Source organism: Harpegnathos saltator, unplaced genomic scaffold (genome assembly GCF_003227715.2).
Source record: "Harpegnathos saltator strain DR-91 unplaced genomic scaffold, Hsal_v8.6 scaffold50, whole genome shotgun sequence".
In the NCBI taxonomy this organism is placed as follows: Eukaryota; Metazoa; Arthropoda; class Insecta; order Hymenoptera; family Formicidae; genus Harpegnathos; species Harpegnathos saltator.
This window is the reverse complement of record NW_020230316.1, coordinates 186,102-258,190: the sequence shown is the minus strand read 5'-3', so window position 1 is coordinate 258,190 and position 72,089 is coordinate 186,102. Positions and strand designations below refer to the sequence as shown.

At 51.9% G+C, this 72,089-nt stretch overlaps 1 protein-coding gene and 1 long non-coding RNA gene across 2 annotated transcripts in view; both read right to left on the bottom strand.

Moving 5' to 3' along the window:
• LOC112589409 (uncharacterized) overlaps positions 1 to 862 on the bottom strand; it is a 938-nt gene extending 76 nt beyond the window's left edge. The window contains exons 1-3 of the mRNA XM_025302588.1: positions 740 to 862; positions 496 to 633; positions 1 to 296 (exon numbers count right to left, since the gene is read on the bottom strand). The exon at positions 1 to 296 is cut by the window's left edge and continues 76 nt beyond it. Of these exons, the coding sequence (XP_025158373.1) occupies positions 1 to 296; positions 496 to 633; positions 740 to 862 (557 nt within the window). The remainder of the gene's footprint in view (positions 297 to 495; positions 634 to 739) is intronic.
• Positions 863 to 50,373: 49,511 nt separating this feature from the next.
• On the bottom strand, positions 50,374 to 51,662 carry LOC112589416 (uncharacterized). The gene is made up of 3 exons (XR_003113535.1): positions 51,604 to 51,662; positions 51,320 to 51,516; positions 50,374 to 50,400 (listed from the first exon to the last, which is right to left on the bottom strand). It is a non-coding gene; the product is annotated as an uncharacterized LOC112589416 (long non-coding RNA).
• Between the last annotated feature and the right edge of the window lie 20,427 nt (positions 51,663 to 72,089).

The window sequence follows — 72,089 nt, the reverse complement described above, 5'->3', positions numbered from 1 at the left end:
AGATACTTGTTGCGGTCGTTGGCCGCCAACTGGGGCGCCCAGATGCGCACCCCGTACAGGGCCATCGAGAGCACCACACCGATGTAAAGGCGGCAGGCTCTCCATCCTGGGCCCCCCTGAGCGCGCATCAGGCTAGTCACTTTGAGCCCTGCCCCGCGCACCCGTGGGGCCAGATTCCTAAATGGACCCGGAAGTCCCACTGGCTGTCCAGCGTCAGGCCCAGATATTTCATCGTGGGCGCGACCTGGACGTGGACTCCATCCACCAGGACCCGGGTCGGCGGCGGCGCCCCGCGACTGCCGTCATGAAAGAAGATGCACTCAGTCTTATGGGGCACCACCCTGAGACCCTGGTCCAGGATTTCACCCACCACCGATGCGAGTGCCACCTCCATTTGTAGGCGAGCCTCCCCCAGGTTTTTTCCCCGGCAAGCACCAACATATCGTATGTATAGCAGACCACGTTGGCCCCGAGGGGGAGAGGAGTGCGCAGCACCCGGTCGAAGGCGATGTTCCACAGTAGGGGCCCCAGAACGGATCCCTGTGGAACACCGCTCTCCATAACGCGCCGGCCTTGAACCCCGCCTTCCTTGGTGAAGGCGAGGTCTTTGCTCTCGAAGTGGGCCGCCAAGGCCTGTCGGAGATAGGCGGGCACCCGTGGAACTCGAAGGCCCTACCTATCTTCGGCCAGGGCAGGCTGTTGGAAGCATTTGTGAGCCTAACGACATCGCTATCCGCACCGTACCCCCCCTCTCCACGACCGCCCGGGCCAAGTCCTGGACGCACTGGATCGCATCCAGCGTCGAGTGTCCGGGCCTGAACCCGAATTGGCGGTCGTGGAGGCCCGGCCCCTCCAAGGACATGTGCTGGACAAGGCGGTCAGCGATAATGCGTTCGAGCATCTTGGCCGCCTCGTCCAGCAGGCATATCGGCCTGTAGGCCGACGCGCTCCCGGGCACCTTGCCCTCCTTCTGGAGGAGGACCAAGTTGGCTCTCCTCCACTCCGAGGGGAAAAACCCCCTCCTTCGGGCACCTGCTCATGGTGACCCGCGTGACTTCGAACAGGTTTCCCTCGCCGAGGGCGAGAGCCCAAGCGCGGCCAGGAATGCCGTCGGGGCCGGGGGCTTTCCCCCTGGCCCCGAGCCTTTTCCTGGCCCCGGCGAGCTCCTCTGGGTCGACCTCCCGACTCTCGTCCCAGTCCCCGTCCCGCAACTCGGGGGTGGGTATCTGGGGCGGGCCCCCTTCTGCCCTCGGGAAGAGGGCATCCAGGAACCCCTCGAGAGCCCGGCGGTCCAGAGTCTCCGTTACCGGGGGCGCACACGGACGTAGTTTACCCATTGTCCGTTTATACGGGTGCCCCCAGGGATCCTCATCCAGAGAGCTCACCAGTTGCTCCCAGGCTCGTCGTTTCCCTTCGGCGATGGCGGTCTTCAGAGTTTTCCTGGCATTGAGGTACTCCTCCTTCGCCCCTGCGGCATCCCCGTCTCGTCGCCGGGCCCGGGTGTACACTCTTCTGGCGCGGACGCAGGAGTCCCGGAGTTCCGAGATCTCCTGCGTCCACCAATAGGCAGTCCGGCGCCGACGGGTGTGGAACCGGGGCATCGCGACGTCGTAAGCCGACACCACGATACCCACTATCTCCCTGGCCCCCTCCTGGGGGCCAGGGTCCCACTCACTCGGCGTCTCATCCAGATGCCAGGTGGCCGGAAAGACGGCCGTCTGAAACCTGTCCGAGTCCAGTTGACCGAGTGCCCATCTCTTACGGAGGAGGGGAAGGTTCCCCTCTCCTGAGCGGCGGTCCAGCACCCGCTCGGGGACGGGGACGTGAAGGGCACACACTATATGTCAGTACCCGACAGTGATTCGCTCTCCACATCCACCGCCCATTCCCGGAACAACCGGGTGGCCGAGGGGGAAGCCCAGGTTAAGTCTATGACCGATTCCCCCCCGGCCGCAAGCAGGTGCTGGCGGACCCCCTGTTCATCAGGAGTAGGTTAAGTCCCGCCGCCCATTCGACCAAGACCTCGCCCCGAGGATCCCTTTGCCGGGGACTGCACCCCCACTCTTCCGAGTGGACGTTGAAGTCCCCGGCTATAACTACGGGTCGGGAGTGGCACTGCCGTACCACCTCCCCGACCCTATCGAGGATTCTCATTATGGAGACAGGGTCTCTCAGGCCCTCCCTATTTCTGCGGTGGGGGAGGTACACCCCCACCACAGTGATGGGCCCCTAATTAACTGCCACAAACGAGGTACCCGCTTTCCTGAGAAGACAGGAAGGGGACCCCGTTGCGGGTTGAACCATCATAGCCACCGAGCCATCGGGGCTGCCAAACCAGCAAGGTTTGCTGGATGGCACCCAATGTGGCTCGGTGGCTATCTCCAGCCCGTCCCGCAGTTCCAGGATCCCGTGTATCCACAAGTCCTGGGCCCGGCGGCTGCGGCCGAGGTTGGCCTGTATGACCCGGAGTGGCGTGAAGGCTAGGCCTTTCACGCCTCCTCCGGGCTGCCTGCTTCCACTCCTTCCTGAGAAACTCCCTGCGGCTCAGCCGCGCCAGTCTCGCAGGAAGGGGTTTCAGCCAAGGTGGCTCCAATCACAGGCTCCTCTGTGGAGGTACAGGGGGGCCCTACCTGTGCCGTCCCCTATCCTGGGAAATATGGGGGCAGCTTAATGGGGGATTCACAGGTGGCGCGCCCGGCTCCCCTTGTCTTAGGGTTATTGGGAGTGTGTCCGTGGACACCACCCACCTTACCTTGTCCGCTACGTGAGAAGGGGTCTCCTCGTCCGTCGTCCCCACGACCTTTTCCTTCCTCTTCTTCTGGGGCTACGGCTGCTCTCTCTCCTCCTGGGTGAAGGGGTTGAAGGAGGATGTCTCCGCATTCACCAAGTTCTCCTCCACGGAGAAGGCCAAGCCGCTCTCCGGCCATTCCCTCGTTGGGGAGGAGACTGATCCTGTCTCCTCCCTTCCCGGGTCTATGACCTGGGAGGTCTACCCTTTTAAGTCCCCCATCGCGGGGAGAATCAGCCTGTTCCTCCCGATCCTTGGTCCCTTGATTCCAGAAGGGTCGGTCAGACCTCTTTCCCCTCGGGATCCCCCAGTGGGGAGGGGGCCAGTCCAGCTCCCTCCCTGTCATGATCGGGGTCCAGTTGATCCGCTGGAGATTCGGGCCTTCCCCACCTTTGCCTCCTCCGGTCTCCCTATCCTCTCCTTCCCTCCTAGTTTCCTCCCCTTCTCTCTCTTCCAGGAAGAGAGAGGTTTGCAGACAGGCCCTCCGATCTTATGATCCGAGGGCCTGCCCGCTTCCGCGCACACCAGGCAGTGTGCCACCGCTTCGCAGGCCGCGGCGCGATGGCTAGGGTTACCGCAGCGATAACAACAGTCGCTGCGGTCGACGGCGCCCGTGCGCCGCTCGCGCACATGTCCCCGCTCCAAACAGCGGTAATATAGCTGCGCGCGAGCGGGCAGCGCCGTCACCCCGGCTCGGGTCCACCCCACGCGAACCCGCCCCGTCGCGGTAACCTTAGTGGCCACCGCGAGCGGGCACCTCACCACCGCGGCTGCAGTCCCTCCCTGACAGACGCTTATCCCACTCACGGACATCTCCTGGTGAGCATCCCACAGCGAGGGACATAGCGGCCGTCACCTCCTCGGTCCTGATCGTCACGTCCAGGCCGGTCAGTCGCACAGCTGTGATCTTGACCGGCTTCCGGACGCTATAATCGGGGCCTTTCTCCGCCGCCAGCTTGCGGAGTTCCTCCGCGAGCTGGTCGGCGGAAGCCCCCGACCGGAGGCCAGGAACCTCAACCAGTAGCTCTCCGTTGAGGGCCTGGCGGATCCTGACGGGACCATCGATCCCGACATCCGCCGGCCGGATACGGTTCCTGGCCTCCGCCATGAAGTTTTTGTACTCCTCGCGGATGAGGGCCCCCAACAACTTTAGACGGGCAGTCGGTGGGTGTGTCCCCCCGACTCCCTAGTAGACACGCCCCCGTACTCCCGAGGGGAAGGGCGGGTAAAGGTAGGGACCTCCCCAGCATCTGCGCACTTACAGGCGCCCGCATGTGAAGCCACCGAAGTCGAGGCCAACACCATCTCGGGGGAGACTGAGATGGCCCCGCCGTCTGATGTCTCCCAGGAGGGGGTGGAAGTAGATAGCCCGGAGGAGGCGAACAAGGCTTAGCCTTCACGCCCCTCCGGGTACTACAGGCCAACCTCGGCACTGGCCACCGGGCCCAGGACCTGTTCTGGAACAGGATCCTGGAGCTCGGTGCCGGGCTGGGGGTGGCGACCGAGCCGCACTACGTGCCATCCACCAGCAAGTGCTGGTTCGGCAGTAGGGACGGCTCGGTCGCCATGGTGGCAAACCCCGCGGCGGGGGCTACGCCATGTGTAATCAGGGCAAAGGGGTCCTCGTTTGTGGCGGTCGACTGTGGGCCCATCATGGTGGTTGGAGTGTATCTCCACCACCGTAAGAATAAAAAAGTCTGGGAGACCTCGCCCGTGTTATGAGGGTCCTAGACGGGATCGGAGATGTGGTGCGAAGATGCCATCCCCGACCCGTCGTGATTGCCGGGGACTTCAACGTTCATTCGGAAGGGTAGGGGTGTAGTCCCCGGCAAAGGGACCATCGGGGCGAGGCTCTCATTGACTGGGCAGTGGGGCTTGACCTCTCGTTGATAAACGAGGGGTCCGTCAGCACCTGTGTGCGGCTGAAGGGGGGAGTCGGTCACTGACTTGACCTGGGCAACCCCTTCGGCCGCCCGGTTATTCCGGGAGTGGAAGGTGGAGGTGGAGGGCGAAACACAATCGGATCACCGATACATAGTGTGGGCCCTCCGCTTCCCCGGACCTCCACAGGTGCTGGCCCCCCACTGCCCCGGAGAGGGGGACTTTCCCCTCCCCAGAAGATGGGCCCTCAGTCGACTAGATGCGGATAGGTTCAGGGCGGCCGTTCTCGTGGCCACCTGGCACTTTGACAAGGAGCCAGGTGAGTGGGCCCTCAGCCCCCAAAAGGAGGCTGAAGAACTAGTGGGGATAGTGGCGTCGGCCTGCAACGCCGCTATGCCCCAAGCCCACCCTCGCCGTCGCCGGGTCGCGTATTGGTGGACGGAGGAGATCTCGGAGCTCCGGGACTCCTCCGTCAGTGCCAGACGGCACCTGTACCGTACCCGGCGAAGAGGCGAGGACGTCACGGGAGGGAAGGAGGCCTGCTGGCCCGGAAGGCCCTCCGAGACGCCATCTCCGAGTCAAAACGAGTAGCCTGGGAGCAAATGACGAGCTCTCTGGACGACGACAAGTGGGGGCGTCCGTATAAAAAAGTTATGGGCAAGGCCCGCTCTTGGGCTCCCCCGCCGACGGAGTCGTTGGACAGCCGGGACCTCGATGGGCTCCTCGACACCCTCTTCCCGAGGGTGAGAGGGGGCCCACCCAGGATCCCCGCCCCCGATCTGGGGAGGGGGACTGGGACGAGGGTCTGGCTGTGCAACCGGACGAGCTCGTCAAGGCCAGGAGAAAGCTCGGGGCCAAGGGGAAAGCCCCTGGCCCCGACGGGATTCCTGGTCGGGCCTGGGCTCTCGCGCTGGGCGAAGAGAGCCTATCCGCCCCCATACGCGGTGTTTTCAGCGGGTGCGTAAAAGAGGGAGTGTTCCCCCCAGCGTGGAGGAGGGCCAAGTTGGTCCTCCTCCCGAAGGATAGCAAGACACCCGGGAGTGCGCCGACATACAGGCCGATTTGCCTGCTGGACGAGGCGGGCAAGATGCTGGAGCGTATCATTGCGGACCGCCTCGTCCAGCACATGTCCTCGAAGAGGCCTGATCTCCACGACCGTCAATATGGCTTCAGGTCCGGGAGGTCCACACTGGATGCTATTCAGCACCTCCGGGACCTAACCGCGATGGTCGTGGAGAAGGGGGTGTGTTGTTGGCGGTGTCGCTGGACATCAAAAATGCCTTCAACACCCTGCCCTGGCCGGAGGAGGCGCGGGCCCTCGAATATCACGGGGTGCCCGCCTACCTCCGGCGCACGATGGCGGCCTAGTTCGAGGGCAGAGACCTCGCCTTCAACCGAGAAGGCGGGGTTCAAGGTCGGCGCGCAATGGAATGCGGTGTTCCGTAAGGGTCGGTGTTCGGCCCTCTACTATGGAATATCGTGTTCGACCGGGTGTTGCGAACTTCTCTTCCCCCTGGCTGCCACGTCGTCTGCTATGCAGACGATACCTTAGTGGCGGCGGGGGGAGGAGCTGGGGGAGGCTCGCCTCCGCGCAGAGGCTGCAGTGGCATCGGTGGTGGGAACCATTGAGGGCCTGGGACTAAGGGTGGCGCCCCAAAAGACTGAATCCGTGTTTTTTCACGACGGCAGTCGAGGGGCGCCGCCTGAGATCCGGGTCCTAGTCGATGGCGTCCGCATCCGCGTCGGGCCGACGAGCAAGTATCTCGGCCTGACGTTGGACGGCCGTTGGGACTTTAGCCCGCACTTTAGGGACCTGGCCCCCAGGGTGCGCAACGCAGCACTGGCTGTTGCCAGCCTGCAGCGCAACCTTGGTGGCCCGGGATGGAGGGCTCGCCGCCTGTACACGATGGCCGTGCTGTCGATCGCACTATACGGCGCACCGATATGGGCGCCCCAACTCAGCGCCTGCCGCGAAGGCCAACGGAGGCTGAGGCAGGCGCTGAGGCCCATGATGATAAGAATGACGAGATCGTACAGCACGGTCTCGCACATGGCGGCGACTACCCTGGCTGACTTCCCTCCCGTGGAGCTCATTGCGGAGGAGAGGAGGATCCTCTATTGGAGGGTCAAGGAGCTCCACAAGGGGGGGGGGGCCTAAGAGCCAGGGATGTGCGGACCTTAAAGTCTCAGGCTGTGGCCCGTACCCACGCAATGTGCGCGGACATATTGTCCGACCGTCGGGGGTACGGGCCCGATACAGCGGAGGCCGTCCGCCCCTGCCTGCCGGAGTGGGCAGGCAGGAGGGGATGCGGACTGTCCTTCCATCTGGTGCAGATACTCACAGGCCATGGGTGTTTTGGCAAGTATCTGCACCGGATAGGAAAGGGGCCCACAACCAGATGCCACCACTGTCCCGCGCCGATTGACACGGCGCTCCATACCCTGGCCGAATGTATGGCCTGGGAGGAGCAGCGCCGTGTCCTGGCTGGGGCAATGGGGTGGCACGACGGGGTAATCTCGCTCCGGCGCATGGTCGCAGCCATGTGCGGGAGCGAGGAGGGTTGGGAAGCGGCGGCCTCCTGCAGGGACATAATGTCCAAGAAGGAGGCCGCCGAAAGGGAGCGCCGGCCACAGCAAACCCGACGTCGCCGGCGACGACGGGGTGGCCGGCAACTCAGGAGGGGGGGAAACAAACAGCGGGTCCGGGGGGACACCGGCCGAGGAGGGGGATGGAACCTCGACTAGCGGGAATTCGAACTCTCCTCCTCGGCCGCTTTGGGCCCGACTCCAGCTCTTTCTCCACGTAGTGGTGAAAGATGGATCCCCCCTGCCACGGAAAAGTTAGGTTAGGGGGGAGTGGTGCCCGCTTGGGAGTGGCCCACTTCCCCAAAAACCTCACCTCCCCAATCAGGGTTGGGGGGTAAGGGGTGAGGGCGGATGCCCCCTCACCCCATAGGCGAAACCAGAAGGTCAACCGGTCGGTCCCAGACCGACCGGGACCGCGCCCCGGATTCCCTTTGTGGAACGGGGTGCGGTAAAGAATGGCAGGGGGCTCGACAATCGAGCCCTGGGGCCGGGGGGGTTGGGGAGGGAATATGGGAATAGTTCCCCTGACTCCCCCCTCCTCGGTCTAACAGGTAGGCATCCCGCAGGGGTTTTAGTCAGTAGGAGTCTGACATAACCCCCGGCCCCCCCAAGGGGCCGAGGGTATCCATGATGGATTTCCCCTGCGTAACCAAAAAAAAAGTCAAAATTGTTTTCACTGAAAACGAAGCTTTGAAGGCTTAAAGATTTAGGGTTTCAGAGATTTAAGTTTAAAAGTTAAGAGGTTAAGAGTTTAGTGTATAAGGTTTAAGGGTTTAGGGTTGAAGAATTTAAGTTTAAGGGCTTAGGGTTAAAGCGTTTTGAGGGTTTAAGAGACCTTATACAATAAGCAATTAGTCAAAAGCCGTAAGCAAATTGAAGAATCATATTCGATTATTCTTTAAATTATCGACTGTGGTTGGTCAATTTGCTTACGGTTTTTGACTAATTGCTTATTGTAGAAGACTTTTAAGAGTTTAAGGCTAAAGGTTCTACGTTTTAAATATTTAAGAGTATATGGTTAATATATGAATTTTAGGTTTACTCGCATTTGATCATCTTTCTTTAATGTAGGTTGCGACGCGATTATCGCTCGCCGTCGGCAAACTGCCGTCGGTCCGCGCGTCTCGGCCAAATTGACCCTCACGAAATCGGTTGGGCGCCAGGTGCAGCGGGCTGCACCGTTCACCAACGCTACGCGACACCTCACCCAAGGGCCGAGACACGCGAAGTCGGCGGGACCGGTAGCTCTGCGATATTTTAGTCGGTAGACGGGAAGGGTTCGTCGGAAGTCGGGAACGACCGGGAAAACACAAGAATGACGAGGCGCGTTTCGACTATCTTTAGTTTTATTATTTCGGGAATCGGAAAGGTCCGACCCCTCGATACGATACACTCCGCTTTGCCCTCGCGAATTCGGGATTTTGCGCTACGCCGATAACCTGGACGAGACTCTTTACGGTCACGACACCGAGATAATAACGCAGGTGGAAGGTCTTACAAACTCGGGAACCTCCCAGCGACGTGGTCCTCCTCCTTTCTCCCCCTCACTCTCCCTCTGGCGCAGCGCTGTCACTGACGTTCCTTTCTAGAGCGGTGGCCACGTCCGGAGTCCTCCACTCGCGAACACTAGTCTTCACCAATCTCCTTGTTCTTTTATTTCTGCGGCAGTCGATAATTCTCCGGTAATATTCGGAAGCAGGTCGGCGATATTAGAGAGCGCGACAATGGGAGTCTCCTCTTTTTATTTCCTTCTCCCCAGAGGCTTTCTTGTCCGTTGGTGTTGTCTCGTGCTACCCGTCTCTCCCCGTTCCTCGGTAAATCTCCCTATACGGGAATCCTTCCGCGGATCTTTGTTTTTCGATCCGCGGGACGGGTGCTCGGTCTCACTCTCTTGCCCGTTCTCTATCTCTCTCTTGCTCACGCTCGCCCGGTCTCCGTGTTTAGGCTGGCTTTGTCTAGTCGGCGTTCACGCGCCAAGCACGGGAACGCCGACCGTTCGGCGCGATATCCTTGCAGGCCTGTGGACAACGGAAGCGGCCGCGAGAACCTTTCACAACGATACGGAACCGATAATAATATACGTAACGAAATGCATTCACCTGGGGTGGCGGTCTGGCTGAGGGGGTGTCGTCCTCTTCCTTCCTCCACCGATCCCTCCGCTCCTGATGGGCGGCGCAGGAGGTCCAGGGGCACATAGCTCGGGGACGCGGGACCGTTCCACCTGCACGCTTCGCTTACCGACTCTAATTATCACGGGGGGGGAGAGTGCAAGGCGACACCCCCCCCCCAATAGTCTCGCCTAAGGGCCGAAAGGTCGGCCTGGGACGGGCGCCTTTCCGGCTGCCACGTCACAAGGTTTAACGATAACTAAATTTCCACAGTACCAGCTTAAAGTATAAGTCTTTACGAATATTAAAAAAAAATCATTCAATTTCATGCTCAATTTCGTTGAGCTGTAACAAGATTTTTGTCCAAAAAGTGAGCGGAATTTCCCACTGTGCGCCGGCCCGTGTAGGCCAACGGCCTCTCCTCGTCCGGTGCTACCTCGGGCCCGCTGTTAATACTCTCCCCCCCCAGGGGAGCGCCGGCCCTGTCGTCCTCTGCGACGGCGTTTGCCAGGCCGGCGCCTCCTCCATTCGGCGGCCTCCTTTTGAGAGATTACCTCCCCACAGAAGGAGGCCGCCGCGTCCCACACCCTCTCGCTCCTGCACATGGCTCGCACCAGGTGCGGGAGCAAGAGCCCCCCGTCGCGGCAATCCACCGCCCCGAGCAGGACCCGGCGCTGCTCCTCCCATGCTGCACAGGCAGCTTGGGTATGCAGCGCCGTGTCCTCTTGCTCGGGCCACCCATTCGGTGGCCGGCTTCTCTCCCCTCATTTGGCACAGGGGGTAGCGCACCGCAGCGATGCACCCCTGTGCCACGTGTCCGGCCCCTCCGCACCTAAAGCAGCGGCCTGCCAGACCATTATCGGTCTGGCAGGTCGCTGCCATGTGACCGTAATGTAAACACTTATAACACTGGAGGGGCCGGTCCTCCAGTATCCTGGCTTGCATCCGTCTCCACCTTATGATCAGCCCCCCGGCTGCCACTAATTTTTTGGGCCGGTGCCAACGGGCACCGGATCCAAACCCCCGTAGTCCCCCGGACGATCTCCTGATCTCGCCGATCTGGAGATCGTCCGTGGGACAACCCGTGGCCTTTAATATAGCGGCCCGGACCGTTAATTTAGTCACCGAGTCCTCCAGTCCGACGAGGCGGAGCTCCGTCCTCCTCGCCGGCCTGGAGACCACGGCTTCTCCGTGTAGAACATCCTGAAGGTCCCTAGCCAGGCGGTCGGCTTTATCCCGACCGTTCTGGCCAGGGAACTCCAGGATAACTCCCATTTCTGGCCCTTTTGATCTTAAAGCTATCAGGATCCAGACCGACCTCCTGCAGGTCGACCTGAAGCTTGGCTTTGTCCATTACCTCCGTGATGGAGGGACCTCCCGGCGACGCGGTCACTGTTACGACCGGGTTGCGCGGGAGGTTCCTCAGCTGTGGCTTCCTAGGGTGGGAGGTGGTCCCTTATTCGGGACACCCTTCCCTCAGCCTTCCCTCCCTTGGGAGGGGGCGGCACCTCCGCCCTTTGGTAGAGGAGGGTCAGGCCGTGCACCCTTCCCTACCTTACCCTTCCCCTTACGGATGGACACGAGTGTCCACCCGTAGCGCCCCTCTCCATCGGCCGCCGGCTGCTGCGGAGGGGGGCGAGAGAGGGTGGCCCCGCTGCCCGCAGCTGCCGCTGCTGGAGAAGGCAAGAGCTTCTTCAGCAGCCGCCCAATGCGGGCGATTTCGGACTTGAGTCCCCGTACCTGGATTTCCAGGGCCCCAAGTCGTCCATCCGGGCCGCCCTCCCTCGCCTGCCTCTTATAATCTTCAAGGGCCTCCTCTATGCAGAGGATGCTCTCCCTAAAATGTTCGTTGAGGGCCTCAAGGGGTTTCCCGTACCTCTTGGCGGCCCTCAATGAGGGATCCACCCGGACGGTCCTGACGTAGTCTATAACATCAAGGGCCCTCTCGGCTTGATACCTTTCCCTTTCCGTCTCTGCAGCGGGCCTCCGCAGGGGCGGAAGGCTCCACTGATGGCGCCCTTGTCGCCCCTCCGAAACTCTCTCCTCCCGTGCGTTTCGGAGAGGTGTCTCCCCAACCGAGGACTCTTCGTCCTCGGCCGGGGGGAACTCCTCTCCCGGGAAGAGTTCCTCCCATTTCTGAGTGGCAGACAGTATGTCCCCTCCCCCACGCGTACAGGGAGCTGCACTCCCCTCCCCCCGATGGGACCTAACGCCCCCGAGGGAAGGGAAGTGCATCTCCCTGTCCTGCCACAAATGCGAGGCGGATTCCTCCGCCGCGCGCTTCCTTTTTTTGGCGCTTTTTGGGCCGGCGAAGGCCGAGGGTGGGTCTATACGATCCACACTCGGCCTCAATCGGTCCATAAGCGCCTCCCTTCGGGCGGTAACATGTTCAGACGGCGCGCCCGCCTGGCGCGCGCCGTCAAGTCCGTAGCTTGATGACGACGGGGGAGTGCCGGGACGATACGTCCCCTCCCACCGTGCCCCGGCTACGAGTACCGGGACGTTTGTCTCCTTATGCGCCATATCTCCATAGAAGCAGGGGTTTTATGTGCCCCTGCAACACGGGTGCAATTTCGGGGTTTTCCTTCCCCTAGACCAGTTGCCTGCCAAGGCTAACAAGCCCGCTCTACCCGCGCTGTAGGGTCTTTTGGGCCCCACGAATGAGACCCTCCAGACCCTGGTTAAAACCTGGTGGCAGCTGCCCATTCAGGAGTATTATGGACGCTCTTAGTCTGGCCCCTCTGTACAGACCACTCCGGCATGGTAGAACCTGCCAGGGGTCGAAGCCCCCGCCGGCACAGCTCTGTACTTCATCGGGACACGCAAGCTCCCCCACCATGACAAGGTGGCGCCCACGGGGGAGCCCAAACTGCTCCTAGTCCTCCGGACGGTCTCCTGATCTCCCCGATCTGGAGATCATCCGGGGGACAGCCCGAGGCCTTCAATACGGCGGCCCGGACCATCAATTTGGAGACTGAGTCCTCCAGTCCGACGAGGCGGATTTCAGTCCTCCTCGCCGGCCTGGAGACCACTGCCTCCTCGTGCAAAACATCCTGGAGGTCCCTAGCCAGGCGGTCGGCTTTGTCCCGACCACCCTGGCCAGAGACCTTCAGGATGACCCCTCCGTTCCTAGCCCGCTTGATTTTAAAGCTACCAGGCTCCAGGCCGACCTCCTGTAGGTCGACCCGGAGCCTGGCCTTGGCCATGACTTCCTTGATAGAGGGAACCCCCGGCAACGCGATCACTGTCACGACCGGGTTGCGCGGGGGGTTCCTCAGTTGTGGCTTCTTGAGAGGAGCAGAAGGTCCCTTCTTCGGGGCCCCCTTCTCCCCAGCCTTACCACCCTTGGGAGGGGGTGCCGCCTTCATTACGGCACCCCTTCCCTTGGTTGAGGGTGTTCGGGCCGTGTTCTCACTTCCCCCTTACCCTTCCCCTTTCTGGTGGCCGTGTGCCTCTCTTCGTCGCGCCCTGCCGCCGACTGCCGTGGAGGGGGTTGGAGAGGGGGGTCCCGCTGCCCGCAGCTGAGGCGGCTGCTGGAGAGGGCAAAACCCTCTCCAGCAGCCGCCCAATGCGGGCGATTTCAGCCTTGAGGTCCCGAACCTGTTCTTCCAGAGCCCTAAGGCGTCCATCCGAACCGCTCTCCTTCACCAACCTTCGATAGTCAGGGAGAGCTTCCTCGATATCTTGGAAGCTCTCCCTGGTGTCCTCGTTTAGGATGGCGATGGGCTTCCCGGAGCCCTAAGTAAAAGGTAAAAGGTCGACGGAGTAGCTCTCCGTCGACCTTTTACCCGGCTGGACCCTTCAGATAGTTTCACCATCTAATGCACCTGCGGCCAGATCGCGATCCCCTTTTCGCCACCTCCGATGGCCTCCTCACGGGAGGAAGGCCCTATTAGTGGCGTTTCGACCCTCTCTCGACCTTCCCCTCCCGTACGTTCTGGGGAGGAGCTTCCCTGGCCGCAGAGGCCTCATCGCCCCAGACCGGAGGGAACTCCTCCCCCGGCAAAAGTCGCTCCCACGTCTGCGTGGCAGACAGACCTTCGTCCCCACCCACGCGCACGCAGGGAGCTGCACCCCCTACCCCCGAGCGACACTAACGTCTCCGAGAGGAGGGAAGTGCACCTCCTTGTCCTGCCACAATTGGGAGACGGCGACATCCGCCTCTTCCTCCTTTTGGCAGCTTTCGGACCGGTGGGGGCCGAGGGTGGGTCCATCCGACACACTCGGCCTCAGCCGGTCTTCGAGCGCCTCCCTTCGGACGGTAACCAATTCCGGTGGAGCGCCCGCCTGGCACGCGCCACCCGGCCCGTAATTTGATGACGACCGGGGGTGCTGGGACAATACACCCCGCTCACCGTTCCCCAGCTCCGAGTACTAGGGGGGTTGTACTCTTATTCGACATATCTCCATAATAGTGGGGGTTTTACGTGCCCCCACACACACGGGTTTGATTTCGGGGCTTTCCTTCCCCTAGACCGAGTTGCCTTCCCAGACTAACGAGCCCGCGCTGTAGGGTCCTTTGAGCCTCACGAATGAGACTCTCTAGACCCTGGTTAAAACCTGGAGGCAGCTGCCCATCCAGGAGTATTATGGACGCTCTTAGTCTGGCCCCTCCATACAGACCACTCCGGCATGGTAGAACTTGCTAGGGGTCGAAACCCCCGCCGGCACAGCTCTGTACATCATCAGGACACGCAAGCTCCCCCACCACGACAAGGTGGCGTCCACGGGTGAGAGAAGGTATGTGAGGGTCCCAATGGGACCCCTCAAACCCCTCCCTCGGTGAGGAACCGAGGGGGACCCTACAGTACCTGCTCCCGGGGGGGCAGGTCTTCCTTCCTTGGGGCTCCCTTCACCTCTGCATCACAAAATCAGAGGTGGGGGTCTCACCCCGGGTCAGGGCTATTCACTCCTGGCACGGGCAGAGGTGTTCCCCAGAGGAGTCAGCCCATCCCCGCCCGCTCCTACCTGGCCAATGGGTCCCGGTGGGGGGCCTCTTCGGCCACTACCCCACCGGCAGATCCCATGGGCCTAGGGTGGGGGAGTGGTGCGGGGAGCTACATCTCTCTCTCAGCCGCCCACTCCTCCCACCTCGCCTCCGCTAGGAGAGAGGCCGAGGCCCCGACCTCCATGGCGATCCCTGCCTCGGAGACCACCTACGGCTTAACCGCCGGAGGTGGATCCGGCTCTCGTGGGGCGGCAGTCGCCTCAGTTCCTGCCGGCCCTGCCGCTCTCTTGGAAGAAGGAGGGGGCTGGGTTGCTCTAGCCCCCCTTCCCCGTCTCTGCCTCTTTGGCCCCTGTCTGGGCTGCCGCGGGGACTATAGTCCCCGGTATTACATTTTCGGCGGCGCCGTGGGCGGGCTGAGGCTGCGCGGACGCAACGCCCTGAACCGCAGCCCCAGCTCCTCCACGTGCTACCTTTTTCCTCCTTCGCCGATTCCGGCGAGGAGGAACCCCTCCTCTTGATGCAGTCCGGGGGACTGCCTTACACGACCGCCCACCCATTCAGTGGGCGACATCCCTCCCCTCATATTGGCAGAGGCTGCACCTTACATCCGCGGTGCACCCTCTGGCCATGTGGTCGACCCCTCAGCAACGGAAGCAGCGGCCCCTCAGTCCGACTTCAGACTGGCAGGCCGCCGCGATGTAATCGTATTTGACGCACTTGTAACAATGGAGGGGCCGCTCCTCCAATATTCTAACCCTCGCCATGGACCACCTAATGGAGAATTCCCCGGCTGCTGCTATTTTCTGGGCTGGTGCCAAAGGGCACCGGACCCAGATCGCGCCCAGCCCTCCGGACGACCTCCTGACTTCACCCGTCTGGAGGTCGTCTGGAGGTCATCCTGTAAGTTTCATGATCGCGGCCCTCATCATGATAGGGGTGACCGAGTCATTCAGGCCAACGAGGCGGAGCTCTGTCCGTCTCGTCGGCCTGGCCACCACGGCCACCTCGCACAACGCGTCTTGGAGGTCCCTAGCCTGGCAATCGGCTTTATCCTTGCCGTCCCGGCCAGGGACCTCCAAAATAACCCCGCCGTTCCTGGCGTGCTTAATCTTAAATTGGCAAGGCTGCAGACCAACCTCCTGCATGTCGACCTGCTGCCTGGCCTGCACCATTACGTCCTTTATAGAACCCCCCGGCAACGCCGTAACTGTGACCACCGGGTTGCGCGGGGGGTTCCTAATCTGTGGCCTTTTAGGTGGGCGGGGTCCTTTCTTCGGGGCCCCTCTCCCTGGCCTTCCCACCTTTGGGGGTTGCGGCTTTCTTCACCGCGCTATCTTCCTTTTTGGGGTCCGGCTGCTTGGGCTTTAGCCCATTCCCGTTCCCCTTACCTTTATGGGTGGACACGATTGTCCACCCGTCACGACCCTCCTCAGCGGCCGCCGGCTGCCGCGGAGGGGGGCGAAGGGGAGCTGTCCCGCTGCCCGCAGCTGCGGACGTTAGAGAAGGAATTAGCTTCTCCAGCGTCCGCCCTATGCGGGCGATTTCTGCCTTGAGACCCCGGACCTGGATCTTCAGGGCCCCAAGGCGTCCATCCGGATCGCTGTCCCTCGCCATCCTCCCATAGTCCGCGAGTGCCTCCTCAATTTCCTTGAGGCACTCGTGGACCATATTATTTAGACAGGCGAGGGGCTTCCCTACGTAGCCCCTCGGCGTCTTTTTCCCCGGTTGGACCCTCAGTTCTCGGAGGTATCGGACCCCGTCAATCGCGTCCGCGGCCAGCTTCTCGCCGAGACGTGAGGGTTTCCGCACCGGCGGAATCTCCCACTGATGCTGGCGCGCCCCTACCGGCAACCCCCTCGCGCACGTTGCGGAGAGGAACTTCCCCGACTGACGACTCGTCTTCGACCGGCGGGAACTCCTCCCTGAGGAATTGCCGCTCCCACAGCTGCGAGGCGGACAGCTGGCCGGCCCCAACCTCGCGTACACAGGGAGATCACCCCCTCCCGTGGAACATCAACGGGGGAGGAAAGTGTATCTTCCTATCCCCCCACAATTGGGAGGCGGACGTCTCCATCTTCCGTTTCCTCTTTTTGGACAATGGAGGCAAGGCTGGGGCCGAGAACATGTCTACCCAACTCGTGCTCGGCTGCAGCCTGTTCTCCATTGCCTCCCTTCGGGCGGTAGCATTTTCCAGCGGCGCGCCCGCCTGGCGCGCGCCGCCTAGCCCATCGCATGATGACGACGGAGGGGGGGTGCTGGGACGATACTCCCCCACCCGCCGTTACCCGGCTCCGAGCACCGGAGGGTTTTCCTCCTTACTTGACGTTACACCATAAATGGAGGTTTTATGTGCCCCCACACACACGAGTTTGATTTCGGGGTTTTCCTTTCCCTAGACCGGCTACCTTCGCCAGGCTAACGAGCCCGCTCTACCCGCGCTGTAGGGTCTTTTAGGCCTCACGAATGGGACCCTCCAGACCCTGGTTAAAACCTGGAGGTAGCTGCCTATCCAGGAGTATTACGGATGCTCTTAGTCTGGTCCCTCTATACAGGCCACCCCGGCATGGTAGAACCTGTCAGGGGTCGAAACCCCCGCCGGTACAGCCCTGTATATCATCGGGACACTCAAGCTCTCCCATCACGACAAGGTGGCGTCCACGGGGGAGAGCTCCAATTACCTACTCTATCCATCGGTAGCACGACAAACGTGTCAGCGCTCCAAACTCAGAACAGTAAGTAAATTAATGCACGTAAAAACCCATTATATAATTAGAATATTGGAAATAAAATCTCTGAAGTTAAAAATTAAACATATAGATGCCAAAACGCAGTGGAATAGAGGCGCGTAAGCGAATGTTAAATAAAATCACGAGAACTAAGGAATGGATAAACGAACAGAATAAGAAATTTAGTTCTCAACGGGACAATACAGGAAATACATTACCGCAAAGAGAGATAGGAGACGACGAAATTAGGGGAGCTCATAAAGAGATATACGACCATTCCATTTCCGACCTTACTACGTATCCTAACACTCACTACTTTAACCTCCGAACTCCCTCTTCATCTTCTTCATCACGAGATATTAAACCTAAGCGAACAAAAGTATTCTCTGTAGCAAGCTTGTCCAATCAAGTTGACAGCGCGTCACAACCAGACCCCTCGTACAAAGTAGCTTGTACTAGTTCGAGTTCTAAAAATATTACCGTTCAAAAACCGCGTTCATTTAGCGAACAATCAGACATAGATGTAGAAACATTGACAGATCGGGAAATAGAAGCAGAACAGGCGTATTTCATGGCTGATTTATCTCCGTTTATTAGTGATTTATCTGATTAATTACACACTTTCATTATATTTTGTTACTCCTGTCAATATCAAGTAGTAGTAATACACTGTATTCTATATTATAACCGTTATTACGAACACAACCAACCACACACACACACACACACACGTTTATATACATAAATATATATAGCTTATGTACTCACCTTATGTAATCTCTGCTCATATTATCAAAAATATATTATATACTAACAGCATTAGTAGCCGTCTATTAGTTTTGAATAGATTAAGCCCTTTTCCCACTTTTTAATTGAAAAGGTAATAAATAACGATCAGGTGTAACGTCCCTCCCCCGTGGACGCCACCTTGCCGTGGTGGGGGAGCTTGCGTGCCCTGATGAAGTACAGAGCTGTGCCGGCGGGGGCTTAGGTCCCTGGCAGGTTCTACCATGCCGGAGTGGTCTGTACGGAGGGGCCAGACTGAGAGCGTCCATAATATTCCTGGATGGGCAGCTGCCTCTAGGTTTTACCCAGGGACTGGAGGGTCGCACTTGTGCGGCCCAAAGGTCCCTACAGTGTGAGAAAAGCGGGCTCGTTAGCCGGGTGAAGGCAACCGTTCTAGGGGAAGGAAAACCCTGATTGGAAACCCATACTTGTCAGGACGTATAACCTGACACAATTGCGAGGGGCCAGGGTGCTTCGGCACAGGTACAGGGGGCTCAGGCATCCCCGGCAGACCCTAGCCTACCACACCGTAACCCTAGGTCATGTCTCTGGGGCCGGGGGTCTTGCCTTAACTGGCCGGACTGCGAGGCGGGACCTCTATAAAATACCACGTAATCCTACGGTTGAGGAATGCCACGCTTATGGGATGAATGGCAGGTGCGTGACCTGTCGCTAGTGGTTCCTCACCTTGAGCACCTGGCGAACCTAAGGGACATGCTAGCCTTACCCCGGGTAATGCGGGGGCTCTACCCGGGGTCGACGCCCACTTCCCGCCGTACTCGTGGGACCAAAGTGCAAGGATCTCAATTTATAAAAACAAAACTCTTATCAGAATCTTCGGACTCAGAGACCCAAAATGGCGGGTGTAGCAACCCGCCTAAGGGCTCACCACCTGCTCCAGCAGGTGATTTTTTGATTGAAGAAGTAGAAGGAGTAAGGATGGGCAGAGATCTGCCGGCGGGCGCCATCTCCCCTCCCCCTGGGGAGAGAGAACTGATGGACCTCGGAGGAGTAGCCTGCGAGGGGTCATCTACGGAGGGAAGTCCATCTCCCTCAATGGCGGCGGAAAACAGCAGCCGGGATTACCGCCCTCACCGGAGGGCTGGTAAGGTGAGCTCTCCGCGTAGGATGACGAGAGCGGCCACTCTACGAGGGACGGACATGTCCCTGGGGTCTGGTGTCCCTGTGGGCCAGGGGACTCCAGATCCAGGGGCCACCAAGCCCGGCCCCCTCTGCGAGAAGAACAGGCAGAGGGAGTGTGCCCCCATAAAAACCAAGGGGGCACTAGGGGCCAACGATGGGGGGATCGGTATGGGGAAGGAGGTGTCGGGGACGAAGGTCGCTGGCCCGGTAGCTGTCACTGACATCCTCCTCTCCCAATGGTCTAGATACCGGATCCGCAAAACGGAGGAGAGGACCCTGCTGCAACAACCAGCGGCCACGGGGAAAAATAGGGGGAGGCCGCCCACTAGTGGGGGATCCTCTACGGCGGTAGAAATGGTGGAGGGGCCGGTCCCAGCTTTGGTACCCGAGAAGAAGAAGAGAGGAAGACCAGCCACTACGGGCCTAGGGGTCGGCATGAAGGAGAGAAAGGAAAGGGAGATAAAGGAGAGGAAGGAAGAGCGCCTCAAGAAACTGGAGAGGGAGACATGGAACCTCCTTGAAAGGGGAATCTGCCATACCCTGGCGGATAAACGCCCCGCTGAGGAAGTGTTTAAAGACAGATCCTCAGTGGGGCTCCTCAGAGGGGCGGGGTCAGCAGAGCTTGCGGACAAGGTAGGACGTGCCCTGGGGGCGGTCGGGTTGGTGGCAAAGCGCTCGAATACACTCAAGGGCACGTTCACCAGCCTGTTGAACAGGGCCACGGTCACCACGCATGCGGCTATGTCGACCTTGATCGCCAGGGTAGCGGCGCAGGAAGGCGAAGGAGCAGCGAGACCCGAGGTGACTAAGGAATAGGAGGACCTGAGGGGAAGCATAAGGGCACTAAGAGCGGAGAACACGAAGCTCCAACAGGAGCTTCAGGAGAGCAGGGCCCGGGAGGCCCATGCTCAGCTCCCCCCCAACCGGAGCCAGCAAGGAGGACATACGTTGAAGTGGTGAGCGGGAAAACTTCCACATCGGCGGAGGAGGAGGGGAAGGAAGAGGAAAGAAGGAAGAAGAAGAGGAAGAGGGGGAGGTTGGCGAGAATTGCCTCCTCCTCCTCTTCCTCCTTCAGGGGAGAGGTAAGAGAGAGGGAGGCTCATCCGGGGAAGTGTCCTGTCTATGATGACAGACTCCCGGAGGAGACTCCCTCTCCGGCGTGGAGACCAGAGCAGGGCAAGGTGCGGGGGGAGCTGGACGCCTAAATGGCTGACGCGGCTCGGGCATCCCCAGGCGGGGTGAGGAGGCTGACAGATCAAAAACCTCACCTCGTCCGGGGATGGGATGGGAGCCGGGTAGTAGGGGGGACGGGAACCCCTGCAGCAGCAACTGCCCAGGTCCACAAAGGGAGGGAAGAGAAAAAGGAGGAGAGCCGCAGTGGAAAAGGGAGCCAGGCCCAGTGCACCGAGCTACAGCGGAGCAAGGAGCAGGGAAGAGGGAGAAAGCCAGGGAGAAGAAGAAAAGGAAAAAGGCGAGGGCTAGATTCCTGAAGGAGATGGAGAGGGAGATAGCCCAAAAGAAAGGAATGCAGATTCCGGGAATTCCAGCGAAGAAACTGGAGGGACTAGGGATTGAGGAAGGATTAACATTCGCACTTCAGGCAGGAAAGGGTAGGGAGGAGACTTGGTCCCAGGTCTTGGGGAGCAGAGAGAGGAGGAGGGAGGGGGTGAGTAAGACCCCCACCCCCCTCCTCCCTCCTGCCAAACAAGCTGGGACAAAGGAGAGGAAGGTGGCGAGACCGGGTAGGCCGAAGCCGCCAAAGAGCGCGGCCGCCACCATCACCTGTCCCCCCGATCGGTATCGGGAATTCATGGTTGAGGCCAGGCGCCGCATAAAACAAGCTGACCTGGGCATACCAGGGTCCCTGAGGGTGACTCAGGCCCTAAACAGGAATATGCTGGTGGAGGTGCCTGGCCTCACCGCGGGGGCAGCCGCCGACCGGCTTGCAGAGGAGCTCCGCAAGCTGCCGGCGGAGAAAGGCCCTGGTTTTCGCATCCGAAGGCCGGTCAAGATCGCAGCGCTGCGATTGACCGGCCTGGATGCGACAATCGGGGCCGATGAGATGGCGGCCGCGGTAGCCCTCGCCGGGGGATGCACGCCGGAAGAGGTTTCCTCCGGCGAGGTAAGTGTCTCCCGGTGGGAGACCGGCACAGTGATGGTGCGGTATCCGCTGGCGGCGGCCGCGAAGGCAGTCGCCGCGTAGCGAGTCCAAGTTGAGAGGACTCACGCCGGGGTGGTGGCGCTGCCCGCTCGCGCCAAGTTATGCTACCGGTGCCTGGAACCGGGGCATGTGCGCGAGCGGTGCGAGAGCGCCATCGACCGCAGCGGGCTTTGCTACTGCTGCGGTAACCCCGGCCACCGCGCCAAGGGGTGCCAGGGGGCGGCTCGCTGCCCGGTCTGCGCCGAGGCGGGCAGGCCTTCCGATCATAAGATCGGAGGGCCTACCTACAAGTCCTCCAACAGGAGAGGGAGGGGGGCCAAAACGCAGGGGAAAGAACAGCTGCCAATCGTTGTCGAGGGAAAGGAAGAGGGGGATGCCTGACCACCCCAGGAGGAACCCAAGCAGCCGGAGAAGACCAGCCCGGCCTTCTCCACAACGAAGGAAGGAGAGAATCTCTCCGGGAGACCAGGAGGAGAAGGACTCCTCCTTGGCGTCCTGGGGGATTCCCGACCGAGCGTCGACGCCGGTCCTGATGGAGGTCGAGCTGCTCCAGAGGAAGAAGAGGGGGAACGAGCGAAGGAAGGAAGGGACCAGCGGATCATCGGGGGATAATAAAAAGGTAAGGCAGGTGCAGTCGGAAGACTCTCCCCTAACCACCCTAGGTGGAGGGGAGGCAGAGGGTGATTCACCACTGTCTCCCCTTCTGATTGTGGACGAGTCCCCCTCATACCCCCCAGACGAGGGAGACGAACAGGCAGGGACACCCGCGAGGCAGCCGCCCTCCGCGCACGAAGAGGCGCAGGTCGTAACCACCAATGCCGAAACCCCCTCTGGGGAGACCGAGGCGGTCCAGCCGCCGGAGGTGTCCCAAGAGGGGGTGAAAGTAGACAGCCCGGAGGAGGCGTGTAAGGCTTAGCCTTCACGCCACTCCGGGTGCTACAGGCAAACCTCGGCCGCGACGCCCGGGCCCAGGACCTGTGGGTACACAGGATCCGGGAATTGGGCGCCGGGCTGGGATTGGCCACCGAGCCGAACTGGGTGCCGATCAGCAGCGAACGCTGGTTCGGCAGCCCGGACGGCTCGGTGGCCATGGTGGTTGACACTGCAGCGGGGACCCTTCCCTGTGTTTTAAGGGAAAAGGGGTCCTCGTACGTGGCCGTCGACTGTGGGCCCGTGACTGTGGTGGGGGTATATCTCTCCCACCACAGAAACAAAGCCGGACTTGGCAGCCCCGCACGCATAAAAGGGATCCTAGACAGGGTCGGGGATTTGATACGCAAGTGCCATCCCCGACCTGTCGTGATTGCCGGGGATTTCAACGCCTACTCCAAGGAGTGGGGTTGCAGTCCCCGGCAGCGGGATCCTAGGGGCGAGGCGGTCATCGGCTGGGCGGCGGGATTGGGCCTTCTGTTAGTAAACAGAGGGTCCACCGGCACCTGCTTAAGGCCGGGAGGGGGGTCATCGGTCATTGACTTGACCTGGGTCTCCCTCTCGGCTGCAAGAATGATCTCGGAATGGAGGGTGGAGGCGGAGGGCGAGACGCTATCTGACCATAGATATATAGTCTAGACCCTCCGCCTCCCTAAACCGAGACAGGTGTCGGCTCGCTTCCCAGGGGAGAGGAATTTTCCTCTCCCCAAAAGATGGGCCCTCAGTTGACTCGATGTTCCAGGCCGCTGTCCTTGTGGCCACCTGGCACATAGAGCCAGGTGAGTGAGACCCCGGCCCCCAGGAAGGGGCCGGGGAGATAACGGGGATAGTGGCGTAGGCATGCGACGCGGCGGTGCCACGTTCCCACCCCCGTCAGCGCAGGGCAGCGTATTGGTGGCCGGAGGACATCGCGGCACTCTGCGGTGCCTCCGACCGCGCCAGAAGGGCGTATACGCGTGCCCGGCGACGAGACGGGGATACCGCAAGGGCAAAAGAGAACTACTTTGCAGCCAGGGTAGTCCTCAAAGCGGCCATCAAGAAGGCCAAGCGCGAAGCCTGGAAGTAATTGTTAAGCTCCCTGGACGACGACCCGTGGGAGCGCCCATACGAAAGGACGATGGGAAAGATCCGTCTTTTGACGCCCCCGCAAACGTAAACGTTAGACCCCCAGGCCCTTGATAGGCTCCTGGACGCCTTTTTTCCAAGGGCGGAAGGGGACCCCCCGGTGATTGGCAGGGGCAAAGCCCCTGGCCCCGACGCGACTCCGGGCCATGCCTGGGCTCTTGCGCTAGCCGAGGTGGACCTGTCCACGGCCATGTGCAGGGTCATGATCGAATGCCTAAGGGAGGGGGTCTTCCCCCAGAGTGGAGGAGGGCCAAGTTGGCCCTCCTCCCGAAGGAGGGCAAGGAGCCCGGTAGTGCGTCAGCCTACAGGCCGATTTGCCTGCTGGACGAGGCGGGCAAGATGTTGGAGCGCATCATTGCCGACCGCCTCGTCCAGCACATGTCCTCGAGTGGGCTGGACCTCCACGACCGCCAATACTGGTTCAGGCCCGGACGATCCACACTGGATGCGATCCAGTGGGTCCGGGACCTGACCCGGGCAGTCGTGGAGATAAAGGGCGGGGTGTTGCTGGCTGTGTCGCTAGACATATCAAATGCCTTCAACACCTGCCCTGGCCGGAGATAGGACGGGCCCTCGAGCACTTCGAGGTGCCCGCCTATCTCCGGCGGATAATGTCCACCTACTTCGGGGACAGACACCTCGCCTTCACCAAAGAAGGCGGGGTTCAAGGCTGGCGCACTATGGAGCGCGATGTCCCGCAGGGGTCGGTGCTCGGCCCCTTGCTATGGGACATCGGCTTCGACCGTGTTTTTCGCACTCCGCTCCCCGACGGCTGCCACGTCGTCTGCTACGCAGACGACACGTTAGACGTGGCCGAAGGGGGGAACTGGGAGGAGGCCCTCTTCCGCGCGGAGGTGGCAGTGGCATCGGTGGTGGGAACCATCGGATACCTGCGTCTCAAGGTGGCGCCCCAGAAGACTCAGGCTGTTTTTTCACGGCCGGCGTCGGGCGCCGCCGGAGATCCGGGTCCTAGTCGATGGTGTCCACGTCCGCGTCGGGCCGACGATGAAATATCTCGGCCTGACGTTGGACAGCCGGTGGTCATTCGGCCCACACTTCAGGCTGCTGGTCCCCAGGGTGCGCAAAACTGGCCTGGCCGTGTCCAGGCTGATGCGCGCCCATGGGAGCCCAGGATGGCAGGCTCGCCGCGTGTATGTCGGTGCGGTTCTCTCGATCGCCCTGTACGGGGCGCCTATATGGGCCCTAGGCTGCTGACCTCCGCGGTGGCCAAGAGGCAGCTGAGGCAGGCCCTTAGGCCCCTAATGATCAGGGCGATTCGGGGGTTCCGCACAGTGTCATACATGGCGGCGACCACCCTGGCCGGCTCCCCCCTGTGGAGCTCCTTGCCGAGGAGAGGAGGATCCTCTACTGGCGAGTGAAGGAGCTCCGCGAGGGGGGAGAGCTGACGGCCAGGGGTCTGAAGGGCCTGATGACCCAGGCCAGAGACCGGACCCGGGAGCGGTGGGAAGATTTGTTAGACGACCCCTGTGGATCCGGCCTCGCAACGGCCGAGGCTGTCCGCCCCTGTCTGTCGGAAATGACAGACAGGAGGGGGCGTGGAATGTCCTTCCACCTGGTGCAGGTATTGACCGGGCACGGATGCTTCGGGAGATACCTGCACCGGATAAGGAAGGAACCCACCGCTCGGTGCCACCACTGCCCCGAGCAAGAGGACACGGCGCTGCACACCCTAACCGCCTGCGCGGCATGGGAGGAGCAGCGCCGGGTCCTGCTCGGGGCGGTAGACTGCCATGGCGGGGAGCTCTCGCTCCCGCACCTGGTGCGAGACATGTGCGGGAGCGAGAGAGCGTGGGATGCGGCGGCCTCCTTCTTCGGGGAGGTAATCTCCCGGAAGGAGGCCGCCGAGTGGAGGCGCCAGCCTGGCAAACGCCGTCGGAGAGAACGGCGGGGCCGGCGCTCCCCCGGGGGAGTGGGAGTCGGAAGCGGCCCCGAGGTGGCATCAGACGAGGAGAGGGCGCCGGCCTGCACGGGTCGACACCTCCCTTGGCCACCTCGGGCCAGGCTCCGTCATTCAGAGGGGAGCGGGGAGGGCAACTCCCGCTCCTCTGAATGATTGGATAGGGGCGAAGGGGGGAGGTGGGGAACCCGATTGGGATCGGGCCCACCTCCTAAAAATCCCTCCCTCTCCCTTAAGGAAGAGAGAGGATAAGGAGGAAAGGTGGATGTCCCCTTTCTCCAAGGTGACACCAGAAGGCCAACCGGCGGGGATACGCACCTCTCCCACTAATTCCCCGAAAGGGGAAGGGGGGTGCGGTACAAGAAGGAGAGGAGCTCTTGGAATAGAGCCCTGGGGCCGGGGGTTGGGGAGGGAATGCGGGAGCAGTTCCCCTAACTCCCCTCCTCATGGTCCGACAGGTAGACATCCCGCAGGGGTTTTAGTCGGTAAGAGTCCGACATAACCCCCGCCCCTCCCTAAGGGGGCGAGGGTATCCATGATGGATTTCCCCTGCGTGAATAAAAAAAAAAAGTTTAACGTCTCGCGACATCTTCACAACCATACAAATATTTTCACAAGATATGGTAGCAACTCCCTGGACGACGACGTCGGTCGTCTGGACGTCGGTCCATGAGCCGTAAGGGTCGGAGTAGGGGATGCCCTTGCAGTGGCCATCGACTTCTATTTATCCTGCCAGGGTGATGCTGTAGCTTTCCGTAGAGTTAGGTTTGAGTCCGGAGATGATGTTGTTGTTTCCTAGGACGGCGACCCCGTCCTTCTGCATATGGCTGCACCGATCACTAGTCACGTATTGTAAGTATTCACCGTGCCCGCTGTGCACCACAGATATATGAGAGTACATACCGCAATGATAGATCGTACGCTTGATCTCGATTTTAAACTGTTTAACTTCGGCATAATTGTATTCAGACAGCTGCAATAGCTGTATATGAACGTTTGTATTATTTGTGGTTTTTACTTGTATGTCGCATGCCCCAGCCTCTAGCAGGGAGACTGTTGTTATATTCAAAGATTGTCCTCCGCAATCGAATCCGATCAAAGCATGCGATGTAGTTACGAATGCGAATAAAAGTAGTAGTATCACAGTCTGTAAAGCAAAAGATAAGATATTTATTTCGCAAAAGATAAATAACATTGGGTAAGTATGTAAATGCTTTTAATAATTAATGTAATAGGTGTAAATAACGCCCCTTGAGTGGCCTAAGCCTTTATCGGCGTTGTTATAATAGTGTAAGGATGTATTATGGCGCATAAAGATTGACTTAATGTCTAAACGCTAAAACGAATGTTACAATTGTTCAATGTATTCATCATTAATTAAGAGCTCCCGCTCGTTAGGCCATAATTCTAATATTAGTAAGCGATCACCTATGATGTCGAAAATGGGTAATCGTATATCGGCAAGCTCATGCCCCTAATTGAGTATATTTCCTATAACTAGTAAGTAATTAGTAAAGCATTCAACGCAGTCCACGCAGTTGACGGGACGAAATTTGACCATCATCTTTTCACAAATTTGGCATGCTGCCACACGACCTCTGCCGTCAATAAATCCATGAAAATAAGACAATTGTGTGTCATAAGAACTTTTATTGTGCATGTGACATTTTCCGCAATAAAAACATCCGGTACTGATGGAGGAGTATCCTCGTCCAGTCATGCACAAACTAATAGTAATTCTAGAGTATGTATGTATATGCGCGTGTGGCTTATAGGTAAAACGCTTATTAATGCACATGGTATGTATATAAAAAGGAGTAGTATATTGTAAAATAAAATTTCGTAATATGCTAGGTTATGGCAAGCGGAGTTACAAGAGTCTTGGCTGTGTCGTTCTCGATTACTAATAAGTTTACAATAAGATTTCTTATATGATCGTAACACAAATGAGATAAGTTATTTAGGTCGAAGCCTTGTATGCATAATCCGGAAAATACTTCTAAATATTTGGATAAACAATCGGCGCACTGAGTGACAGGTTTGAATTTGGTGATAAGTGTTTTGTTGTTTGACAACGCGAACAATGGTGAGGATTTGATCTGACTTCTACAAAACCGTGAAAGGTGCCGTATGAGTGGAAACTTTAGTGTTGAGTAGCAGGTGGTACAGTAAACGATGGTTCCGTTGTAATTGGTGTGTGCGACTGTAGTTATACACTAGCTTGTATATATTCCCGAGAACAAGGTTAATAAAGGATGTATCTTTTGTTTAAAGGTTTTGCATATACACATTGTAATTCTGACAGGCTCTGTGACTGGAGTTAATCGTGAAATGGTTCAATAGGTACGTAGTGAGTGTTGGAGAACTATGGGGTCTTCAAGATCGTCAAGTGTTTTACCGCGTGGTTGCAGTAATTCTAGCAATTGATTGTAAGCTTTTGTGCAATAATAGCAGTTTAAGATTAGCTGTGTCTCCGTTATGGGGGCAAAGCACATGTGACATATTTCAAGTTCGTATTCGTGTCCGTCAACAAAAGCGTGTAAAATAGAGAATGTATAATAGTCGTCACTAACAATAGGATTGACGGTGAGGTAACAGGATGAACCTAGTATGATGTTGAGGAGGGAGTTAGAATATCCTTTTGCCCTAAGGCACACAGGTATGCGAAAGTTGGATAACTGCTGCGGTTCCTTGGTGCTTTCTGAAGCGCACCTAGGTTTATCTCGTATCCAATGCATCCTGAAACAGATGCAATATATTAGTATTCATCTCGGGTCAATGTGCGAAACCTTGAGTTTGTCCGCATGCACGATTCTAAAATGATTTTTATAAAATATCTTAACATTATTATTAGGGAGTATTTGTATAATTTTGTAAGGGCCTGTGTATTGATCGCTGAGTTTCCCTTTATTAGGTTCTTTTAATAAAAAGACTGAATCTCCTTCCCTAAAATTCCAGGGTTTCTGGGGTTCCAGGGCGCCTATCATAGTAATATTTATTTTTCTCTTTTGACCTCGTTAGATTTTCTCTAGCCTCTAGTTGTGTGTCTTGAAGTCTGTTAAAAAGATCAGTGAGGTAAGAGGTATAGGTTGGCTCAGAGTAATCTTCAATAGGAACATAAGAGGAAGGAAGTCTAGGTATTTTACCAAAAATTAATTCAAAAGATGAATATTTAGTACTTTCGTGAATACTTGTATTATATGAAAACATTGCTAAATGTAAGTGTTCATCCCAGTTGGTGTCGCGAGTGATTTGAGTTTTGAAGTATTCCATCAGCACATGATGCGATCGTTTAATTGATCCGTTGGATTGTGGATGATAGGGGATTGTTTTGTATTGTTGTATCCCAAATTTTCTGGCAATATTTTTCATTAGGGAAGTTAGAAAATTGGAACCTTGATCGGTTAGAAGAGCTCGCGGCGCTCCGTAAATACAAATGAAATGTTTAACAAATGCGTCAGCTATTGTGAGTGATGTAGTTTCAGCAAGAGGTATTGCAAGAGAGTACTTAGTGAGGAAGTCTTGGATAGTAAGGATATAAGAATTACGGGTATCGGTAGTAGGCAAAGGATCCATAATGTCCATAGAAATTTTGTCAAAGGCAGCACCAGGAGTGTGATGACCATAGGTTGCTTGATTTTTACGCGAGTAAGTTTCTTAAGTTGGCATGTGCGACATTGTTGAATAAAAGTTTGTATATCCTTTTTCATTGTATTCCAATAGTATGACATTCGTAACCTGTTGTAAGTCTTGGTGACACCTTTGTATCCACCTAAAGCGCTCGCGTGATTCTCTAGAATTAAATTTTCTCTATCTTCTAACTTGGGTGTCCGTATAACTCCTTCGCATATTGTAATTCGCAAGGATGTGTCTTCAAAGTGTTTCAAAATTTGCCGTTGTACATAATCCCAGGGAATCGCGTCTAAATAATGTGTTCGTCTGATAGAAAAAGATTTTAGTTGCATTTCGTTCACTACATCTACAAGAGATTTAATACAATTCTTTATGTTCTCGTGCTCTATCATTATTCTGTCATGTAGCTTGACTGGCAAGGATATGAGAACATTTTTTCCTATAGAGTTCACTTTAGTTCTTTCAAGGATAATATTGGTATAACTCGGTAATTTATTTGCTTCTGCGTATTCGTTTGAGCCATTATCAGAAGGTGTACCGTCACCTTTTATAAATACTACGTGATTGTCCTTTTGTGACATCAGGGATTCTCGAGTGAGTTTAACTTTTAATAAAGAAGGGTTTCTTACGACGTCGCCTATTTCGGTGGGTATGGAGAGGGCATCAAATATTTATTCGCTAGAGTCGGAGCTAGTGTCGTCCAGATAGTCCGATAATAAAGATTCGTCGTCAGTGTCAATTTCTAGTACGACGTAGGTATTTTGTAGTGTAACAGAAGTATGTATCCTGGGTGGTTCTATAACTGGGGCAGGGTCAGGTGTGTCTCGAGATAATGAAGGATGTATATTTTCATTAATATTAGGGGTTCGTTGCTCAGGAGGAAGTATGAAAAGTGATTCATTGGAGTCTTCGTTGTTAAAATTCAAAAGTAAGATGGTAATAATAGGATTTCGTGAAAGGGCATCAGCATTGCTGTTTAAAGTCCCTTTCTTGTACTGTATTTCATATTCATATTCGGCGAGTTTAGTTTTCCACTTCCATAGTCTGGATGAAGGGTCTTTTATCGACTGAAGCCACATGAGTGGTTTATGATCAGTGACTATTTTTGATTTTCGCTCATACAAATAGGGTCTGAAATATTGAACACAGTATACAATGGCTAAACATTCTTTTTCAATAGTAGAATAATTTTGTTCCGCGGGGTTCAAGACGTGTGAAGTGTAAGCAATAGGAAGATCTCGTCCGATAGGACCTTGACTAAGAACGCCTCCGATGGCGTAGTCAGAAGCATCGGTTGTAAGATTAAAAGGTTTCATAAAATCTGGATATTGGAGCATACGATGCGAGCACAAGGATTCTCGAAGGATGTTGAACATGTGTTGTTGAATTGGATGCCATATATATTTTCTATCTTTCTTAAGTAAGTCCGTTAAAGGTTTGGCGGTTTTTGAGAAATCAGGTATAAATCGTCGATAGTATCCGGCTAATCCGAGGAATTGCTTAATTTGCTTTTGAGTGCGCGGGGTAGGGAATTCTTTTGTAGATTTTATCTTTTCCGGATCCGATCGAACACCGTCGGATCCTATTATATGGCCTAAGTATGCTAAGTAAGGTCTTCAAAGACCCTGACAATAGGGCTCTATTGAGGGAGGCCGGGTCAGCAGAGCTGGTCTCGGAGGCGGGCCGTATACTCGGTGCGGTTCGGCTAGAGGCACGTAAGTCCCAAACGCTCAATGGGACCTGTGTGGCGCTGCTGAACCGAGCCGTGGCCACCACTGAGGCGGTTCTGTCGACCCTCCTAGCGAGGGTCCCTCGATACCCATGGGTGTATTCAACAGATGCCTCAGGGAGGGGGTCTTCCCCCAGGAGTGGAGGAGGGCGAAGTTGGTCCTCCTCCCGAAGGCGAGTAAGACGCCTGACGGACCGCGGGCCTACAGGCCGATTTGCCTGCTGGACGAGGCGGGAAAGGTGCTGGAGCGCATTGTCGCGGACCGCCTCGTCCGGCATATGTCCTCGGATGGGCTGGACCTTCACGATAGGCAATATGGGTTCAAGCCCGGACGTTCAACGCTGGACGCTGTACAGCTCGTCCGGGACCTGACCCACGTCGTCGTGGAGGAGGGGGACGGGATGTTGTTGGCGGTATCCTTAGATATCACCAATGCCTTCAATATCCTGCACTGGAGATTGGGCGGGCGCTAAAGCACCGTCGAGTGCCTGCCTATCTCCGGCGCATCCTGACGGCCTATTTCGATAACAGAGACCTCGCCTATTCGGGTCAGGGTGGGGTCCAGGGCCGGCGGCTAATGGAACGCGGTATCTCGCAAGGGTCCGTTTTGGGCCCCCTGCTATGGGACATCGGATTCGATAGGGTCTTGCGAACGCCTCTCGCCCCTGGTTGCCATGTCATCTGTTATGCGGATGACACCTTGGTGCTGGCCGGGGGGAGGACTGGGGGAAGGTCCGCCTCAAAGCGGAGGTGGCATTGGTGACGGTGGTGGACACCATAAGTGACCTGGGTCTGAAGGTGAGCCCCAAAAAACGGAGGCCGTCTTTTTCACGACGGCAGCTGTGGGGCGCCGCCGGAGACACAGGTCTTGGTGGTTGGAGTCCGCGTCCGCGTCGGGCCCACGATAAAGTATCTGGGCCTGACGTTGGACAGCCGATGGGACTTCAGGGCCCATTTTATGGACCTGGCCCCCCGGGTCAGGAAGGCAGGTCTGGCTCTGTTCAGACTGAGCAGACTCAGGGGGGTCCTGGTTGGCACGCGCGCCGCCTATATGTTGGGGTGGTTCTCTCGATCGCCCTCTATGGGGCGTCGATATGGGCGCTCCAACTATTGGCCACCGCCCAAGGCAGAAACCTCATGCGCCAGATGCTGAGGGTGGTGGCTGTGAAGACGATTCGGGGGTTCCGCTCCGTTTTATATATGGCGGCGACGACCCTGGTCGGCTCCCCCCCTGTGGAGCTCCTTGCCGAGGAATGCAGTATCCTCTACTGGAGAGTCAAGGAGCTCCGCGAAAGGGGGCTAATAAAGGCCAGGGTTTTGAGGGCCCTGAGGTCCTGTGTGGCTGCGCGGACTCTGGAGCGTTGGGCGGACGCGATGTCCGCCCCGCGCGAGTTCGGGCAACTCACCACAACGGCTGTCCGTCCCTGCCTGGAAGAATTCGCTGGCAGGATAGGGTGCGGACTGACATTTCATCTGGTGATGACCGGACACGGCTGTTTCGGTCATTACCTGCACCGGATAAAGAAGGAGCCCACTACTGGGTGCCACACCAGCCCGGAGCCGGATGAAACCGTTCATCACACCCTGGCCGAATGTCCATCATGGGTCAGAGATCGCAGTGTCCTACACCGGGCGGTAGGGTACAGGAAGGACAAGTTGTCGCTCCCGCGCATGGCCCATGTGCGGGAGCGAGGAGGTATGGGGAGAAGCGGCCTCCTTCTGCCGCAGCGTGCTGTCGCGGAAGGAGGCCGCCGAGTGGGAGCATCGCCCCGGAGACCGCTGCAGGCAGTGGCGGGGAGACCAGCGCTCCCCTGGTTTGGGCAGCGGGCCGGAGGGGTGTAACGTCCCACGACTCGTAATCCAATATGAGTAAAAAGGAGAAGAAATTTTTAAATTCATTAACAGAAGCAAAAGGAAAACTAATGCCTATATCACATGCTATATTCTAAAACAAATATATAACAATATAATACATAAAAACCATATATCTATATTATACTTCAATTACGCGACACCTTGTATAAGGTGTAAATACTTGCTTAACGCTTTATACATTACACCTACATACAAATAAAGCTACATGATATAGTTAAGCACTTTCTAGTATAAGTTACTCTCGTTCATATAAAATATTACTAGCTCTAGTTACACATATATATATATCCTTATACTTGCAGAAATTGCATAATAGACTTTAGATTTCTCGGCGAGACACAGTTAACATCTTAAAATGTCATAATTAATACACTCACCAGCACTACAAAATGGCGGAATAACCATGATATTAAGCCTAGGAAAAAGCACCAAGGCCACCTTAAGGTACGCGACGCCATCTGCGTCTCTTCACCGCCGGACGAACTCGCTCGCAAGGACTGGTTCTTATCCGAAGCAGTTATAAAATAATAATGATATTGTTAACACAAAAGTAATAAAGCATAGAGCTAACATATAACTTGCGCGCACATTCATCAACAAACACACACACACAGCTCATAAAATGCAGTCCGACCCTCGCTTACCTCTGTAACCACAGTAGTAGTGTATACTCTGCCTCGAACGAACGACAACCAAAAGCTTTCACGAAAACTATTACGACGAACACAGCATTCCCACGGACTTGATACTTGAACATTCTAAAGGGATAACAACAGTCATAGGAATCTGAAAGGAGAAGGAAAGCAACAATTAGGATACAGGTAGAACAATTAATAATACCTTTACATTCCCTACGAATAACACACACACACTCATGTGTAAAATCATTGCAAATCACAAGGGGCGCGACGGGGCCTCCCTCCGCGCCGCTAGAATCAGAAAGTACTATCACAAATAATTCGTCCAACATATACATGCAAAATACATATTCGCCATAGCAAAGACAATATGTCAAGCCATCTATTACCTACACAAGCATATAGCCATCCACCTATACACAAAGCGAACAGCTGATGCTCAATCAGGAACACTGAGCTAAGCAAGGACCAACGTAGGCACGAACATAGCACAAACCTAGAGTCACCACTCCTCTATCAAGCATGTCCCTATATAACTACTAGGATTCAGAATTGGACAAAATTTCAATTAGTAACGCTCAATTAGAAATAGACAATAAAATCGATGATATTAATAAAACACACACCACCAACGCACCATATTACATAAATATATCATTGGGAAACCAAAATTGTAAAATTAGCACAAAATAAGAAATAACTATTTTCTTTCGGTCTTAAAACTTCAAGGACAATATTGATATCATCCCTGGAGCATAAAAATAACGAAATTATAAATAAACAAAATAATTTTGCAAATAAATTTTGAATTTTCACTATCGCTTAAAATATAGCGGACACTCTCAGTATAATACCTCCGACCTCGAAAATCAGTCTGCTGCAACATTTTAATTTGTTTATTTAAATAATCAGACAAATAATCAAATTGCCGCGGACCCACATTAACATAAAGACATTTGAATACAGTTACAAAAATGGGAAACTGATGTTTTAATTATCGTTTAAAATTTAAAGTCATTATTTATAACAATTTTAATTAATAACAAGTGCTCATTATATCAAGGCCACAAAATTGCTTTAATATTATAGAACCTTTTTTCCAAAACACAACATCCTCTAACACTTCATCAACAGCTCGAAATTACACATATACTAATTAACAAATAAATAACGGGTTAACCAATAAAGACAGGAATATCACGCTACTTGCATAACATTCTGTATCACTCAACGAGTAGATAACACGTAAAAGAAACTACTCTTCAGCCGATAATAATTAATTGCAAAATTATAATAAATTTATTACAAGGCAGAGATACAACATAATACATATCGCTGTATTTGCCTTTGAAGCGCTAACGCTTTGAGATAATAATAACCCCTCCAGCTAATAAAAATCATCAAACATTTTTCGTTTCCCTAAAAATTGCGTTACTAATCATGGGTTATCTCGACGGCATGTGACGCGCAACGGCGAAACATATTCTAGATATGACACTTACTTTTCCGAAAAAACGAATAGAACACAGAGAAAAAGGGCAAAAACGTTACAAGGGTTGTCCTAATAGTAATGCACAATTGGCTCTAACTCAAAAAGAATATTTATTGAAGAAAATACAAGTGATTACAGGCCCTAGCGCTAAATCAACCAAAAGTAAAATGCAAACCACCAATGAATAAACGCAACAACATAACACCCAACACGTCCGACAAGCGTTATCTAATCTGTTATTCCAAGAACAATAAATCGATATTTATAAGAATACGCTGCATAGCAATATATGTAAGGGAATACGTGAAGGACAAAGATAACGACGGAAGTAGTAATAATAACACACACATGAAATCATCTCCAAACGCCTGCCTCTCTCTCTCTCTCTCTCTACTATCCTCCTATAAGCAGATATCCCCACCAAGGCCTCTCCCCCTCCATACCACCCCCCCGACCTGACGAGTTGAGCACAGAGAGCTCAGAGAGTCAGTTGGTCCCCGGAAGCCTAAGCAGTCAGTCGTTCCAGAACATTACACTGGGCAGCCAGTCTATTTTGCCTTCACGAATTCTCGGTCGCCGCCTCACCGGGCGCAGCATTGTTAGTCGTAAGTTATAATATACACTCCTTAGGATTAAAATTAGTCTCCTCGCCTTAGGAACTGACATTATTGAGGTAAGCCACTGGCTAACTTAGCTGAAATGACATTGAATTATCAAAATTAGTAATAAACTATTGTCTATTAGCTACAACAGTTTACCATACAACACTACACCATACCAAATTACACCCGCCATGAAACGTAATAGAGGCCATTTTCATTAAATTACTCTAAAATACCCTTCATAACCGGGCAGCTCCTGCGATTGAGCCCCAGTTTTCCCTGCTAATTATCCATCTGAAATTTCCTTCAGCATAACTCACAAATCAAGATCTGGTAACACTATGTATTATCGAACCACATACTGGCAGCTCCATGCGTTGTTGAGCTCCAAGATGGGCCACCTTGCATATATGTTGACGCTCCAGAACATATTTTATCCTTAAGAAGCCCTCTGGCAACTCTAATAATTGAGCTTCATTCTCTCCACAGACTTCCTGGTAGCTCCGGCATAGTAGAGCTCCAACAACCAGCTACTGTATGCGACCTTACCGAGATAAGCGTGCCTGCTCTCTTACTTCCAACAGTGAGTAAATTAATGCACATGGAACACCCTCTGTAACAGAAACATTAAAATAAGATAAAAACATACATTTAAATAGATGCCAAAACGCAGCGAAGTCGCCGTACGAAGGCGACATTTAATTCAATTAGCTCGTACTAGAGCATGGATAGAAGCTCAAAACGAACAATTAAAATCTAACAGCACAACAAACCCAGTAGGTCCGACGAAAGAAATTGAGGACGTACAATTCAAGGAAATATTCAAGCACATATACAACAGATCTATTTCGGATGTAACTACAGAATTCAACCAATACACAAGCAAACCGGATGACGTTTCGTCCTCCGAGCAGGGACATCTCTCATTCATAGACACAGACAGCCAGGCTAGCCTGAGGGCACACACAGACCACCTACACGCGCACCCACAAAATACAACAAAACCCCGCTCATTTGGAGAGCAGTCTGACATAGAGACTATTACCTTGTTTGACCAAGAAAAAAAGCTGACAAAGCGTATTGCATGGCAACCATATCTCTGTTTCTTAGCGATCAGAACAACTAGAATCGATATTCATTTTACATATTATATATATTTTTATTTTTACATATTTTACATATTATTTTATATATTTTACAAATCACCCATACCGCGTCTATACATTATATGCATCCTATCGCATTTTAGATATATTTATCTTGTGTAACTCCTATTTTTATAATCTATAAATACATATATTACAAGCATAAAATTTAGTCTACGGTATTACTGAATAAAAAACCATCTTGTTCCAATCTCCAAATAAGCAGATAATATTAAATGTAAAAATACTACTTATAGTAGCCAAACCAAACCACCTCCGCACCATCAACGGATTCCCTCTCTTTCTCGGCATAGTCCTCGGCGCCTCTTGGCTATTACCGGTGCATGCAGGTAGGCCTAAAATGAAATAGAGGACCACCACCATCGTTGTCCTTGGGAAAGACGAGACGTTACAGTACTTACTATTCCTGTTTCTATGATTCAAGCTTGACAGAGAAGCCTCGAAGTACAGGCTTATTATTTGGGAATAATTTGGAACTGCGTGAACTACTCGAAGCAAGCCACAGCTCGAGCAGGAGTCAACAATCCGCGCAACTTCAAATATGACAGAAACACAGCGAATCTTCTGGAAAATTTCCTAAGAAACTTCCAAAGCGCGTAATACACTAGTGAAGACTCTGATGGAGTGTAAGAAGAGGCTCCTTTATGAGACAGCCGTTGTCCTGGGTGGCACGACTGCTCGGAGACACTTCTCTGCTTCACACTGAAATAATGATGACAGTTAAGAGGTTCTCCTAAGAGACACGTCTAATCTGGGTGAAATCTCGTAGTCGACTCTGCGGGGGGAGCTGCTGCCGGGGCCTCGTTCGGTCCGGACAATGGAGCTCGAGAGTGGGGTAGGCTATATGGTAGGAGTAATGGGATTATATGAGAGGGACCTGGAGTAAGAGCGTTCAAGGTTTTTTCAGAGCGGGACTGAATGGCGTGATGCTGGCGAGGTGTCGAGACATCTCGGCGCGCCGCCGGAAGTGATAAGGAGCGTGGTCAACAGGATGCCCTATGTTACCTGATATGGGATCAGGTTACTCGAGGATTCCAGAACGCTCACGATGGCCTGTTTTTCTCACCTTTCTTATCTCCGAGACTTCCTGTTGTCAATCTTAATTATTAATTTATGTGTGTGTACTTATACGTGACTATTACATTATAGTATTATAATAAAACGGTTAACATTATATATGTGGTCCTCCTAATTTATACCTTATACTTAGGATTAATATATGAGTAATACAACGTTATAGTGTTAATCAATTATATTGTTAATAAAGACAATATACATTCATTATAATAATAGAGGATGATTATTGTTAACATTCAATGAATTTGGTTATAATGTATTATAACAGGTGTATATTGTTAACAACAGTAATGTACTTAAATGTAGGAAGTTATTATATTGTTAATAGAAAAGGAGGGTTCCCTTTTACAAGAATCTTTATTGTTACTGTCGTCATATTAATGTTTATTGGTAAGGTTGCGTTCTAGCATAGGGCTCCTTGTTTATATGTGTCGATAAGGTAAGTTCCTTTGGTAGGTTTAGCTATTAACGGTGTCGGTAATTAATTAATAATTGTTGTAAACAATTTCTGCTTATAATTTATCGATATTCGGATCTTATAAAAGCCTATGGTAATAGAAGATTAAATGAACAATTAATTTTTATTATTAGTGGAGGATTCGAGTCATTGTTCTGCATGAATAAATTTTAAATGAGTGCAATGTCTAAGTGTAGTTTGAACGCAAACAAAAGTTTAAATAAAGTATGGTATCTAAGCGTAGCTAGAGCCGGAATAGTAAGGGTCCTGACTAAGTGAAGTATCTAAGCAACTTTTGAGATAGAACAAATTGGTTTTTATAGTTTTTGGGTAAAAATTTTGCTAGTAGATGTTTCAAACAATTCTCTATCTGTGGCCAAGAATTAATTATTTTCGTTTGGCTCTTTTTTCTTTTCTAATTAACATTTTGAGATTTTGATACTTGTATATGCCTCACTAAGATAGTCTCTATATACGTAGGTATAAAAAATATTTTAATTTAAATTTTCTCAATTTTTATATAATATACGTGTTATTGAAGCTTCAAGAGTACTTGTGTATAAATCTTGGATTTTTCCGATATCAATCATTATTCCTCGTAATTATTAAAGAATCTTGAAATGTTAATAAATGTCTATAAGATAGAGGCCTTCTGATGCTGTTATTAGTATTTTAGATTTTTCTTCTGGGCTTTATGGTTACTGAGAAAAACTAACTTCTTCTTTATTAGTCCAATTTTCAAATAGCTATAACTCTTAAGTTATTGATTCTACAGAAATTTTGTTATAACACTATTTGTAGTAATTTTAAAGGGCTTTCATTTGCACGGAACAGTTTTATTGATATTTTAGGAGATACAGGCCGCTATGCTGATTTATGTCGTAACCAATTATTTCTGATAGTTCGAACTAGTATTGTTTCTTGTTAGCTTTAGGATAGCGTTGTGAAAAATTTTGTAGATTTGTGAAGATGTCACGGGACGTTACACTAGACTCTCACAATCTTGACAGCCAGTGGTATTATCAATTTAATTATTCTTATAATAGAGACCCAAGAAAGGACGTCTCTTTCGTTCACGTACTCTCTCTCTCTCTCTCTCTCTCTCTCTCTCTCTCTCTCTCAGCACACTAGCTATAAGATACATATATTAGGTGCGCAACTAAGTTCCCGCTGTTTTTCAAGAGATGGCTCCAGTAGTAAGTGCTGGTCGATTGTGACATAACCAAAACGTCATGAACCAAGCTTAGACATATGGTAAACAAACCGCTTTGACACATTAGTGATTTTGTTTTTGCGTCATATACTTTTGGTTGTGTGAAAATGTCTGATTTTGTGCCAAATAATAGTCATTTGCGGGAAGTGTTGCTCTTCTTCTTTCATTCAAAGAAAACGGCGGCTGAAGCGCATCGAGAACTCCAAAAAGTTTACGGAGATGCTGCTCTAAGTGAAACAACGTGCCGTGATTGGTTCCGTCGCTTCAAAGACGGTGATTTCGATGTTGACGACCGTTCGCGCGAAGGAAGGCCAAAAACCTTCGAAGACGCTGAATTGGAGGCATTGCTCGATGAGGATCCGTGCCAAACGCAAAAAGAGCTTGCTTCAGCATTAGGAGTTACCCGCCAAGCCATTTCTAAGCGATTGCATGCGTTGGGAATGATTCAAAAACAAGGAACAAGGAACTGGGTTCCTTATGATTTGAAGCCAAGAGACGTTGAGCGTCGTTTTTTCGCCTGTGAACAACTGCTCCAGAGGCAAAAAAGGAAGGATTTTCTTCATCGCATCGTTACGGGTGATGAAAAATAGATTCATTACAGCAACCCAAAGAGAACAAAATCATGGGGACTGCCCGGTCATGCTTCTACGTCGTCGCCTCGGCCGAATATTCACGCTGCGAAGGTTTTGCTGTGTATTTGATGGGACCAGGGCGGTGTTATTTATTATGAGCTGTTGAAACCGAACGAAACCATCACTGGGGAACGGTATCAAACTCAATTGATGCGATTGAGCCGAGCACTGCGCGAAAAGCGGCCACAATACGAGCAGAGGTACGAAAAAGTGATTCTACAGCATGACAACGCTCGGCCTCACGTTGCCAAACCCGTTAAAACCTACTTAGAAACGCTCAAATGGGAAGTCCTATCCCACCCGCCATATTCCCCAGATATTGCGCCGTCCGATTATTACTTGTTCCGTTCGATGGCACGTGGTCTGGCTAATCAGCAGTTCCGCTCATATGAAGACATCTCAAAATGGCTTGATTCGTGGATAGCCTCAAAAGACGAACACTTCTACCGTGACGGTATTCGAGCTCTGCCAGAAAGATGGGAAAAAGTTGTCGCTAGCGATGGGCAATATTTTGAATGATTCATTTGTAACCATTTTTTCACAATAAAGTTGCATTTTCATCAAAAAAACAGCGAGAACTTAGTTGCGCACCTAATATATATTTTTTTATTTCGTGTATTTATGTATTTGAATTTATATATCCATTGTCTCCATTTTAATTTGCACTTATACATTTTCAATTTATTATATCCTTATAACAATATATTATATTCAAGAATATATTATACCTATTCGCATATGTCATAACGGCTCCGTTCAGATCAATAATCCATTATTACTAATAAATATACTCAATACAAGTATACTTTGTACCAATTATTGATATCTTACTTTTGACGTTCGCTATACATATATTCAACATATTATATTTTATTCAATGTGATTCTATCAAGTGCATCCTTCCCCACCTACATTTCATTGTGTATTTGATTTTTATTATGTATGTTTGATTTCATTGTGTATATTCACGTGCGCCATTGCACCGGCATGCGTATCACATATTTCTTTGTGTAAATTGTGAACTTGTTATTTTATTGCAATTTCCGATTTTCCTGTATTACCTCTATATGCCATTGCACAGGCATACGGTCTTTCGATATTTCGCGCAATGCATTTTAGTCACGTCCTGCATTCTTGTGGCATCTGCTACCATATTTCTTTTTATTGAACACTTCTATGGACACCAGCTATTCAGACTTAATCGTGCGGTATCAATTTTATTTAATTAGTTAAATTATATAATACGTTACTAGTGTCTTTTGCCAGAAGGTCTCATAGTTAGTCACGTCATATTTAAACGATCTTGTCTACCATTGGGAAGCGCCTCGCAGGTGCACCCGCCTCTTTTCCTACCAGACTGAGGAGCGCCTCACGGGTGCCACTTGGCTTATTTTTCCCAGCCTTCCTATCCAACTCATAAGACAGCCATTCATCCAACAAGATCGGAAACTTTAAACAATAAAATCTATTGTCCATACGGTGCATAGCATCCTTCACAATCAGGGGCGCAGCTAACAGCCGCCACGCTCTTCTTTTATTCGATGCCTCTAGTCCAATACAACCTTACCTTGCTAAAGCAACCGTACTCTGTATACAATATTAATTTATTTAACAATTATACCCTGGCAACAGACCTTTCAATCAACAAATTTTAGAACTATTCAGTCCTCAACGTATTCAATTTATCTCTGACTCCACCTCAATTTTATTCTATTATAATTTCAATGCGCGGTCACGATACTATTTTAAATAAAATCGGTAGATGCCAAATAAACATCGCGGAGGCTTAAAACAAAAGGCAAGGCAACTACGAAGGGAAGCCTGCAAGAGAGCGGCACTGCTGGCCCAGCACATGAATCCTGCGAAGCCGCGTATAATCAGTGACATCAGAGGCTACGACTTAATTCCCCAATCGTACATTAAATTTCTTCTAAAGAATCGTTTGGGTAGTACTTACAAATGTACGCGAGTCTAAAGTAAAGAAATTCATACCAGATCATTCTTCACCAGAGTCTGTATCGAGACCAGCAAATACATTATACAAATCTATAACCGAAACCTTAGATGTAGAAATCATCGACCTCACCCAGGACGACGAATTTAATAGTAAAACAGCCACATATATTTATATTTCTCAGTTGGAGTCTCATTCTCTCACGAAACCCCCTCGCAACTTTCCTTACTACGTACACTTAACCGAAATCCAGGATAACCATACTCACCAAATCCAACACATTATTGTAGAACACCGTTCAAAACCATTTATTACTATAAGTAATACACACACACACACACTCATATCCTTAGTAAACGTCTCGTCTCAATAAGTGACACCTCTGTAATTTACATTTTTTATTCCTTTTTATAAAACATTTATTACAAATAAATCTTCCGTACTCCTTCTCTTCATGTGCATATTTTCTTCCGCCAATACATAATCTAAGAATACCTATTATTTTTTACATATTGCCAACTATCCTAATAATTCCTTCCTTCACCATCTGTCCGGAAAGCTCTCGGCATCCCAGGGAATGCCCGTGTAAGCAGGTAGTCCTAAATAAGTAGAGAGTAGGCGGATCACGATCCCTAGGGAGACGCGAGACGTTACAATAAAATTACATCCGCGCGTTTTCAGTAATACCTGTATGATCACCATATCGTATGTTGACTATTACAGTGCTCGCATACACTGTAGCAAATGCTATGAGACTCTCAAGCGCCCTTCTGAATTACGATTTTCTGTATTCCATGGACTAATTGAAGGCAAACCAAATTTCCATCTTTGTATAAACTGCGGGAAAAGATTATCACAAATCAGGCCTATGATGAACTGTACCGACTGTTTCACAGTATACTTAGAATTAATTAGCCATATGAGGAATCTTAACTACGATACCGATAATATAGATTATCTATGCTATGACCATAACCGCGAAGCCATTGTATACTTAATATCCGCCGATGATAATATACCTTTGATAATATATAGATCAAGTTCTTCTCGAGAATAATGGGGTAATAATAATAATAGCAATAATGAAAAAAAAGAAACAAACACAAAAAAAATATGTATATATATATAATGATAATACAAGCAACAAAATTGGGGGGAGAAAAAGGACAATAATTAAGCAAAACATATATAATGGGGGAGACCTTAATACTATATACCAATTAACATTAACAATTAAGTTCACGCATAATTGCGTTAATAAGACACATATACTAACTCATACATAAAACATATGCCTACATATACGAGAATATACATGTATATACCTGCAATGCGAAGCCTCTTCAATATCTTCTCATAACCCTTTGCTTACAGATATAACATGCTTGTAAAGATGCTCTGCTTACTTCTCGTGATGATAGTATCCGCTAACGTCCTTATTGGATTTGATTGCGGCGGAAGATATCTAAATGTATCCTCCGTGTCACTGCTTGGCACCGGCGATTGTAATCTCAATATCAAAACCATCAATAATTCAGACGTATACATCCAACTACTGCAACTATCGGAATACAATTATGCTGAGGTGATCCAATGCAAGTGGAAATATTAAGAACAATCTATTATTGCGGCATGCACTCCCATATTTCAATACTGCATAATGGACAGACCGAATTTATGGAAGAAACCCTAAGTGACCGATGCCAACGCATGCATCGAGAGGGTATCTTGGACCTTGGAAATAATGCCATCATCAGGAATTTAAAACAAAATCGTACTGTCTTACAATCTGTTGTACTAGCAGGCATTATTTGGTGTTGACGGGAAATGCAAAAGAGTGCAGTACGTCGATCCTTATGGCACCTGAGAAAACGTCGTCGTGTAAGCAGTAGCCAAAATCTCCTTGAGGTCGTCATACGTATCCGTATGCCTTGACGCTGGGAAAACTTTTCTAAAAACGGGAACGACATGTGAATTTAGTGAAGGATACTGTACAGATCCTGACTTTGGATACACTGACTTTGGATTTTGGAAACCTATGCCAACCTCGTCGTGTGACTTCCATCAATACGACGTATTCTACGAGGGTACCGCTATAAATACCCGAGACGAAACCATCAAAACTCACTCACCGGTAGTCTACTCATTGACGACTCAAGATATCACTTTTGCCTTGATGACTACCACAGAACAGCGATTTTGTGGATATCAAATATTGCGGACAAAACACCCAAAATTATTCATCGAGGAAACAAGACGAGGAGACGCTTTAAAACCTTGCTCTGAAATCCCAGTAGATAACTTGGATATCTTCACATACGTAAACTCCAAATTTGTATATTGTTACGTCCCTGAATTCTCAACCCCTGAATATCATCGCTAGGAGGGTTGTTTATAAACAACCTGTATTTCTGTTGTTTTCCTGACACCATGTCAGATTTGGTCTGGCTTCCGCAACGAGCGAATGCATTCGAGACTGTTCTTGAATGAATGTTTCTCGGGCAATTCTATTTTGTTTGACCGCCTTGTTTCATTGTATTAATAAATTTCCTTTACTTTCTAAGTCGACTGATTCATTTCGGGTGTGAGTGAGTGAGTGGGTGAGTGATGGCGAGATCTCGCAAGAGCTGCCCGAGGACGTAACAATATGTTAAAAACATATACGCAACCAAATGACATCCCTTTATCATAACGTTATCCAACAGCGCTGTGAATTAGAAAAGGAAGTCATTAAGAACACCTTGTCCCTCGCTACACTGTAGCCTGATGAATTTGCTTACCGCCTCATGAAGGGACCAGGTTATATGGCCGTCACCGCTGGGGAAGTTGTTCACATCATTAAATGCATTCCGTTTGATACAATGGTCAGAAAAACCAAAGAATGCTACCTCGAGCTACCTGTAACGATAAGAAACAACTCCTTATTTCTCACATCAAAATCCAGAATACTTACTAAAATTGATACCCAGAAGGAATGTAGTAATGAGTTACCCACTCTCTATCGAATAGAAGAAACTTGGGTTCAGTTTACGCCAGAACCTCAAATTCGACAACTACCACCATAACAACTTCAACCTATGACCAAAGTCACCTGGACATATCTGACTCCTGGACCCTTGGCAATCAGCGGAATCTACTCAAAACAAGACATCGATAAACTACGAGACTACATCACGTTTCCAGCCGAAAAACCCGCCCTACTTAACTCAGTAGCCCGGGGTATCACAGGCTACTTAACTGGAGCTAACACCGGCAATGTTTATGATCTACTTAACGAGGAAGCTCTCAATAAAATTGCTGAGAGTACTGCCAAACGGCTCTGGGGCGGATTTATCACTTTTGGGTCCACTACTGCTGGTGTTCTTGGCATTTTCATCATTATCCGTATCATCAAAATCATTATCGATACTGCCATTCATGGGTACGCCTTACACACTGTATACGGATGCAGCCTACACATTCTTGGAGCAATTTGGAGCTCGCTAACACATCTTATAATCCACCTGGCCCACGGACCACCTAGACGCAGCCAAGACAACAAATTGGAAATCCGAAATGAACAAAAAAGGCAGCCAATCATCATCTGTAACGTCTCGCGTCTCCCTAGGGATCGTGATCCGCCTACTCTCTACTTATTTAGGACTACCTGCTTACACGGGCATTCCCTGGGATGCCGAGAGCTTTCCGGACAGATGGTGAAGGAAGGAATTATTAGGATAGTTGGCAATATGTAAAAAATAATAGGTATTCTTAGATTATGTATTGGCGGAAGAAAATATGCACATGAAGAGAAGGAGTACGGAAGATTTATTTGTAATAAATGTTTTATAAAAAGGAATAAAAAATGTAAATTACAGAGGTGTCACTTATTGAGACGAGACGTTTACTAAGGATATGAGTGTGTGTGTGTGTGTATTACTTATAGTAATAAATGGTTTTGAACGGTGTTCTACAATAATGTGTTGGATTTGGTGAGTATGGTTATCCTGGATTTCGGTTAAGTGTACGTAGTAAGGAAAGTTGCGAGGGGGTTTCGTGAGAGAATGAGACTCCAACTGAGAAATATAAATATATGTGGCTGTTTTACTATTAAATTCGTCGTCCTGGGTGAGGTCGATGATTTCTACATCTAAGGTTTCGGTTATAGATTTGTATAATGTATTTGCTGGTCTCGATACAGACTCTGGTGAAGAATGATCTGGTATGAATTTCTTTACTTTAGACTCGCGTACATTTGTAAGTACTACCCAAACGATTCTTTAGAAGAAATTTAATGTACGATTGGGGAATTAAGTCGTAGCCTCTGATGTCACTGATTATACGCGGCTTCGCAGGATTCATGTGCTGGGCCAGCAGTGCCGCTCTCTTGCAGGCTTCCCTTCGTAGTTGCCTTGCCTTTTGTTTTAAGCCTCCGCGATGTTTATTTGGCATCTACCGATTTTATTTAAAATAGTATCGTGACCGCGCATTGAAATTATAATAGAATAAAATTGAGGTGGAGTCAGAGATAAATTGAATACGTTGAGGACTGAATAGTTCTAAAATTTGTTGATTGAAAGGTCTGTTGCCAGGGTATAATTGTTAAATAAATTAATATTGTATACAGAGTACGGTTGCTTTAGCAAGGTAAGGTTGTATTGGACTAGAGGCATCGAATAAAAGAAGAGCGTGGCGGCTGTTAGCTGCGCCCCTGATTGTGAAGGATGCTATGCACCGTATGGACAATAGATTTTATTGTTTAAAGTTTCCGATCTTGTTGGATGAATGGCTGTCTTATGAGTTGGATAGGAAGGCTGGGAAAAATAAGCCAAGTGGCACCCGTGAGGCGCTCCTCAGTCTGGTAGGAAAAGAGGCGGGTGCACCTGCGAGGCGCTTCCCAATGGTAGACAAGATCGTTTAAATATGACGTGACTAACTATGAGACCTTCTGGCAAAAGACACTAGTAACGTATTATATAATTTAACTAATTAAATAAAATTGATACCGCACGATTAAGTCTGAATAGCTGGTGTCCATAGAAGTGTTCAATAAAAAGAAATATGGTAGCAGATGCCACAAGAATGCAGGACGTGACTAAAATGCATTGCGCGAAATATCGAAAGACCGTATGCCTGTGCAATGGCATATAGAGGTAATACAGGAAAATCGGAAATTGCAATAAAATAACAAGTTCACAATTTACACAAAGAAATAAGTGATATGCATGCCGGTGCAATGGCGCACGTGAATATACACAATGAAATCAAACATACATAATAAAAATCAAATACAGAATGAAATGTAGGTGGGGAAGGATGCACTTGATAGAATCACATTGAATAAAATATAATATGTTGAATATATGTATAGCGAACATCAAAAGTAAGATATCACAAATTGGTACAAAGTATACTTGTATTGAGTATATTTATTAGTAGTAATGGATTATTGATCTGAACGGAGCCGTTATGACATATGCGAATAGGTATAATATATTCTTGAATATAATATATTGTTATAAGGATATAATAAATTGAAAATGTATAAGTGCAGGTTAAAATGGAGACAATGGATATATAAATTCAAATACATAAATGCACGAAATAAAAAAATATATATATGTATCTTAGCTAGTGTGTTGAGAGAGAGAGAGAGAGAGAGAGAGAGAGAGTACGTGAACGAAAGAGACGTCCTTTCTTGTGTCTCTATTGTAAGAATAATTAAATTGATAATGCCACTGGCTGTCAAGATTGTGAGAGTCTAGTGTAACGTCCCGCGACATCTTCACAAACCTACAAAATTTTTCACAACGCTATCCTAAAGCTAACAAGAAACAATACTAGTTCGAACTATCAGAAATAATTGCTTACGACATAAATCAGCATAGCGGCCTGTATCTCCTAAAATATCAGTAAAACTGTTCCGTGCAAATGAAAGCCCTTTAAAATTACTACAAATAGGGCCATAACGCACCGATGTCGTGCGTTATGGCCCTGTGCCTTGCACCGATGCCGGGCGCTCGCAAGGAGGAAAGAAAAAGGAATAGTGTATATGTGGCTCACTGGTACGACAAGCACTGTATCTTGATGTCGATAAACCGAATAGATAATACAATGCGGAATCTCTCTTCCTTTTAGCACCTTACTGTGTATTGTATAACTTAAAATTCGGAAAACGGTTCGCAAAATACGGTTTAACGCAAGGAACAAGTATACGAGAGTATGAATGCGAGTAATCTAGAATGCAAGTTAATATATACGAATGTCAACGAGATGTAAACGATATTTGATTGATGTGCGGTTATTGAAATTATTGAATAAGCTTTGTCTTGTTGTAAGAAAGAAGACACTTGCTCACTCGCTTTGAAATATTCCTAAGGAATCACTCGCGGTTGTTGTAATGCACTGACTCTAAGTCGGTCGCGAAACGCGGTGTGTGTGAGTGAAGTGTATGAAATAAAGTGAGTACTTACGATTATTATATTATTTCTTATGATTTCCTTATGGAATATAAATATTGTCGCTGCGCCGTTTGCCTAAGCTTAGCTAGGAAGTCTCGGAGAACAATAGGCTCACTGATATAGTAAAACTAAGTACTAACGCGAACTGCTCGAAGCACGACACGGTCAGAGCAGGAGTCAACAGATTCGCTTAGCACAAAACCCAAAAAATGAGAAGAACACGCGTATTTCTCGTGGAAAATTCCTAAGAAGTTCCCGAGTATGCGTGCGATATTCTCAGTGAAGGCTCTGAAGGAGCTTTGTCGGAGGCTCTTTAGTGAGACAGAACGTTGTCCGGGGTGGCACGTCTGCTCAGAGACACTCGTCCGCTTCACAATAAAATGGGACAGATGACTGAGAGCTCTCTGGGGTGGCACGTCTTTTACAGCTTGGAAGGTAGAAGTCGACTCTGCGGCGGGAGATGCCGCCGGGGCCTCGTTCGGTCCGAATAATGGAGCCTGAGAGTGGGGTAGACTATATGATAGGAGTAATAGGAATATACGAGAAGGACTTGGAGTAGGAGTGTTCAAGGATTTTCAGAGTGGGACTGAGTGGCGTGATACTGATGAGGCGTCGAGATAACTCGGCGCGCCGCCGGGTGTGATAAGGAGCGTGGTCAACAGGATGCCCTATGTTACCTGATATGGGATCGGGTTACTCGAGGATTCCAGAGCTCTCACGGTGGCCTGTTTTTCTCGCCCGGCTTATCTCCCAGACTTCCTGTCGCCAGTCTTAATAATTAATTAACTTATATGTGTGCCTATATGCTACTGTAATATTAATATAATAGTTGTTAATATAGTATGTGAGGTCCTTACAGCTGTACTGTATGCTTAATATAGTAACATGAGTAGAATAATAAGATATAATATTAATTACTTATAATTTTAATAATGCAATATGCAATATGCATGTATTATAATAAAAGGAACATTTATCGTTAAGGTTTAAATAGTTTTGTCAAAAATTATTATAAGAGATGCATATTGTTAACAGTGGGTATAGGTAAGTAGAGTATAGAAACTTATAATATTGTTAATGGAAAAGGAGGATACCTTTTCGCAGGGATCCTTATTGTTGCTGTAGGGATATTAATGTTTATCGGTAAGTACGTGTTCTACCGTAGGGTTCCTTATTCACGTATGTCGGTAAGGTAAATTTCCTTAGAAGGTTTCGCCATTAATGGTGTCGGTAATTAATTATTAATTGTTGTAAACGATTTCTGCTTATAATTTTGTAACGTCCCACGACGTGCTCTCTTCCATTATAATTTTTTCGCCTTAAAACCTGAAAGCTAACAAGAAACATGATTAATTTTAATCATTCAAAATGTTTATTCACGGTCGAAATTAAGAATGAAAGCGTATATCTTTTGAGACTATAACAATTTGATCAAATCGATGAACGCAATCGAAAGGCCTTTTAAAATGCTACAAATTTTATATTGACGGAAATCTTGTAAAATCAATAGTTTAAAAGTTATAGCCACTCAAAATTTTTACCAATCAGAGGAGATTCGATATATCTCAGTAACCATAAAACTAAGAACTACGATTCAAATTTCTACTAGAAGTATAAAAAGCCTCCACCTAATAGCTATACTGAAAATTCATTAAGTGTTAACAATTAAGAGATATATTAAAGAACAAATAGTTTTAGCAAAAAAATGTCAAACCTGAAACTGGGGAACCCCCAAGCCCCCACTAATACGTACAGCTTGCGACACTTTACCCGCATCGAGCATCTCGTGTGACCACTTTGCATGTTATATCTGAAACAATTATATTTTGTTATAAATCAAAGTATTCACAGACCTATATAATATTTAATACATTCACATTCTTAGTCGCTTATTCACTAACTCACACTTATATGTATACACATACATATACAGGGTGTTTGATAGCTGATCATGCAGACGAAAATTGGAGATAGATTGGGTGTAGCCGAAAAGAAAAGTCATGTACCACAATGTCAAATTGCCAATAGTTATCGAGTTATTAATTAAAACATGTGAGCCAACGAGCGCGTAGAGAGCGGAGGACGACCGCAGTAAGCACGTAGACATTTGATACAGGCGGAGTCAGCGAGTGGCGGTAGGCAAGCGCGCGTGGCGAGGAGCAACGTAAACGACAAGAGGCGAGTGCGCGCGATGAGGAGCTAGCGAGCTTTTTCTTTATAGCTTTTTCCTTATAGCTCGCAAAGGGAATTAATAATAAGAAAAACCCTATAACACACTTGTACATACATAAGACATAACTATATTTTAAAAAGGAATACAAAATACATATTTAGAATAATATATAAATATACATATATATATTTAGGTGCAATACGGCAACTCGTTCATTCTCTGTAACAAACAAGATTAATATAAGTAATTCCCGCGTTTTCCAAAAAGAAAAAAGCCGACGTACTGACACGGTGGAATCACGCTAAGGCTAATATATAACCTTATTGTCTCAGCGACAAGAAAAATCCAACAATTATAGTATAGTGCAGGATGTTCCAAGCGTCAGGCCTAATTCCTACTTAGAAATTCTACAAGTAGACGAAAAACCGAAACTAATGAGCCTACAATCATTAATGTAGAGCAAATAGTCCGAAAGTTACAGACTTGTACAGATTTCATGTCGAAACAGTTGCAACAAACCCAATGAATGTCACTTTTTTAAGCTGAAATTTTCTCTGAGTAACTGGGGACAAAACTAATTAGATTTTCAGAAAGAAGGCTTAAAACCTGACTTGTACGTGAAAGAATGAGCCAATTATCTCATCTAGATCTTGAGAAATAAATTATTTAGTGTCAAAATTGATACCGCTCCAACTAAATTTTGCATGATAAGTTCTCAAAGCGAAATTCGTTCCACAATAACTTAGACAAATTCTGAGTGCACTGTTCATTAGCGAGTGACAAGATATACTTGCATACACAAAATCAATTGTCTAGCTCGATTAGTTGCTGAGTTATTAATTAATAAATTTTGAGGTTCTGTTATATCAGAGACAATAGACGCAGAGTCCACATACACACAATTCCTATTAGACTCGGATAAAACGAATAAAAACCAATAAATTCACTCCAAATTTTAATGAAAAATCAGACACCAGAATAACAATTAACTAAATTTGATACCTTACTCTAAGAACAAAAAGAACAAATATTTGACAGCAAAGATAACCTCATATAGCAAAGGTCGCCCCGCTGGGAAAATATTCGTTTAATTTGCGCATTTATTAACATAATTAGCTTAGTAGTATTAAATACCTACCCGAATAATTTCCTTAAACCATATGCCTCGAATTCTCCCTGCAGTCTATCTTGCCAAATAATCAGTAGGTTTCCGCCTCTCTTCTCCTCCATCTCCTCTCCCAACATACCTTACTCATCTCCCTTATTGAGAGGAGCCCGAGCAACAGAATTTCTGTCTTTATGCGTACATCCTGCATCGGGCAAATTACAGAAACACTGCAATGAAAACAATATTAAAGAACCTCTCCCATATATAGTTGTACCTCTACAAACACTATCGAAAGAAATCACACTCGCTATTACCATCGGCACAGGGCGAATGTACCGATGCTTGTAATAACGTTAAAATAATACATTTTTACTTTTTCTTCCCTTTCTGCTGGTACAACTAACAGCTCACGACTGACAGCTGACAGAAAATCTGCACAAAATGGAGACCGACAGGCATAAACCTATATATATTAACTAGATGCACTTCCCTTCGAACACACATCCCTATATAGAACTAGGACACACGAAATGGCGGAAGCCATTTGGGCAAAACTCATTAAATGGTATTAGATCGTGAAAAAACTACGATAAAATTAATAACATATGCAATCCACACATTACCGATATATACTAATACATAAATAATTATCAATAATATCATAATTACTAAATTGATTAAAACAGTAATCGATAATTACAAGATTGATTAAAAATTGATTAAAATAGGGAAATAACTATTTTGCTACTATTCAAACCTTCAGAAACAATATTAACGCAACCCCAAATACACGAAAATTACAAAATTGTGCATAAACAAACTAATTTTGTAAAATAATTTTGGATTTTCACTATCGCTAAACATGTGTCGGACACTTTCAATATGGTACCCCCACGATTAAAAATTAGTTTAATACAATATTTTAATTCGTTTATTTAAAAAATCGGGCAAATAACAATTAAATCGCCACAGACCCATATTACAATAAAAACACTTGAACATAATTACTAAAGGATAAAATTAATGTATTCCGTTATTATTAAAAAATTCAATGTCATTATTCATAACAATTATAATAAGTCTAGAGTGTTCCTTTGTCACTATAAAACTTTTTTTCAGAACAGAAAATTTGCTCATACCTCACGATCTGCCTAAAATAAAAACACAGACTAATTATTGAATAAATAACCACTTAACCAGTCAAGATAGAAAATTTACAATCTTATCACTATATTCCGTATTGCCCAGGGAATCAAGTACGCGCCAGAGAAATCATTAAACCACCTATAAAAATTAATTGTAAAAAATTATAACAAATTAATTATAAAACCAAGACACAACACAACACATACAATTATACTTCTCTATGAAATACTGATATATCGGAACTATAAGAATCATCTGTTACAGGCGAAATTAGTTGAATAATTTTCTTCAATTTATTAACTTCTATTAACCTTTATTAACCTTCCTTAATCTCAATTAAATTCATCGATAACCTTAATTAATTTTTCTTTAATTGTTTTCATTTTTATTAACTTTTAATTTTTCCTCTTCCCTTTTTCGCTTTTCTTTTCTTCTTTTGTCCTTTTTATTCTGTCTTATCAGAGGAAATACACCCTCCACTACTCAGAAATAAATTCATTACACTAGCTCACATAACCGACTTGGCAAAATACCGTCTTGAACAATAGCGCGACTTTGGCAATTTTATACACATAATTTGAAAAATACTTAATCAAAGCAACATTACTATATCATTTTAGAAAGATCTTGAAAAGAACTATCGGGAAAAGCACTATGATTGAACAATCCTACTTACAAAAATTAAGTTAACAATCATCTAACACCAATGACGTCATTTAAGACCAAATAAATACTGTCCTCAATAGGACCCCGCCGAACCCTCAAATTACAAAAATCCATTAACCAATCAATCCAAAGTAAAATTTTACTTATTAACAAATAGCCGTAACGGCACATCACATGATAAATAAGCCTAAGATAAGGTCTTTCTTGTAAACGCTATTTCTAAGAACTCTCGATCGATAATATAAATATGCGCGCAGCGTGAAAATTTATATGTAAGAGAATACGTGAAGGACAAATACACTGGAGACAGTTACGACCACTTCCAAACATCCGTTCCCACTTTTGATCCCCACCACGACCTTTCCCACACCATAGCTCCTCTCCAGACCCAACGAGTTGATCCTGGAGAGCCCAACGAGTCAGTCGATCTCGGGGAGCCCAGAGAGCCGGTTACGTGCAAGCTAAGAAACCAGTCGAACTTGAGAAACTCTACTAAGCAGTCATTTTCGAACAACATTATAAGACTCCGGTATCTCGTCCCAGGACTTGCCTTCACGTACTCTCATGTGCAACCATTCTAAGCCGCCATTGTTAATCGTAAGTTGCATTTTATATTGTATTAGGACTAATTAGTTCTTATAAAACTTTGCATTACGGATAAACGGCGTAACGGTTATTCGAGTTGTGACAGGCATTCAGTCAACCTGGTTGAGACAATAGAGAAATATCGTAAACGTTCAGTAATTCAAAATTTAATACACCATTTTGACACACTAACGCGCACAATATATATATAAAATCACATTACACCAGTTTTAATGATAAAATTGTAGCTATTGAATATTGTTCAATTAAGAATAGATTCCATTTTCATTAAATCACTTCAAACTCCCATGAATCCTTGGTAGCTCCACCGCAGATGAGCCCCAGAATGTCCGTGCGAATTACCTATCGTAGCTCCCCACGAGAAAGCTCCTCCTTACAGGAAGTAGACTTAGGATCTGGAAGCTCCACGCATCGTTGAGCCCTTGTCTTGGCAGCTCCGCGCATTGTCGAGCCCCAAGCTAGGTCACCTTGTTATAGCTGACACTCCAGAATAGATTTTAGTTTTAAGAATCCTTCAGGCAGCTCTAATAATCGAGCTCCATTATATCCTCAGATTTCTTGGTAGCTCCAGAACAGTAGAGCTCCAAATACCTTTTTTTTTGTTTTTGATAACGCAGGGGAAACCCATAATGGGTACCCTCCACCCCCTGGGAGGGGCGGAGGGTTATATGAGACTTTTACTCACTAAAACCCCTGCGGGGTGTCTACCAGTCGGACCGAGATGGGGGAGTCAGGGGAACTACGCAAGTATTCCCTCCTTGACACCTCGGCCCCAGGGCTCATAGTCGAACCCCAGATGCCGCGCCCCCATTTCCCTTGAGGAGAAGGTTTGGAGCGCAGCGCCCCAGTCGGCTGAGCCGACCGGGTTGGCCTTCCGGTGATTTTTCGGGAGGGGGGACATCCACCTCACTTCCCCGCCCCCACCCCCCTAGAGTTCCCACTTTGGGGGGAGCGGGGGAGCGAGGCCCTTTCCCAGAAGGCCTCACTCCTCCCTGTCCTTACCTAACCGACGCGCGGAGGGGAGGCGGGAGGAGGTCGTTCACCTGCCTCTCCGCGTCCTTCCCCCACGCGTCCGAAGTCGACCCCGAAGCGGCCGGGGGGGGCCGCGGAGTCCGGGTTGCCGGTCTCCGCTGCCTCCTCCCGGCCAGCGCCACCTCGGAGTCGCTTTCATCACCTTCCGGGGAGCGCCGCCTCCGACCCCCTGCACTACGCATTCCGGGTCGGGTCGGCGCTCCCACTCGGCGGCCTCCTTCTGGGACATTACGTACTTGCAGAAGGAGGCCGCCGCCCCCCATACCTCCTCGCTCCTGCACACGGCCGCACCATGCGCGGGAGCGAGTGGTCCTCCATCCTGCACCTCATCGCCCGGGCCAGGACACGGCGCTGTTCACTCCACGCCTCGCGCTCGGCGAGGGTGTGCTGCGCCGTGTCATTCGGCTCCGGGCAGTGGTGGAACTCGGTGGTGTTCTCCTTACCTATCCGGTGCAGGTACCTCCGAAACAGCCGTTTCCGGTCAGTACCTGCACCAGGTGGAACGATAGTCCACGTCCCCTCCTGCCCACCATTTCTGGCAGGCAGGGGCGGACGGCCTCGGCCGTCTGGCGACCGAATCCCCGCGGATCGGCCAGGGAGGCCGCCGCCATGTGGGAGATGGTGCAGTACCCTCGGACCGCCCTGATCAGCACCGCCCGCGTGGCCTGCCTGAGCAAGGCCACGTTGCGGGCGGTAGCCAACAAACGGGGTGCCCATATGGGCGCCCCGTACAGGGCGACCGAGTGTACCACTCCCACGTAAAGGCGGCGTACCCGCCATCCAGGGCGCCCCTGGGTCTGCGTCAGGCCGGCCAATGCCGTGCCTATCTTGCGGACCCGGTGGGCCAGGCTCCTGAAGTGGGCCCAAAGTTCCACTGGCTGTCCAACGTCAAGCTCAGATACTTCATCGTGGGCTTGATGCGGACGCGGACTCCGTCCACAAGGACCCGGGCTCTTCGCGGCCCGCCCCGACCCCGTCCATGGAATAGCATGGACTGGGTCTTCTGGAGGGCCACTTTGAGCCCTAGGTCCTTGATGGTGTTCACCACCGAGTGCAGAGCGGCTTCCACCCTGAGGTGAGCCTCGCCCCAATTCTCCCCTTCGGCCAGGACCAGAGTGTCGTCTGCATAGCAGACGACACGGCAGCCGGGGAGAGGGGAGTATGCAGTACTCGGTCGAACACGATGTTCCAGAGCAGAGGTCCCAATACGGACCCCTGCGGAACACCGCGCTCTATTAGGCGGAATCCAAGGCGCCGGCTTTGGATCCCGCCTCTTCCCGAGTAGGCGAGGTGTCTGTCTCTGAAGTAATCGGCCATTATGCGCCGGAGTCCAACGCCCGTCCTATCTCCGGCCAGGGTAGGGTGTTGAAGGAATTCGTTATATCCAACGAAACTGCCAACAACACCCCGCCCTCGACCTCCACGACAGCACAGGACAGGTCCCGAACGTGTTAGAGTGCATCCAACGTTGATCGTCCGGGCCTGAACCTGTACTGGTTGTCGTGGAGGTCCGGCCCCTCCAGGGACAGATGCTGGACGAGGCGGTCGGTAATGATGTGCTCCAGCATCTTGTCCGCCTCGTCCAGCAGGCAAATCGGCCTGCAGGCCAGCGGCCCACCGGGTACCTTGCCCTCCTTGGGGAGGAGGACCAACTTGGCCCTCCTCCACTCTTGGGGGAAGACTCCCTCTCTCAAACACCCCTCCAAAGCCTCCCGCGTTCCGTCGCCAAGTGCGAGAGTCCACGCTCAGCCAGGAATCCCGTCAGGGCCTGGGGCTTTGCCCTTGTATGGGCGCCCCCACGGGTCCTCGTCCAAAGAGTCCATCAGGCGCTCCCATGCTCGACTTGGCGTCGTCAATGGCGACCTTGAGGGCCTTCTGCGCATTGCGGTAGCCCTCTTGTGTCCCCGCGGCGTCCCCGCCGGTTCGCCGGGCTCGGGAATACGCCCGTCTGGCTTGGACGCAGGAGTCGCGGAGTTCCGCGAGCTCCTGCGTCCACCAGTATGCTGCCCGGCGCCGGCGGGGGTGGGACCGGGGCTTTGCAGCGTCGCAGGTCGACGTCACGATACCCACTACCTCCTTGGCCCCCTCAAGGGGAGGCAGAGGGTCCCTTGTACCTGGCTCCTGTTCAAGGTGCCAGGTCGCCGCGAGGACGGTCGCCTGAAACCTGTCCGCGTCCAGTTGACCCAGGGCCCATCTTTTGGGGAGGGGACGGTCCCCTTCCCCTAGGCGGCGGTCCAGCCTCCGGAGGGGGGTGGGGAGTCGGAGAGTCCAAGCCACATATCTGTGATCTGACAGGGACTCCCTCTCCTTCTCCACCACCCACCTCCGGAATAACCTGGCCGCCGAGGGGGAGGCCCACGTCAGGTCAATGACCGACTCGCCTCCCCCCCAGCCGCACAAAGGTGCTGATGGACCCCGTGTTTAACAGCACGAGGCCCAAACCCGCCGCCCAGTCGGCCACATCGTCGCCCCGAGGGTCCCTCTGCCGAGGACTGCACCCCCACTCTTCGGAGTGGGCGTTAAAGTCCCCGGCAACAATCACGGGTCGGGAGTGGCACTGGCGCACTACATCCCCGACCCTGTCCAGGACCCTCACAACGCGGGCGAGCTCGACGAGGCCCGACTTATTGGTCACGGGGGGTAAATATATCCCCACGACTGTGATGGGCCCCAGGTCAACCGCCACATACGAGCGTCCCCTCTTCCTGACCTGACAGGGGGGGACGCTCTTGCGGGTCTAACCACCATGGCCACGGAGCCACAGTTACTGTCCAGCCAGTTTTTGTTACTGGCCGGAACATAGTGCGGCTCCGTGACCAAACCCAGGCCGGCGCCCATTTCCGCAAGCCTCTGACACCAGAGGTCTTGCGCGCGGGCGCCTCGGCCTAGGTTGGCCTGTGGTACCCGGAGGAGCGTGAAAGCCAGGCTTTCACGCCTCCTTCGGGCGGTCCTCTTCGGTACCCCTCGGAGAGATCTCGGGCGGCGATGACGCCGTCCCCGTCTCCTCCGAGGGGTCCTTGGCCATGGTGGTGGCTTCTTCTACGGGTGCTTGAGTGGTGTCAGCCACTTCCTCCGTTGGTGCGACGGAGGTTCCTACTTGGGGGGTTCCTACCTCAGCCTCGCCCTTCTCTCGGGAGTACGAGGGGGGGAGGCTGCCCGGGAGAACCGGGGATGACGTGTCCTCCGACTCTCCGTCTAGGGTAGTTGAGGGTGGGGTCTCGGCGACCTCCACCCTCCTCACCTTGTCCAATCTTTCCGGCGTCGTGGACTCCTCTCCTGTTGTCGCCTCCGCCGGTGAAGCCTGCGGGAGGGCCGCCTCCATTGCAGTGCTCCTCCTTTTTCCCCTCTGTTGCTGCGGCTCCTCTTCCATCGGGGTGGTGGGGTCCAGGCTGCGTCTGGTTGCCGCCTCCACCAGCATTTCCTCCCGCGTTGGGGGAGAGACCGGTCTGGTCTCCCCCCTTTCCTTGCCTCCAGTTTTTTCCAAATCGGGGGAAATGTTGGTTATCCCAGGTCCAGATTGTTTCTTCTTCTTGGTCTCCCTCTTTCTTCTTTGCCTATCGGTCAACGGTTTGTACGCCGGGCCCCCGGCCTTGTGATCGGCAGGTTTTCCCGCGTCTGCACACACTGGGCAGTGCACCGCGGTCGCCGTACAATATTTGGCGCGGTGGTCGGGGTTACCGCAGCGATAACAGTTATCGCTGCGGTCGACGGCGCTTCTGTACTGCTCGCGCACATGGCCCTGTTCCATGCATCTGAAACAGAGCGCCGCGCGAGCAGGCAGCGCCGTCACCCAGGCTCGGGTCCAACCTGCCAGGACCCGCCCCGCGGCGGCGACCTTGGAAGCCGCCGCCAGCGGGCACCGCACCACAGCTGTGGCTGTCCCCCGCTGGGTAATCTGCTCACCCCCGGACACATCCGTGGGTGGGCAGCCCCCAGCGAGGGCCACAGCGGCCGTCACGTCTTCGGCCCCGACTGTCGCATCCAGGCCGGTGAGACGCAAAGCTGCAGTCTTCACCGGCCTTTGGATGCTGTAGCTGGGGCCTTTCTCCGCCGCCAGCTTGCCGAGCTCCTCGGCAAGCCGGTCGGCGGAGGGCCCCGCATTGAGGCCAGGCACCTCGATTAGTAGGGTCCCGGTACGGGCCGTCCTAATTTCTAGGGCACCCGGTATGCCGACATTTGTGAGCTTTATCCGGCGCCTGGCCTCAACCATAAACTCTTTATATGAGTCTTTGGCGCAGGTGATCGTGACGGCCGCAGATCTTGGCGACCGCGGTACCACTGCCTCCTTCCTCCTGGCCTTGACAGGCTGAGGAAGATGGGGCTTGAGGGTTTTCTCCTTTTACTCCTCTTTCTTCTGCTTCTTTTTATCCCTTGTGCTCCTCATTACGGTCCATCCCTCTTCTTGTGCTTTAGACTCTGAGGGTGCAGCCCGGGGTTGTCTGGAGGGTTGGGCGGCGTTCACTGCCGGCTGTCGGCCGCTTTTCCCTCCATCCGCCTTCCCTGCAACTTTCGTTACCTGTGCGTACGTCTTACCAGTACGTTCAGGGGGGAGCTGGCCTTGGATCCGCCCGTTCTTGTCCCCTCCCCTCCTGCTTCCTGCCGCTAGCTTCGGCTCTCCTTCTCCTCATCCTCTCCTTCTCCTTCAGCCTCTTCTTCCTTCTTTGGGCCGATGTCCCCCTGGCCTTGGGCGCCTGGTGCCCAGCCCCATCCTCCCTCCCCACGCCCGGATCGGCTTTCACCTCTCCGTCCGGGGGGAAGGTAGGGTTCAGGGCTGAGGCCCGCTCCGTCGGCCCAGGAGACACTTGCCCATGTCCCCGCTCCATCACGGCCGCTCTCTCTGTCGTTGCTCTATTGATGGCTGCTGTCATCGCCCTGTACCTCTCCCCCTGCGGGTCCAGGCCATCCCTGACATCCACCAGCAGTAGCAGCTCCTGCGACAACTGCTCGTACCTCTCTCTGGCCTCCGGCTCCATATGTCAGAGCCGCAGGGAATCATCCAGGTCCTTTTGAATCCCTTGTTTTGGGGGTCTTTTAGCCGCCACCGGGGCAGTGGCCTCCTTCCGTTTGAAGAGGTCCAGGTTGTCGTTATACACGGCAATTTCCCTATCCTCTTTTCCTTCTGCGGAGGAGTTGGATGAGGACTCCAGGATTGGAGCCCTCACTACTTTCCTCTTCTTCTCCCTCGTCCTCCATTTCGGCATCTCTCCGGCTCTGGCATCCGAGGAGGAACTGCCGCAGCCTCCGCGTACGTCCTGCGTTTGTGGTGTCGGATTGTGGTAGGTCCGGTGCAGTGGAGGAGAACAATTTGGCTGCGCTCTGCTCTTCGAGCAGCCTTCTATTTTCTATTCTCAGTCTCTTGTTCTCCTCTCTCATCTCACTCATTTCGGCCTCCAAGTTGGACCGTTCGTCCGTCCTACCATCTATGGCCGCAAACCTGACCATCAGTGTTTGTAGAATGGCCTCGGAGGAGCCTACCGCCCGGTTCATGAAGGACACGAAGGTCCCCTTGAGAGTGTTTGACCTTCGTGCCACTAATCTCAATGCACCGAGCGCACGGCCTGCCTTCGAGGCCAATTCTGGCGTGGAGGCTTCCCTCAGGAGTGTAACGGAGCTTGCGTCCTTGTACACCTCCTACATGGGTCTTCTATCAGCCAGGGACCTCAGTATTCCGGTGTTAAAGAGGTCCTCGATCTCCCTCTCCAGACACTTTTCTTTCTCCTGTTTTTTCCTGGCTGCTTCCGCCTCCCTTTTTTCCCTGAGGCCCACCCCCAGACCGGTGGTGGGCTTCCTCCCCCTCGGGTCCCTCTTCCTGACAAGGACAGGCTCCGGGGTATCTTGTTTTTTGGGAGACGAGTCCCCTATGGAGATGATGGAGCTCTCACTAGTTGTCTCCCTCCTTCTCTTTCCCCTGTCCTGGGTCCCCTTCCCACTGAGTCCGGCCTTGTCGGAGACAGAGGCCTTTGTCTTGGCGGGATTGGGTTTGTGGGTCACGTGATCCTCACCGATGTTGTTGGAGGATTTCACATTGGAGGTAGAGGAGATGAATCTACCAGATTCATCTCTCTCTACCCTTGACCTTTGGGAAAGGAGAACGTCCGATATGATGGTCGGCTTTGCCCCCTTGCCGTTCACGTCCGCGTTCGCGTTCCTTCCCTTGGAGACCTGTCCCCCCTCTTACTAGAGAGGGGGCCAGGTCTATATTTAACAGGCGCGCTGTCCGAGGATTTGGCGCCGTTGCCCCTAGTCAGCACCGCTCCCTCGTTGGGTGGTCCCTCTTGTTCCCGGGCATCCGCCTCGCCTTCCCCCCGCTGGAGAGGCGCTTCTCGTCTTCCGACGAGGGTTTGAGTCCCCCGGAGCGTGGCCGCCCCTCTTCGCGCCGAGGGCTCACGTCGCGGGTCCACCGGTGAGGACCGCGCTTCTGGCCGGTTTTCGCCAGGGTTAGCTCTCCCTCGGTGTGCGGTAACCCCTTCTTCCCCGGGGGGTCCGCTTGACTCACTCCCCGGCGGGAGCGGTCTCTCCAGCATTGCTGCACGGAGTGGGTCCAGACTCCGGGATCGAAGTCCGGATCCCCGTCGGAAGGCTGACAGTAGCTTTCGCTGCTGTTAGTCGAGCTCCGACTTCGGCTCCTGTGGGAGCTGTGCTCGGTTGCTGACCTGTCATCTGTTGACGACATGGCGGGGCTCAGGTTCGGTTCCCCGACATGACGCTTCACGATAGTCCTTTCATCGCAAGTGCTCGTGGTCAACACTTGGGATGGCCCGTCGCTGGTTGACGACATGGGGGGGACCGGGACAGTATCCCCAACCTCACGCCGGTTTTCGGTTCCGAACACCGAAACGTTATGCCTTTCGTTTGTCATTGTGAATCCATCCAGTGTAGGATTGTTACGAGTCCTACCCACTCGGATGTGATTTCGGGGTTTTCCTTCCCCTAGACCGGCTGCCTTCACCAGGCTAACGAGCCCGCTCTGCCCGCGCTGTAGGGTCCTTTGGGCCCATACGAGTGAGACTCTCCAGACCTTGGATAAAACCTGGAGGCTGCTGCCCATCCAGGAGTATTATAGACGCTCTTAGTCTGGTCCCTCTGTACAGGCCACCCCGGCATGGTAGAACCTGCCAGGGGTCGAAACCCCCGCAGGTACAGCCCTGTACATCATTGGGACACGCAAGCTCCCCCACCACGACAAGGTGGCGTCCACGGGGGAGAGCTCCAATTACCTACTCCATCCATCGGTAGCACGACAAACGTGTCAGCGCTCCAAACTCGGAACAGTAAGTAAATTAATGCACGTGGAACCCATTATATATTTAGAATATTGGAAATAAAATCTCTAAAGTTAAAAATTAAACATATAGATACCAAAACGCAGTGGAACAGAGGCGCGTAAGCGAATGTTAAATAAAATCACGAGAACTAAGGAATGGATAAACGAACAGAACAAGAAATTTAGTTCTCAACGGGACAATATAGGAAATGCATCACCGCAAAGAGAGATAGGAGACGACGAAATTAGGGGAGCTTATAAACAGATATACGACCATTCCATTTCCGACATTACTACGTATCCTAACACTCACTACATTAACCTCCGAACTCCCTCTTCATCTTTTTCATCACGAGATATTAAACTTAAGCGAACAAAAGTATCCTCTGTAGCAAGCTTGTCCAACCAAGTTGACAGTGCGTCACAACCAGACCCCTTGTACAAAGTAGCTTGTACTAGTTCAAGTTCTAAAAGCATTACCGTTCAGAAACCGCGTTCATTTGGCGAACAATCAGACATAGAGGTAGAAACATTGACAGATCAGGAAATAGAAGCGTAGAAAAAAAGACGTATTTTATGGCTGATATATCTCCATTTATTAGTGATTTATCTGATTAATTACACACTTTCATCATATTTTGTTACTCCTGTCAATATCAAGTAGTAGTAATACACTTTATTATATATTATAATCGTTATTACGAACAAAACCAACCACACACACACACACGTTTATATATATAAATTCATATAGCTTATGTACTCACCTTATGTAATCTCTGCCCATATTATCAAAAATATATTATATACTAACAGCATTAGTAGCCGTCTATTAGTTTTGAATAGATTAAGCCCTTTTCCCACCTTTTAATTGAAAAGGTAATAAATAATGTTCAGGTAGCAACGTCAACTTTAATGAAGTACGGATCCTCTCTCGGCATAGCCCTCAGCGTCCCAGGTTATTGCCGGTGAATGCAGGTAGGCTTAAAAGAAATAGAGGGAATGCGCCATCGTAACCCTTAGGGAGAACGAGACGTTACAAGGTGTAATGTATAGAGTATTAGGCAAGTATTTACACCTTATACAAGGTGTCGCGTAATTGAAATATAATATAAATATATGGTTTTAATGTATTGTATTGTTATATATATGTTTCAGAATATAGCATGTGATATAGGCATTAGTTTTCCTTCTGCTTTTGTTAATGAAAAAAATTTTTTCTTCTCTTTTTTTTCAAAATTTCTCCTCCCTTTTTACTTATGTTGGTTTATGAGTCGTGGGACGTTACACCGTCAAACTTGACAGTGCCGCGAGCGATTCATCGATCGCGTGAGACTCTTTCTGTTTCGTCGCTCGGTCGATTCGCCCGATCGCTCGATCGTGCTGTCCGACAAGCGCTTGTTCTGTCTGGAAAACTGGATCGTGGTGCACTCTGGCGCGAGAGGATCACCCCGCGATTTAGTCGCGCTGCACGAGCGCACCGTGGAGAATCAGTCCCTGGGTACGACGCCGCAATCCGATTTCTTTCGCGAGTGCTCGGCGAACGAGGAACGCGCGTATCAGCGATATCTCGATGACTTTGTGATTGTGAGCAAACACGTGCCCAAGAGCTCGTACTTTGCTAGCGGGCTCAAGTGGGTCACGCAAATGTGTCGTGTTACTCGCGGCGATCTCTATATGCGCGATTCGTTGCTGTTGTGCGACATTGCGTATTATCCGAACGACGACGGCGCGACGTAGAGACATCTGGGAGTGATTTGGATAATAAAAAAAATAAATGACAACCATTCGTTTCCTCTCTCTGTACAGATTCTCTTTATTGTTGATTAGCGTACAATGTAAAAAATAAACGACGACAAACTCGAGAGTTACGCTCTACCGCGGTCAATCAATCGCGCTAACGCGGTGCGTTTGGTTCGCTCTAAATTGCGCACAAAGTGCACAAATTCGACTCGTTGATCCATCGGTAGGTGCTCCAGCAGATCGCAGTATCGCTTCACGTCTCGTGACATCGGTTCCGTTAGTCGTACTTGTCGACGTTGTCGATTCTCCATCATGGATAACGGCGTCACGGAGTCACCGTCGTCGCGTCGATGATATCGACAATCGGCGCGCTCAAATCCTCGATAACGAAGCAATTGCCAACGACCGCCATCGCGCATAACGATTCAGTTTTTGGAGCCAACGATCGCCATCGTCGTCGTTCATTGTTTCCGTTGTACGGCTTGACGTTTGCTCGTCGATCGATAGTGACGTCGCGTCCTCTTCGAGACAATCATCGTCGCGATCGTACCATGTGTATAGTGTGAACACGTGACTCATCGTTGTAACGTCTCGTTCTCCCTAAGAGTTACGATGGCGTCTGCCCTCTATTTCTTTTAGGCCTACCTGCATTCACCGGCAATAACCTGGGACGCTGAGGGCTATGCCGAGAGAGGATCCGTACTTCATTAAAGTTGACGTTGCTACCTGAACGTTATTTATTACCTCTTCAATTAAAAGGTGGGAAAAGGGCTTAATCTATTCAAAACTAGTAGACGGCTACTAATGCTGTTAGTATATAATATATTTTTGATAATATGGGCAGAGATTACATAAGGTGAGTACATAAGCTATATATATTTATGTATATAAACGTGTGTGTGTGTGTGTGTATGGTTGGTTGTGTTCGTAATAACGGTTATAATATATAATAGAGTGTATTACTACTACTTGATATTGACAGGAGTAACAAGATATAATGAAAGTGTGTAATTAATCAGATAAATTACTAATAAACGGAGATATATTAGCCATAAAATACGTCTTTTCTTCTACGCTTCTATTTCCTGATCTGTCAATGTTTCTACCTCTATGTCTGATTGTTCGCCAAATGAACGCGGTTTTTGAACGGTAATGCTTTTAGAACTTGAACTAGTACAAGCTACTTTGTACGAGGGGTCTGGTTGTGACGCACTGTCAACTTGGTTGGACAAGCTTGCTACAGAGGATACTTTTGTTCGCTTAAGTTTAATATCTCGTGATGAAAAAGATGAAGAGGGAGTTCGGAGGTTAATGTAGTGAGTGTTAGGATACGTAGTAATGTCGGAAATGGAATGGTCGTATATCTGTTTATAAGCTCCCCTAATTTCGTCGTCTCCTATCTCTCTTTGCGGTGATGCATTTCCTATATTGTCCCGTTGAGAACTAAATTTCTTGTTCTGTTCGTTTATCCATTCCTTAGTTCTCGTGATTTTATTTAACATTCGCTTACGCGCCTCTGTTCCACTGCGTTTTGGCATCTATATGTTTAATTTTTAACTTTAGAGATTTTATTTCCAATATTCTAAATATATAATGGGTTCCACGTGCATTAATTTACTTACTGTTCTGAGTTTGGAGCGCTGACACGTTTGTCGTGCTACCGATGGATGGAATAGGTAATTGGAGCCATTGGGACCTCGGCGCGTGCGAGGGCTGAGGGGGCATCGGAGCGAGTCACCGGGAAACCGGTGGTCCTCTCTGATGTCCTGCTTTCGCAGGGCTCGAGAATCCCTCTCCCCCGACAAAAGGAAGGACAGCGGAAGAGGGCCAGAGAACCGACGAGTTCCAACGGGAGCACAAGCAGTGGCTCATGCGTCATCACCGAGGGTACGGCGCTCGTGCAGGTGAAGAGGGGTCGCGGCAGGCCCGTGGTCACCGGCTTGGGCGTCGGAATTAGGGAAAGAAGGGTGGCGGAGGAAGAGGAGAAGAAGGAGAGGGAGAGGGCCAGACTGGAGAGGGAGGTCATGGCCATAATGGACGCAGGAATCTTCCGGTCCCTGGGAGATAAACGGAGTGGACGAATGGAAGAGGTCTTCCGGGACAACGCTGCAAGGGGCCTACTGAGAGAGGCCAAGGTAAGCGAGCTGGCCTCCGAGGTAGGTCGCGCCCTAGGCACGATTCGGTTGGTCTCACGATGGCCCAACACCCTTAAGGGGACCTTCGTGGGAGCACTGAATCGTACCATGGGGGTCTCTGAGGCTGCACTCACCACGTTAATGGCCAGGGTGGCCAGTAGAGAGGGGGATGGCGACATAACCCTGGCAGAGAAGGAGGCGGAGGAACTTCGTGAGGAGCTCAGGAGGATAAAGGTGGAAAATAGGCGGCTGGCGGAGGAGCTGGAATCGACGAAGCGACTGGTCGCTTCGCCGATTCCTATGGCTCATCCGGCGGCTGCCTCCTCTCTATTAGCCTTGACAAAAGGCCGGATTTCCACCTATGCTGAGGCAGCGGGGGGATCAACATCCTCGGCTACGATGAGCGAGGAAGGAGAGGGGGCTAGGAAGGAGGGGGAGAGGAGAAAGAGGTACAAGAATAGGAGGATGGCTTCTTCCTCCACTCCCATCTCCACTAGGACAGCGGGAAGGGAGGAGGGGGCAGTTTCAGAAGCACCACCGGTACTGGACAACATTATGGAGGTGACAAACGAAGCTGGACCCCCCTGGCAAAGAATAAAAATGCCGTAAAGGAGCTGGATGCCGACTTGCGCGCCCGGTTCCCGGACTGCGGCTGTGGAGCGGAAGTCATTCGGCTTAAAGCCGTTGTTGACCGCCTGACAGCTGTCGGTCCGGGAGGTGGGGCAGCTGGGTCGGTGGGAGTTCCGCCCTCTCTGTGGGACCAGGGAGAGAGGAGAAGAGGAAGGCCCCGAGGAAATGAGGATAGTCCCTGAGGTGCCCAAGGGACAAGAGAAGAAAGAGAGGAAGAAAAGGAATAAGAAGAGGAAGAAAGTCAGGGACAGGCTAAGGAGGGAAGAGGAGGAGAAGAGGGCCAGAGAGGGAGGAAGAGGAATCATGGCCAAGAACCTCCTGGAGGCGGAACTGGACCCGGCGCAGAGGGCGCTGAGGTGGGCGCTACTTCCTGGTCAGGGGCTAATGGGAATGTGGTTCCAAGTGGTCGGCAGAAAGGAGAAGAAAAAGGAGGAGGCGAAGACGAAGGGCCCAGCCGGCCCTGTGGCCCCCGCTTCCAGGACTAAACCTGGAGGGAAGGAGGCAACAATGGCGGAACGGGGCAGACCAAAGCCGCCACGCTCGGCGGCTGTCACAGTTATATGCCCTGAGGGCGATTATACCAAGTTCATGGTAGAGGCCAGACACCGTATCATCCCGGCGGACCTGGGGATTGAAACATCCCTAAGGGTCCGCCGGGCCCTGAGCGGGGCATTGTTGATAGAGGTGCCTGGCCTCAGCGTCGGGGCATCCGCCGACCGGCATGCGGACGAGCTCCACAAGCTAGCGGCGGAAATGGGCCCCGGTTTTCGCGTCCAGAAACCGGTAAAGGTCGCAGCACTGCGACTAGCCGGCCTGGACGCGACAACCGGGGCCGATGAAGTGACGGCCGCCGTTGCCCGCGCTGGGGGATGTTCACCTGGGGAAATATCCCCAGGTGAGACGAGCATCACCCAGCGGGGAACTGGCGCAATGGTGGTGCGGTGTCCGTTGGCGGTAGCCGCGAAGGTTGCCGCTGCGGAACGGGTCCGCGTTGGGTGGACCCGGGCCGGAGTGACGGCGCTGCCAACTCGCGCAGTACTGTGCTTCCGGTGCCTGTTACCGGGGCACCAGCGCCGTCGACCGCAGCGATCTATGTTATCGTTGCGGTACCCCCGGCCACCGCGCCAAGGGGTGCCAGCGGGCGGCGAACTACCACGTCTGCGCGGAAGCGGGCAGGCCCTCCGGTCATAAAAGCGGAGGGCCTGCCTGCGGTCCCCTCCAGGCAAGAAGAGGAAAGGGAAGAAGAGAGGAGGACCGGTGGGAGCGAGGGACACAAAGGCGATGGAAGCCCGGAACGTCACCGACATACCAGCTCAGCCAACACCGGAGCAGCCAAGGAAGGGGAACGAGTCCCCTTCCCCAAGGAGGGACCCGGAAAGGGGAAAGATTACCGGGGAATTACCGGCTCTTACCCCAGCAGAAAACCAAGAGGACCAACCGCCCAGCCAGCTCGATTGGGAGCTGGAAACGGCGGAAGGTACACATGGATGAAAGGAGGAGCCATCTGTAGCAACCGGAAGGAAGAGGAAGGGCAGAGAGGATCCGGACCCCACGACAGAGGACACGGAATAAGAGGACTCCAAGGTGAGGAGGGTGGAGCCTAGGGCCCATCCCCAACAACCATAGAAGAAGGGGAGATGGAGGGAACGCCACCCACATCTCCCCATGTAGTCGACTCCTCCTCATACTCCCGAGAGGAAGGAGACGCACAGGTAGGAACCCACCGCCACTCCGCGGAGGTATCTGCTGATGGAGCCACCACGGCCGAAGCCTCCCCCGGGAAACCTGAGACGGCTCAGCCGTCGGAAGGTGACCAGGGGGAGGCTGAAGTAGGTAGCCCGGAGGAGGCGTGCAAGGTATAGCCTTCACGCCACTCCGGGCCCTACAGGCCAACGTCGGCCGCGGCGCCTAGGCTCAGGACCTCTGTATATACAGAGGATGACTGAGCTGGGCGCCGGGCTGGCGGTGGTCACCGAGCCGACCTAGATCCCGGTTCGCAGCGCGAACTGGTTCGGCGGTCCGAACGGCTCGGTGGCCTCGATGGTAAACCCTGCGATTAGGGCCCCACCCTGTACATTCAGGGAATCGGGGCCCTCGTACGTGGCAGTCGATTGGAGGCCCGTCACTGTGGTGGGGATATACCTTCCTCACCGCAGAAATAGGGCCGGTCTCGGTCGTCCCGCCCCGATTAAGGCGGTCCTGGACAGGATCGGGGAAATGGTGCGAAGGTGCCATCCCCGACCAGTCATAATTGCCGGGGATTTTAATGCCCACTCGGAAGGGTGGGGTTGCAGTCCCCGGCAGCGGGACCGCCGGGGGGATACCGTGATCGGCTGGGCGGCGGTACTGAGCCTCATTCTAATGAATGAGGGCTCAGAGAGCACCTACGTGCGGCCGGGGGGGTGGAGCTTCGGTCATTGACCTGGGCGACCCCCTCGGCCGCAGGGTTCTTCCATGAGAGGAAGGTGGAGGCGGAGGGAGAAACACTGTCTGACCACAGGCATATAGTGTGGACCCTCCGCCTCCCCAAACCCCAGCAGGTGCTCACCCGCCGCCCTGGGGAGAGGGAGCTCCCTCTCACCAAGAGATGGGCCTTCAATCGGATGGACGCGGATAGGTTTCGGGCCGCTGTCTTTGTGGCATCCTGACACCTGGAGGAAGTGCCAGGGGGGCGGGACCCCGACTCCTGCAAAGGGGCCGAGGAAATAGTGGGCATCGTGGCGTCGTGCTGCGACGTCGCGATGCCCCGATCCCGCTTCCGCTCTCGCCGGGCCACGTACTGGTGGAGCGAGGAGCTGCGTAAGCTCCGGTGCTCTGCCATAGCGGCCAGACGGCTGCTAACATGGGCCCGGCGGGAAGGTGGGGATGTCGCAGAGACGAAAAGGGACTACATCCGAGCGAGGGAGTCCCTAAAAGCCGCCATCGCCTAGGCAAAGCGAGCGGCCTGGGAGCAACTGGTGAGCTCCCTGGACGACGATCCGTGGGGGCGCCCTTATAAAAGGGTGACCGGGAAGGTTCGCCCTTGGGCGCCCCTGCCGACCGAACTGATGGACTACCAGGCCCTCAACGGGCTCCTAGATGCCCTCTTCTCGAGGGCAGAAGGGGGCCCACCCGTGATCCCTCCCCCAGAAATGGGGGAGGGAGACTGGGACGAGGGTCTGGAGGTCAGTCCAGAGGAGCTCGCTGGGGCCAGGAAGAGGCTCGGGATCAAGGGCAAAGCCCCTGGCCCCGACGGGCTTCCTGGCCGCGCCTGGGACCTCGCACTCGGCGAGGGAAGCCTATTCGCGGCCACGCACAGGGTGTTGAGCGGATGCCTCAGGCAGGGGGTATACCCTCCAGAGTGGAGGAGGGCCAAGTTGGTCCTTCTCCCTAAGGAGGGCAAAGCACTCGGTAGTGCGTCGACCTATAGGCCGATATGCCTGCTGGACGAGGCGGGCAAGTTGCTCGAACGCATCATTGCCAACCGCCTCGTCCAGCACCTGTCCTCGGAGGGGCCGAACTTCCACGCCAGTTTGGGTTCAGGCCCGGGAGATCTACGTTGGACGCAATCCAGTGTCTCCGGGGCCTGACCCAGGCGGTCGTGGAGAGGGACGGCGGGATGTTGTTGGCGGTTTCCTTGGATATAAGGAACGCCTTCAACACCCTGCCGTGGCCGGAGATAGGACGGGCGCTCGTGTATCACGGCGTGCCCGCTTATCTCCGGCGTATCTTTTCGGCCTACTTCGGGGGCAGGGACCTCGCCTTCCCAGTGGAGGGCGGGGTTCAGGGCCGGCGCACCATGGAACGCGGTGTTCCGCAGGGGTCCGTCCTGGGCCCCCTGCTATGGAAAATCGCGTTCGACCGGGTGTTGAGAACTCCGCTCCCCCCGGGCTGCCACGTCATCTGCTACGCAGATGACATCCTAGTGGTGGCCGGGGGGGGAGAACTGGGGGGCAGCCCGCCTCCGCGCGGAGGCGGCACTGGCGTCGGTGGTGGGCACCATAAAGGACCTGGGCCTTTCGGTGGCGCCTCAGAAGACAGAGGCCGTATATTTCTACGGCCGAGGTCGAGGGGCGCCTCCGGAGACTCAGGTCCTTGTGGATGACGTCTACGTCCACGTCGGGCCGACGATAAAATATCTCAGCCTGACGTTGGACAGTCGCTGGAGTTTCGGGCCCCACTTTGGGAACCTGGCCCCCCGGGTGCGCAGGGCGGGTCTGGCGATAGCCAGCCTCATGCGCGCACAGAGGGGCCCGGGATGGATGGCAAGCCGCCTGTATATCACGGCCGCACTCTCGGTCGCCCTATACGGGGCGCCCATATGGGCGCCCAGCCTCTTGGTCTGCCGGAGGGGAAAACGCTCCCACCGGCAGGCCTTGAGGCCGGTACTTATCAGCGCGATCCGGGGGTATCGGACCGTGTCATACATGGCGGCGACCACCCTGGCCGGCGTCCCTCCCGTGGAGCTCCTTGCCGATGAGAGGTGCATCCTCTATTGGCGGGTGAAGGAGCTCCGCGCGGAGGGAACGCTAAGGGCCAGGGATTTGAAGGGGCTGAAACTCCAGGCCAGGAACCGGACCCTTCGGAAGTGGAAGGACGAATTGTCCGACCCGAAGGTGTCCGGTCCCACAACGGCCGCGGCTGTCTGCCGCTACCTGTCTGAAGTGACGGGCAGGAGGGGACGTGGAATGACATTCCACCTGGTGCAGATGCTGACCGGGCATGGCTGCTTCGATCGGTATCTGCACCGGATACGAAAGGAGCCCACCACTCGATACCACCACTGCCCTATTCTCGAGGACACGGCGCATCACACCCTATCCGCATGCTCGGCATGGGATGGGGAGCGCCGTGTCCTCGAGGGGCCGGTGAGGTGCCGAAGGGGGGAGCTCTCGCTCCCGCGCATGGTCAAGGCCATGTGCGGGAGCGAGGAAGCGTGGGCCGCAGCGGCCTCCTTCTGCAGAGAGGTAATCTCGCAGAAGGAGGCCGCGGAGTGGGGATGTCGACCGGGAGTGCGTCGCAAAAGGCGACGCACCGGTCGACGATCTCCCGGAGGAGGAGTCGGCAGCGGACCCGAGGTGGCGTCGGCTGAGGAGGACTCGCCTGTCGATAGTGACAGGTCGGGGACTCCTCGGCCGCCTCGGGCCCGCCACCGTCCGGGCGGGGGGACTAGGGCTTCCCTGGCCCTACCCCGCGCGGTTGGACAAGTAGGGTAAAGGGGGGCGGTGTCCCGTTTGGAGCCGGGCACGCTCCCCGAAATCCCACCCCCCTTGATTAGAAAGGAGGGGGGAAGTAAAGGAGGAGGGGTGGATGTCCCCTTCCTCCTAACAGGTGTGACCAGAAGGCCAACCGGTGGGGCAACCCACTGGGGACCGCGCCCTGGACTCCCTTCATGGGACAGGGCGCGGTACATTGATGGCGTGGAGCTCCCGGAGAGCCCTGGGGCCGGGGGTTGGGGAGGGAATGCGGGAGCAGTTCCCCTAACTCCCCACCCAACGGTCCGACAGGTAGACATCCCGCAGGGGTTTTAGTCGGTAAGAGTCCGACATAACCCCCTCCCCCCAAGGGGAGGGGTATCCATGATGGATTTCCGCTGCGT